The following is a 68665-nucleotide window of genomic DNA, read 5'->3' as shown; positions in this document are numbered from 1 at the left end:
TCAGAAAGAATTAGGGAGTAGGAATGTCTTGCCCATTTCAATGTCATTTGTCTTGATAGTTGCTTTTTGGAGATAGTTAAGATGAATATCGAATTCTGGTATAGTGTGCATATACTTATATTTTCATAATTAATTTCTAGACAGTGACTGTCCTAAATACATTGCTATGAGTTTATTGTTGACTTCCATTGTATGCCCTGTGTAAAGGATAAGTAATCCAAATTCAAGAAAGAGGAAGCATGAAATTTATAACAAAACAGAGATCCGTATCTGATAATGAAAAAATTATGTCATAAACCCTAAAAATCCTGAAGTTGTTTGAGTTTTAATTCAGTAAAGTTGTTACTTAGAATCTAGACTTTCTCTCCCTCCCACATGTATTCCTTATTCCTTTTCAGATATGCAAATCACTGTAGGGGGTGGTAGGGAGGATCCTAAGCGACAGGAACATAAGTTTTGCACATCCATATGTGGTAATAAGAAACCACAGACTTATTTTATCAAAGTGACTTCTGAACATACTTTGTATTGAGTAGTCTTGAACATTCATCTCTTGAGTTTTGTCTAGGGATTTTGCTTGTCTTAAGTAGGATTTTGAATACCAGAAATAGAATACAGTATTTATTTTAAAAAGAGCAAAAATAATGAATCCAGTCCAATATCGGCCGTGATGGGAAGAGCCATGATATGATAATTCTAGTGCCTTATTTTAGATGTCTGGTTCCACTTTTTCCCCCCCACTTACTTATCTAAAGATGTTTGGAAATGTCATTCCTCAAAATCCATATCCTGGAAGAGTAAGGCAAAGTATTGTCAGGGGTTGAGTAAAGATGATTTACAGACAGCTGACAAGAACCAGCCAGGAAGGGACATGATATTGCTGCTTCCTTGATCCAAAGGGCTTCTAGTTGATGCAAGTAAAATGATGTTCAGATGTTCTTTCTGATGTTTGAAAATGCCCTGCACATGGTTTGTTTTTTCTGGAAGTCTGTTTTTATGTTAAATGCATTTCTTAGTATTTGGAGACACTCTATTCTGAAAGTCTGATTTATTCAATTGTATGCCCATTAGATCCTGGGTTGTACGTGTACCTTAAAGTGCTTTTCAACAGATGAGGCTTTAATTGTGTTTCAGAGATAGCAATCAAAGTAACTAATCTTGTCTTTACATCCGTATTGGAACCTAGTATGGTCTGATTAAATTGAGAAGCTGCTGTAAAATAATTTTATCTTATTCACTGTGCTGTTCACTTGGATGTGAAATAACATGCAGTGCTCATCAAAACTAAATGGTGGTGCTAACCTAAATAGAAATAATGTTAGTTGTGGCTGCCCCATACCTGGCAGTGTCCAGGGCTGGTTTGGATGGGCCTTTGAGCAACCTGGTCTAGTGGAAGGTACCCCTGGCTGTGACAGAGAGGCTACAACTAAATTAGCTTTAAGGTCCCTTCCAACCCAAACCAGTCTATGATTTTATGTTAAGTTATAAATGTACACATGCTTTTTATCAGTGAATGAAACCAAGTCAACATGTATTAACTTTACAGAAAAAAATTAACAACTAGAGAAGTGCATTTCTATCCATCTTATTAGGGTCAGTCATGTATCATTCCTCCCACTTAAATCCGTCTTCTCTTTTTTGTCTTATATTAAACTGCATATATTTTTGAAAGGGACATTAAGCTTAAGAAAACGTTCTCTGCTCCTATGTTTTGTACTTAGTAATCCTTTACTGTCTAAAGTATTTTTTTCTTGTATGATACCTACAACACTCTTGCTAATACTACACCAAGAACTTTGCATTTTTTCCTCTATTTGTTTATGAAATTGCTTTTATTTCATCTTTCATAAAGGTCTACTTCAAACTAGCCTATGGAAATTCCACTGTTTCTCATTAGACATATGCTTTCATACTGCTGTGTATGTGTGGGCTGTGTGTGTACAGGTTGTCATGTCCACCTCAAGATACTAATTCTTCATAGGAAAGTGCATAAAGTTTTCCTGCCTCTTCAGCTCCCAGTGAGATCCTTAATTATGAAGGTGCTAGGCAACGAGTGGAACAAGTTGAACCAAATAAAATGCAAGAAATCCACCTCTTGTGCTGCAGAGGAGGATACTGTGGGCAAAACAGGCTCTGGAATTTGTGGTTCTGTGTGTGTCAAGACACTGGTGTAACTTCACAAGTTTGTTTGAAGTCCTGTACTGCTTTTTAATATCTTGTTTAAGCTTTCTAGGACAGGTTTTAGTTAGGTTAGCTTCTAGTAGAGGTTGAAGAATTTTAAATGTAATTTTAGAGTAGTCAGTTAAAAAGAATATTCTAAATAAATTTTAGATACGGTTTTATTTCCTTTGGCTTTCTGTAGAGTGGGTAGTACAAGCATTTTAATACAACATCAGGGATGTGGATGTAAACTCTAGGAAGATGTATCTAAGACAGGCTTTCTTTATGAAGCAGATTAGCCTGTCATGGAATAGAGATGGTGATGTTCTACTTCACTACTGTTTGTCAAAGTACAAATATGCTGCTATTGCAGGAAGGTGGTAACTGCCTTTAATATGGGTCTGGGCATTAGCTGTACTTGGTGCTTTTGATATTTTCAGCTGAAAGGGAAATGCAAGTGTTTCTGAACAAGCTCTGTGCTCTTCACTTTGTGCAGAGTATGAACACAATACAGTAATGAAAGGTTTCAGTTTAGTGATTTGAATATTGTAGGTAAAGTAATTGTAGGCAGCTAGCATGGGATGAAAGTTGATTGGGAGGTACGTAGACTCATGAAGAGGTATTGTGATTTTTGTGGGGCAACAATGCTGTGTTGAAACAGTTTGTTAATTAGCGTGTGGGTTTGAGGAGGAAAAATCTGCCTGTTTCAGATGGAGAGTTTTTCTTTCATTTGTACTAGTTGCCTAAATGAGAGCTCATTATTCAGGTTTAACAGCTAGTAATTGCATTGACAGCTCTGAGTGTCACTGAATCAGCACTAGAACACTTCAAGTTATTTATACAGATTTACTGTGTTAGTAACTTTTCCATGAATAACTATGCCATTTAAAACTTAGCCTATTAAGTGTAGAGCATCAGCTTGCAGCTGAAGCACTGGTAAGGGCAGTTATGACAGTCAGGTAGGTAATCAGAAGCTCCAATGAGACTCCATGCAGTTCTGCTACTACAAGTTTGTGGCACTCCAACACAAGCTTGAGCTCACTTCTGAGGTAACAGAGCTTCCTCCCTCAGACACCACAGGACTGCACATTGCTTCTGGAATCAAGAATGATCTGCCAACCTGCTGTAAGGCACTCAGCAACCTAACTCTAAGGCTCCTTCCTGCTCTCAAAATGCATCTTCTTGAAAACATTTCCAGAAGCAGTCTGAAAGGGACAAGCACTTCCCACCTGCAGCAAGTTTCAAAGGAGTTTCAAGAATCATGCCACACAAGTACTCAGACCTTTGGAAACTGTCTTCTCTTTTTTTTTATTAAGTTTGGCCTGCTAAAATGAAGTGTGCACTGAAAATAATTCCTGATGTTTCTTATACCCAATTACCCATCCCCTCAGGGGTTTCCTCTTGCAAGACAGCAGAGAGAAATGGTTTATTGTATTTTCTTCAGATCCACGGCAAAGTTCCCTCTGGAGTATAGAAAAATACTCTGTTCTTCATATCTACCTGTCAAAAATCAAGGTGTTCTCCACTAGGTGTTTACCCCACAGAAACAATCTTGACATTAGACCAGACTACTTTCATGTTGTCGACCACGTGCCGGGGATCAGTCACCATGGTTCTAACATCTTTCAGGCTGACACATCAACTAAGACAGTCTAGAAGTAGATGTACCATGGGCGTGACGACAGAAGAAAATGACTTTAGGCAGGCATGGTTCTGTCAGATCCAGATAACTCAATTCTACACACACAAAAATATGAAAAGACTGCACACCACAGAAAAATACATACTTTATATTGTAATGAGAACTGCCACATGAAGAGCAGAGACAGGGAAGAAAGAACAGTAAATCCAGCTGAATGTGACCATACAATACTCTTCTCTGGTCACCACATAATGGAATATTCAGGTATCATTCTAGGAAACAGGGCAAATTCTATACGTATTTCCTTGATGAAACTATGTAATTAGTAGCATTGTTAGGCTTAAATAAAACTACATCCATAAAATAACCATGAGAACACTATAAAAACGTCCCATAGGCAGGGACACCTCACACTCAACCATGTCACCCAAGGCTCTGTCCAACCTGGCTTTGAACATCTCCATGGAAGGAGCATTCAGAACTTCCCTGGACAACCCATTCCAGTGCCTCACCACCCTTACAGTAAAGAACTTCCTTATACCCAATCTAAACTTACCCTGTTTAAGTTTTAACCCATTACCGCTTGTCCTGTCACCACAGTCCCTAATGAAGAGTCCTCCCCACCATCTTTATATACCCTCTTCAGATACTGGAAGGCTGCTATGAGATCTCCATGCAGCCTTCTCTTCTCCCTGCTGAACACCCCAACTTTCTCAGCCTGTCTTCATACAGGAGGTGCTCCAGTCCCCTGATCATCCTCGTGGCCTCCTCTGGACTTGTTCCAACAGTTCCATGTCCTTTTTATGTTGAGGACACCAGAACTGCACACAATGCTCCAAGTGAGGTCTGACGAGAAGCAGAGTAGAGGGGCAGGATCACCTCCTTTGCCCTGCTGGTCACTGCTCCTTTTGATGCAGCCCAGGATACAGTTGACTTTTTGGGCTGCGAGTCTACACTGAAGCTGGCTCATGTTCATTTTCTCATTGACCAACACCCCCAAGTCCTTCTCTGCAGGACTACCATGAATTTCCTTTTTGCCCAACCTGTAGCTGTGCCTGGGATTGCTCCGACCCAGGTGTAGGACCTTGCACTTGTCATGGTTAAACTTCATGAGGTTGGCATCAGCCCACCTCACAAGCGTGTCAAGGTCCCTCTGGATGGCATTCCTTCCCTCCAGCGTATGAACCGAACCACACAGCTTGGTGTCATGGGCAAACTTGGTGAGGGCGCACTCAATCCCACTGTCCATGTCACTGACAAAGATGTTGAACAAGACTGGTCCCTACACCAATCTGTTTAACATACACATAGAGAGAGTTGATGCGTGCACAGTTCTCAGAGTAGTGCCTACTAGTTTTAATAGTCAGTGAGGCTCTTCAGCCACTTCATCAGCTACTTTTTAGATGAGGTAGATTTGAAGTGGCTGTCCCCTTGTAACTTAGCAGTTCTTTCTAACTTTTCCAGGTGACAAGATATAATCTCCTTTTCATAAACAACAGTTCCCTGCACTCTTTAAATTACTCTCTTCCTAAGAGTGTCTGTGGTATGGCAACATGGCCAAGAGATTTGGGGCTTTGGTACTGAATGTGAAGAAGGATGGAATGAAAGCATAGCCAGATGACATAAATACTGCCCAGTGGCCTTCTGGGCAAAAGTAGTGCTTGTGTTTCTCAGATTAGAAGTAGCAGCAATGTACTCAAGTTCTTTCCTTCTCAAGGCCTTTTCTTGGATGCAAAGGTCTCCTCAGGTGTTTTAGGGTTAAAAATAAGGTTCCTGGGAGAAAAAAAGGCTTATACAAATGCAAACATTGCATGCCCTTTTTCGTCTTCTTGGCCGGGTAAGTATCTGAGAGAAGGAGAAGGGAAAGAAACCCAGAGATGGAGAGAGGAATAAAAGGGAAAGGGATTTATCCAAATACAGAGACTGGCCAGGTATGCATTTGACGCTTTATTTCTGTATAGAAATGGTAAAGAAAGTTCAGAAAGGCATAATACATATGAAGCAACGCTGAGAACTGCAGGCAGTCTGCACGATATATTCCAGCAAATGCAAAAGGGAATAAGCACGTGTCAGTCGCTCACCCCTATTACCAACAAATCACTCTGTTGGTACCCAGTTTGAGACAGCTTTGTTTGCAGATGCCTCGGACACCTGCTAACATTTCCCAGTGTTTCCCCCATCAGAGTGCAGAGGGATCTGAGGGATTTTGTCTGTTTTTTTTTTTTTCTTTTTTTTCCCCCAAAATAGGATTTAAGGGGGTTGTTTGTTTGGGGTTTTTTTCTTTTTCTTTTTTTTTTTTTTTTAGGGGGGATGGGGGGGGGGATGGAGGGTGTTGTTTGATTTTGTGTTGCTTTGTTTTGGTTCTTTTCTCAGTTTTGTTTCCTTGTTGTTTCTTTTGTTTCTGTTTCATCATCTCTCTCCCCACCACCATCAGTTGTCAATGAAAACACAGTGGTGCCATTCAGTGTTCCTTTCTGCTGCCTGCCTGCATTTTCTTTTAGAAGCAAGTTTCTCTTTACTTCTGGGCCTTAACAGGTGTCTAGGATATGCAGCTGTATTCCAACAGCAGGCAGTACTCTCCTGGAGCTTATCTGAATCTTTTTCAAGGTGTAGCAGGAGTTCTTCTGCATGCATAAATACCTTTCTGTCATTTCGTTCCTAATCCAAAGACTCTCTCAGTAGACTTTCCTTTTCTGTTTTCCATTCTGCAGGATATGGCAATAAACATAGTAACCAGCGTAGTAACAAAGATAGTAAGAAACATGGTAGTGAACATCTGAAGCCCAGAGGCCAGCTCCCCACTTGTGGAGATGCTCCAATGGTCGTGCATTGGTGGGCAGAGCTGAAGAGTGAGCCAGCAAGGCCTCCTGCAAGGGCTGGGATGGGTCTGAGGGCGCTGCTCTGGCTCCGGGGTGATGTGATGGAACCTTCTATCCAGAGCAGAAGGACACGGTGGTTCTGTCCTTGGCGCTGCCGAGGTGGTGCTGGGGCCGCAAGGTGGAACTCAAAGCCCAGGCAGCAGAATGCGTGCGGGACCCGAAGCAGTAGATGGGCACCTACAAGGGCAGAGTCAGAAAGCGCTGATGAAGCCATGAGGGCAGGAGCAGGCGGGACGTGGCTCCTGGGTTGTTCAGAGCTATGCTGTAAAAAGGGTCATTGTTAGCACAGGACAGAGGCTCCTTACTGGTTCCTTACTGGCAACTACAGTGTTGCTTTGGTCCCTTCTCAGTACATGTAATAGCCCAAGATCATGGGAAGTTGACAGAGATGTGCAGTGCCCCCTTGCCAGGCAGCAGGGCTCAGCAGGGAGCCCTTGGAAGCTGGGATATGGTCCTTTCCAAAACCCAAGCAGCAGCATCTCTTGCTCTGCCATCCTAAAATCACAGGTTGGCAGGCAATGCTAGGGTAGCATGTTTCTCCTGACATACATGTTCCCCCAGAGGCAGGACCATCCTGTGCACCTCAGGAACGTTTCCTATACCCAGAGCTTGGCAAAAAGATGGAGCACAGGCTCTGCTACATACCTGGGTGCTTTGTTCTTCCGCTGCTTGAATTTCTTCAGCTGCCCATCCCTGAGAGCTCGGTTCTGCTCTTCTTCCTGCTCGGTGTCCCGTCGCTGCCCTCTTCCCAGCTCGCTCTTCTCTTCCTGGTGTTCCAAGAAGAGCCTGGGAACCTTTCCATTCAACAGTATTGTTAGACAGGTGAAGCCACGATGACCTTGAACCAAGCAAAGCCAGGCAGTTTTACCTGTTCTCCCCGGAAAAGCTCCTCTGCTGTTCACTCTCGGGAGCGATGGGAGGCAGCTGCAATGCAAATGTGTAGGTTAGCAGGGGGCAAGGACCTCCCTGCACAATTGCTACCCTGTCTCTAAAAGGCACATCCCTTGCATGGGTTTGCTCAGCTCAGCTGAGCCAGCTGTGGTGGGATCACCTCACAAAGCAGGATGGCCAACCTGCATCAGCCTGGCTCTGCACTTTGCAGAGCTGCAGGCTGGTGGATGTGTGTGCTTGTCCCTGTGGTGGCAGCAGCCCCACCTTCTGAGAGGGGAGCCTTTTGTTGTCCCACTGCTCGTGCACTTCACTTACCTCTGCTGTTTCCAGCTGTGGCTGTGGTGCTGGTGCCTCCTCAGCCCCCTCAGTGGCCAGCCCGGCCACCTGCTCCCTGAGGAGTTCCTCGTGGTGCTCAATGAGGAACTGGACGAGCTGGGTCACCTGCACACAGCAAATGACTGGTTTCAGCAAGGGGGTGATGAGGGCTCAAACAGCCTTTCCCAGCCTGACCCACATTTCTGTGCAGGAAGATGCAGCCGTGGGGCTGCTGTTCCTGGCTGCTGATGGGAAGAGGCAGCCAGGACCCTGTGAGCAGCAAAGCTGGGCTGGGCTGGGGACGCTGTAGGCGGGTGGTGAACACAGCGTACCTTCCCTGTCTCCTGAGCCAGGACATCCAGGGGCACCTCCTGGGGTGGGCTCAGGAGGTTTGGGGCCAGGCAGATGGCCAGGTTCCCAGCCGTCATCTTTGTGCTGGCCACGTTGTCGCTAATGCTGCTGAGCAGCACCAGCAGCTGCCGCAGCAGGAGCAGGTTGGCCACTGGTAGCCTGCTGGCCACCCTGAGGGAACAGGAGCACAGCGTTAATGAAGTGGGTGTTGACAACACAGGTCTCCCAGGCTGATCTCACCCAAGGCCACTGCCTGCTCTACAGCAGAGGGACTGCCTTGGCTGAGATAGGACCACCTCCCTGCCTCCCTGTCCTTCTGAAAAGGGCCCTTGTTGGAGCAAGCCCCAACAGCTGTGGAAGTGCTTCCCAGAGACAAAAGCTTTTTGGTGCCTCTCTTATATCCCCCAGATCTAAACCGCACAGCAGCAGAATGTGGCTTGCAGGAGCCATGGCTATTTCAGGCAGGCCAGTGCTTTGCATTGGAGTCCCAGCCTGTGGCAGTCCCTGCTGGCTGCTGCCACACTTACTCTCTCAGAGCTGCCAGCCTCTCCTGCCTGCTGGTCTTCTCCATGGCTCTCATCCACTCCTCGAACAAGTCAACGTCGAGGAGCTTGGAGGGGATCTTCCGGAGGAGGTCCTGCAGTGCCAAGGGCTCCGCGTGAGGCTTTGGGCACTGCCCCCAGGAGCAGCCGCAGCATCCCCAGCCCTCTGGCTCGTGAGCAGGCAGCTGGGTTTGTGCTTGTGCTCCCGCAGGTGCCCATCAGCAGCAAGAGAGCCCAGAGCTGCAGGGCTCTGGGTCAGCAGGGCTCACCTTCAGGAGGACAGCCAGCAGCAGCACGGGCTGGGTTTCCAGCTGAACTGGAAGCCCGCTGTCCAGGGCCTCCCTGAGCTCCCGGCAGGCGCGCTGGCTGGCTGCCAGCCGGAAGATCCCCTCGGTGGATGGGCCATGTTCATGGAGCAGAGCCAGCAGGTCCTGAGGGCACAGAGGAGGAGAGATGCTGGGCTGGAGACAGGCCCTGAGGTAGGTGCTGGGGACAGCCTGTCTGTGGAGGAGCTGGCAGGATGTGATGGGATGGGGACCCCGCAGCCAGGCTGGCTTACCTGGATGGGCTGAGGCAGCAATCCGTCCTGGCTGCAGAGATCTGCCAGGGGCCGGCCAAACAGAGCTCCTGCAGCCGCAGAGCCCGATGGCCCTGGTGCCTCTGGCACAGCCATGTCCCCTGGCAATGCCAGCTCGGGCTCATAGTGCTCACTGGGGTCAGGGTCATCCCTGCAGGGCAGACAGCATTGGGCATGAGCAAGACGGCTGCTGCAAGGTCTTGCTGTGCCGGCGCGTCCCCGAGCTGTTGGGGTACTCACCTGGACCCGCAGCAGCAGAGCCACTGCCCCATCCTGAGCAGGATGAGAAAAGACGCACGTGTAATAATCTGCTAGAATAGCAGTGAGACGGGAGCGCTCCTCCTCAAAAACAAGAGGTTGGCACCCCCAGTGCCGCTGGTGCTGCTGCTCGCAGCACCGTACCTGCAGGCACTGGAGCCGTTGCCGGGCCAGCAGCGTGTTAGTAGGGAACACCATGGTGACCTCGGTTCTAGCACATGGGGGCTCAGATGGGGCGGAGCCCTGTGGGGCTCTCCCCAGGGTGCCCATGTGCAGCTCCGGACCCAAAGACTGATCCCTTACAACTGCAGTGTCCACCAATGGAAAGTCATAGCTCCTGCAGCCATGGTCTTCTGACTCACAGGACCTGGGACCCTCAGGTCTACCATGCACACTGAAGACTGAGGCAATGCTAAAGCATTAAATGCCTCTGTCTGTTCTTCATCCCCACTTTTCAGTGGCCATCTTCATAAAGTATCAGTCCAGTACTTTCCTTAGGCCTCCGGTTGTTATTAGCATACTTCAAAAAGCCTTTGGTTGTAGTCTGAGGGAACACTGACCAGTTTCATCTCTACTTGAGCTTTGGCCTTCCGTAGTGCCTCCCTCCATGTGTGATCCCCAGCTCAGTAGTCTTCCTGAGAATCACGACCTTGCTTCTAGAGAGCACCCAATTTCTGTTGCTGCCCCAGTCCCAGGAGGAGTTCCAAGCTGCTCTTCTGCTGCGCCTGCTTCACTTCCATTGACACCATTTTATTTCAGTTTCTTTTCCTGAAATCCTGTCATGGGGCGCACATGCTGCTTTCTCCAGGAGCCCTCTGCTGGGGGGCACAGTGTCTATGGCAAGGTCTCCTGAGATGATTACGATTATGTCTCTTTCCATGTTGTTTTTCATAGAATGATGGGATAGTTAGGGTTGGAAAGGACCCTTTTTCTTCTTGAATACTCGAGATAGGGTCTAGGAGGTTGCCCTGAAGTGGTGTCACTAACCTGTACTATCATTTGAAAGGATTTTAGCAGCATGGGCTCTATGTGATCTTCTTTTAAAACTTCCTAAGGAGGAGAGCTTTCTAAACAGCCATTGTACTACCTCCTGCTACTTTTTGGTGCTTGGTGAATGAGATGAACTCTTGATAATTCGTACCCAACTTTTTTATACTCTAAATAAGTGAAAACTCTCCCTCACATGCTAAACACTGTGAAACATTGTGATCAAAGAAATTATGAACAAGTTAGCTTCCAACTTGCCTGACATTTGTTTGAATTGTGCTGCTCTAATAGCATCCTCTAAATTATTCCTCCATCATTCAAGCTACAGGTAGTTATTGACACACACATTCCTTTTCCTTTTCTAGTCTGCTTCTTTATTTTTATCACGGTTGTCTAAATAGTTTGAATAGAATGTCACTTGTTTGTATCATTACTGGAAATACTAACTGTGTATCTGTCACACACTTCCCACACTAAGGGTGAAAAAGGATGGTTAAAGGAATAGTAACAACATACGAGTCTTCAGAAGTGCCTCATGCAGGACACAAATATAGTGCCTCTATGTAAGATCACTCCAGGGAGAGTTTTTCAGCCTCCCTTTTTCTCTGGTTTCCTTCTGCCCAGTTCTTCAAAGGGGAAGGTGCTGATGGTGTTTCAGAGTGATTAGTGAATAGGGCTATACTGTGGGCACAGGCAACGTTTCATCTTACTCTCTAGCTATATATCAACATTTATAAATAGATCATCTTGATACCTGTCATGGTTTGAGCGTGTTTTGAGGTTGTTTTTGTTCAAGGTTTTTTCCAGCCAGGTGGAGGAGGGGAGGCCGGGAGGAAGGAGAGACAGGACACCTGACCCAGGCTAGCCCATGAGGTATTCCATACCATAGCACGTGATGCCCAGGATGGATACTGGGAAAGAGAAAGCTGGAGAGGTGGAGCTCTGGAGGAAAATGGAGGAGAGAGCACACGGTGCTCGGCCGGGCAGGGTGGAGTGAGTTATGGGTCGGTGGCTGGTGGGGTGTTGTATTCTTTTCACTTGCTGTTTGCAGTATCATGATTATTTGTAGTAGTAAATGGCAGTAGGGGTTTTGTGTTATGCCTTAGCTATTAAACCGTTCTTATCTCAATCCGTGGGGGCTACATTCTTTGGATTTTCCTTCCTAACTCTCCGGGAGTAGGGGGACTTGGTTTAAACCACGACAATACCTTTTCAAGACAGCCAGTGTTGTGGTGATTTTATTTGATTTGTGCTTCTTCAGAAAGGATAATGATGACAAATGTTTCAATTACCTATTGCCAGTGCTTTGGGAAAGGAAGAAGTCTGTAATTGCAATTAGCTCCTGTAGACAGCAGAACTTTAACTAAAACAAGGTGTGCTTTAGTGTTAACTGTTTCCTTTGCCGAAATCGCCACTCCCTGCAGTCTGACTTTTCTGTGGGTAAGAAGATGCTGAATGTTGGGCAGAGAATTTGGCCCAGGTGGGCACAATATCTGGACAATGGGTGACGGCACCACAGAAGTTACATAGGTTTGAACCATGAAGCTTACTTTGAACCATGAGCTTGTTCTCCAGACTGCAGTTTGTCTGAATGAAAGTCTGATTTTCCAGTTTGTTGGTTCTGTCCTTGATCTTCCCGAGGTCGTTCCTATCAGACAAAATCCTTGGCTGACTTCTTCAAGCCTGCTGCCTCACTCACTGCTAATGCTGTCGTCTTCCTTTTTCCCCCCTTCACTGGGGGACACACAACTCTCTCCAGCTTCCAGACTGACTTGGGAAAAATTCCCCAAGTCTTTTATCACTTCACAAGATGGTTCATTTTTCCAGGGAAAGATCACTCATTGCTATCCTACTTCAGTTAATTTTTTTCCCAGTGTGTTGCTTTTGGCCCCAGTCAGTCAGAATAGCAGAGAGAGCTCTTCACTTCAGCACTTTCTATTTATGTCTAGGTCTAATAGTGATGTGTAAATGAAATATTTGCTGATTGTTGAGTTATTCATATTTTCTGTGAGATTTCTGAGATCAACCTCCCTTTCATAAAGGGAGTGGAGGGGAAACTTCCTCTTTCTCTGTGATGTGGAATCTCCTTGTTCTACCAAGAGGCTCCTTGTTCCACCTTTTCCCTGTGTGTTGCTGTCAAAGCATTCCTGTGGGATCTGGGCAGAGTTAGTGTTACAGTGTGGTTTATTCCTTTACTCTTGGTTGACAAGCCTTAACTTGGATTTGATGAGAAGTCCAGTACAGTTTGTGGCTGTTCAGATGCAGGTGGCAGTGGTGTCAGGTGCCTGCAGGAAAGAAATCCTCTGCTTTGTTGGAGCAGCCGGTAAAACTATGGTATGACCACCTGCGTTGTGGCCTTGACAGGATTCTTAGCTGTATGTTGATTTGAGCCTGATTGCTGGAACTGTGATCAGACTTGTTTCTTTTTTGTATTCTGCCTTTTTGAGAAGAAAGTGCAGTTTGCCGACTGTGTTTGTAGAGGAGGGGAGAAATGTTTCTAATGCTAATTTGTCTGTGTTTCATTATTGTAGACAGAGAGGTAAATGGATAGTTTTGTTTTGCCTGCCTACTTTTTTTCCTTGTTCGTTTTTCTTGTGGGTTTTTGGTTGGTTGTTTTTTGTTTTGCTTATGTTCAAACTTCTAAAGTAGAAGAAAGCTCTTGTCCGTTTTCTCTCCCGTTAAATTTACAACTGTTTCTTCAGTCGTGTCATGTTGATGGCTTATGCTTTCTCTCTGGGTAAATGCCAACTGCTGTTCATTACTGTTACTGGGGAACTGAGGCAAAACTGTCAGAAAGACCATAATCCTTCTGGGATGGAATGTGCTTTCTGGGTTTGCTCTTTTCCTCTCTTTCATCCTTTGTGTATTAATGAAGTTCCTTAATTTCAGCTGTTGATGTGTGCCTACCATACATATTTAGTTGCATGCAGTAGGATTTAATACCTCCCTTTTTTGAAAGGTAGCAACATTTAAATATGCTAGATGTCCACCATGTTGCTGTACAGCATGGAAGTTGTAATTCAGTTTCAGTGCTGGGCATTCTGACTTTCACAACCAACACATTGGAGAGAAAGGGTGCAGATACTTTTTCCAGTGGGACTTGAACTAGCATTTTGGTAAGAGAGGTGGCCAGCTATGAAACTTGGTTCCTGACCGTAAGATTTTTGGCAGTGCTGTTTATTCCATTTATTTTAAAGTTGAACTTTAACCTCAGATGAGATGAGGACAATAAATACTTGTTTTCTGTGACAGATATGGGTGTCTTGTCTACAAACTCTGGTGATTTTTTTAATAGCACAGTAGAAGTCTACTGTGTATGGTTGGTTGGGTGGTTTAAGTTGCTCTTGAGAGCCTGTTTCTTTGAAAAACTGCCTAGAGGAGAATACTGAGGGAAGTCTTACTCAGTTTCAGAACCTGATTGCCTTCTGTAAGGGGGTACGTATGTGCTAGCCTTAAAATTGTTAAAATAGCCGGATCTTGGAAGTTTGACCAGCATACAATGTGGAATATGTGGGCCTTGAAGTTAGCCTTCAGGTTTTACTAATGTATGTCCATTTGTCTGTCACGGAGAAGGGGGTGTTAGTATCCACTTTAGTATTAAAGAAAGAAGCTGCTGCTAGTTCAATAGATGATTGGTTTATGTGTCTGTGTGTGGGCATTGGACTTGCATATTGGTAATTTTGGAGTTACTTGCTTGCATCCTGTATGATTGACAGGGACTGGAATGGAGAATTATGCATTAATATGCTTTCAAATGCAGGCATGTGGTTGGAGATAAAAGGTTAGCATTAGTGGCTGCTTTCCTGTACAAAGGTGAAAAATGTGTACATGTTTCACTTTCAGTACTCATTTAGAGTTTATTGTAGTTCTGTAATCTTTATTGTTAAATGAAACTGCCTAGTGCTTGGATATTGTTACAAATGTTATGCCTTGTTTATAAGTGCCACTTTTTTCCAGTGGCTTAAAAGTCAGATAATTTTAGTTATTAAAGTTTTGTTTTACCCAAAGTTTCAGTTGCTTTGAGATAGTATTCTGATTACTGTTTGTTCACTTGCAGAGGCAGACTCTGATAACTACATTGCTTATTACAGAAGAGCCACAGTGTACTTAGCCATGGGCAAATCAAAAGCAGCAATTTGTGATTTAAGTAAAGCGGTTGAATTAAGGCAGGACTTCACATCAGTAAGTATTACTGCGATTGAAAGTGTTCAAGCACAAACCCCCCCTGCTTCAAATTTGTTTTTTCAGGTTTTGCTCAACAGAAATATAGTATTACTCATAAGGCTTTTAACAGGGTAAAATAATAGCAGGGGTGTATGTGCTTTAATTTGTAGCTATGCTGAGTACAGTCTAGACAGTTATTCTAACAACTAGTAGTAGATTCATTAAGTTCATGTTCCTCATGGGTTTACGCTGAACATTTCTCTTGCTTGTGGTTATTCAATTATTTATTCTGATTTCTTAAATCTGTTATAATCAAGTAACTGGTGTAAGGTAAACATTAACTTGTGCTTTGTGCAACTCTTCAGATGAATTCTTTACATGAGTTTCAGCTGCTCATAAAAACTATGGCTGCTTTTTCTCCATCAGTTCTGGTGCAGTGATCCTTTACCATCAAAGAGGCTTTTTAAGAATGCCAAATCAAGAAGATGAGGAACGGGTGTTGTGATCTGTTTCAGCTTGTTAGCTGTAGTAAAATTCAACTTTCTTTTTCTTGATAAAGGAAGCTGAAGTTTATGTTCATAATTTGCTGAATTCCAGTTTGTACATAAAAAGAAATGGTTTTATTTCAGGCGAGATTACAGAGAGGACACTTACTGCTCAAGCAAGGAAAATTTGATGAAGCAGAGGATGACTTTAAAAATGTGGTAAGTTGGAAGCCTAAGTTGAATGACATCATTGCTTTTAAGGTTGGATTCTGAGTCTGAGGAGTTCCCCATATTTCATGTGTGACGTGACATTGACAATACTTTTCCTCCGTGATCAGAAAGTGCTCAGAGTTTCCATACAAACACAGTTGGATGTTACCCACCTAAAGCTCACTTGGGTTGTTTTGTTTTTTTCTTTTTAATGTTCATGGGTATGTGTACATTTCAGCCTTACATTGCGAAAATAAACTCATCTAGAACAAAATTCCTCAGAGAAAATGTGAAACCCTATTCCTTCTCTGCACAAAATTTCTGTAAGCATGAGAATAAGTAAGATTCATTCTTATTCTTACCCTTCAAGAGTTGCTAGTTGAACAGCTTGCATATTCCTTATGCCAAAACAAATAGAATTTGAAAGTGTAATTGCAAATGCGGGAGAGTATTCAGCTCTGATTAACAGAGGACATAGTTGCTGCTGTAGCAATTACATGATGTCGGTGTTGAATCTGAGTGTGTATGCATCTCTTTGCTGTTACTGTTTCTTGAAGTATAGCTTAATGCTATGTAATGGAAATGCTACGGTCACTTGTCAGGGAACTTGCCGTTTTCCAAACCAACTGCAAAAATTTAAGATTACTGCCTTTAGTCTTTGGTATTTTTTCTTGTAAATGAGAGGGGAGGAAAGAAGGTGTGAGTCTGTTAGGGATTGAGTAGCTCTTGAAGTGATCTCAAGACTTACACCCAGACTCTACTTTTTGCTAACAAAAATGGTAGGGGCAATACTAGCCATTAGAAAGCTTTGGCTCATGTTGTGATTCACTGGTCAAGGAGCCGAAAAGAATAAGTTGTACCTTGAAACTTCTTTCTGCTACTATTGCAGATACAATGCAAAGAAATACCAGTGGGATCTTAAAAGCTTTTAGGCTAAAATGTAGTTGTGGACTTCAATACCTGAAACTGTGTATTTTACATGTGGTACTGAGTGTGAAGAAGGATGGAATGAAAGCATAGCCAGATGACATAAATACTGCCCAGTGGCCTTCTGGGCAAAAGTAGTGCTTGTGTTTCTCAGATTAGAAGTAGCAGCAATGTACTCAAGTTCTTTCCTTCTCAAGGCCTTTTCTTGGATGCAAAGGCCTCCTCAGGTGTTTTAGGGTTAAAAACAAGGTTCCTGGGAGAAAAAAGGGCTTATACAAATGCAAACATTGCATGCCCTTTTTCGTCTTCTTGGCCGGGTAAGTATCTGAGAGAAGGAGAAGGGAAAGAAACCCAGAGATGGAGAGAGGGATAAAAGGGAAAGGGATTTATCCAAATACAGAGACTGGCCAGGTATGCATTTGACGCTTTATTTCTGTATAGAAATGGTAAAGAAAGTTCAGAAAGGCATAATACATATGAAGCAACGCTGAGAACTGCAGGCAGTCTGCACGATATATTCCAGCAAATGCAAAAGGGAATAAGCACGTGTCAGTCGCTCACCCCTATTACCAACAAATCACTCTGTTGGTACCCAGTTTGAGACAGCTTTGTTTGCAGATGCCTCGGACACCTGCTAACATTTCCCAGTGTTTCCCCCATCAGAGTGCAGAGGGATCTGAGGGATTTTGTCTTTTTTTTTTTTTTTCTTTTTTTTCCCCCAAAATAGGATTTAAGGGGGTTGTTTGTTTGGGGTTTTTTCTTTTTCTTTTTTTTTTTTTTTTTTAGGGGGGATGGGGTGGGGGATGGAGGGTGTTGTTTGATTTTGTGTTGCTTTGTTTTGGTTCTTTTCTCAGTTTTGTTTCCTTGTTGTTTCTTTTGTTTCTGTTTCATCATCTCTCTCCCCACCACCATCAGTTGTCAATGAAAACACAGTGGTGCCATTCAGTGTTCCTTTCTGCTGCCTGCCTGCATTTTCTTTTAGAAGCAAGTTTCTCTTTACTTCTGGGCCTTAACAGGTGTCTAGGATATGCAGCTGTATTCCAACAGCAGGCAGTACTCTCCTGGAGCTTATCTGAATCTTTTTCAAGGTGTAGCAGGAGTTCTTCTGCATGCATAAATACCTTTCTGTCATTTCGTTCCTAATCCAAAGACTCTCTCAGTAGACTTTCTTTTCTGTTTTCCATTCTGCAGGATATGGCAATAAACATAGTAACCAGCGTAGTAACAAAGACAGTAAGAAACATGGTAGTGAACATCCGAAGCCCAGAGGCCAGCTCCCCACTTGTGGAGATGCTCCAATGGTCGTGCATTGGTGGGCAGAGCTGAAGAGTGAGCCAGCAAGGCCTCCTGCAAGGGCTGGGATGGGTCTGAGGGCGCTGCTCTGGCTCCGGGGTGATGTGATGGAACCTTCTATCCAGAGCAGAAGGACACGGTGGTTCTGTCCTTGGCGCTGCCGAGGTGGTGCTGGGGCCGCAAGGTGGAACTCAAAGCCCAGGCAGCAGAATGCGTGCGGGACCCGAAGCAGTAGATGGGCACCTACAAGGGCAGAGTCAGAAAGCGCTGATGAAGCCATGAGGGCAGGAGCAGGCGGGACGTGGCTCCTGGGTTGTTCAGAGCTATGCTGTAAAAAGGGTCATTGTTAGCACAGGACAGAGGCTCCTTACTGGTTCCTTACTGGCAACTACAGTGTTGCTTTGGTCCCTTCTCAGTACATGTAATAGCCCAAGATCATGGGAAGTTGACAGAGATGTGCAGTGCCCCCTTGCCAGGCAGCAGGGCTCAGCAGGGAGCCCTTGGAAGCTGGGATATGGTCCTTTCCAAAACCCAAGCAGCAGCATCTCTTGCTCTGCCATCCTAAAATCACAGGTTGGCAGGCAATGCTAGGGTAGCATGTTTCTCCTGACATACATGTTCCCCCGAGGCAGGACCATCCTGTGCACCTCAGGAACGTTTCCTATACCCAGAGCTTGGCAAAAAGATGGAGCACAGGCTCTGCTACATACCTGGGTGCTTTGTTCTTCCGCTGCTTGAATTTCTTCAGCTGCCCATCCCTGAGAGCTCGGTTCTGCTCTTCTTCCTGCTCGGTGTCCCGTCGCTGCCCTCTTCCCAGCTCGCTCTTCTCTTCCTGGTGTTCCAAGAAGAGCCTGGGAACCTTTCCATTCAACAGTATTGTTAGACAGGTGAAGCCACGATGACCTTGAACCAAGCAAAGCCAGGCAGTTTTACCTGTTCTCCCCGGAAAAGCTCCTCTGCTGTTCACTCTCGGGATCGATGGGAGGCAGCTGCAATGCAAATGTGTAGGTTAGCAGGGGGCAAGGACCTCCCTGCACAATTGCTACCCTGTCTCTAAAAGGCACATCCCTTGCATGGGTTTGCTCAGCTCAGCTGAGCCAGCTGTGGTGGGATCACCTCACAAAGCAGGATGGCCAACCTGCATCAGCCTGGCTCTGCACTTTGCAGAGCTGCAGGCTGGTGGATGAGCGTGCTTGTCCCTGTGGTGGCAGCAGCCCCACCTTCTGAGAGGGGAGCCTTTTGTTGTCCCACTGCTCGTGCACTTCACTTACCTCTGCTGTTTCCAGCTGTGGCTGTGGTGCTGGTGCCTCCTCAGCCCCGTCACTGGCCAGCCCGGCCACCTGCTCCCTGAGGAGTTCCTCGTGGTGCTCAATGAGGAACTGGACGAGCTGGGTCACCTGCACACAGCAAATGACTGGTTTCAGCAAGGGGGTGATGAGGGCTCAAACAGCCTTTCCCAGCCTGACCCACATTTCTGTGCAGGAAGATGCAGCCGTGGGGCTGCTCTTCCCGGCTGCTGATGGGAAGAGGCAGCCAGGACCCTGTGAGCAGCAAAGCTGGGCTGGGCTGGGGACGCTGTAGGCGGGTGGTGAACACAGCGTACCTTCCCTGTCTCCTGAGCCAGGACATCCAGGGGCACCTCCTGGGGTGGGCTCAGGAGGTTTGGGGCCAGGCAGATGGCCAGGTTCCCAGCCGTCATCTTTGTGCTGGCCACGTTGTCGCTAATGCTGCTGAGCAGCACCAGCAGCTGCCGCAGCAGGAGCAGGTTGGCCACTGGTAGCCTGCTGGCCACCCTGAGGGAACAGGAGCACAGCGTTAATGAAGTGGGTGTTGACAACACAGGTCTCCCAGGCTGATCTCACCCAAGGTCACTGCCTGCTCTACAGCAGAGGGACTGCCTTTGCTGAGATAGGACCACCTCCCTGCCTCCCTGTCCTTCTGAAAAGGGCCCTTGTTGGAGCAAGCCCCAACAGCTGTGGAAGTGCTTCCCAGAGACAAAAGCTTTTTGGTGCCTCTCTATATCCCCCAGATCTAAACCGCACAGCAGCAGAATGTGGCTTGCAGGAGCCATGGCTATTTCAGGCAGGCCAGTGCTTTGCATTGGAGTCCCAGCCTGTGGCAGTCCCTGCTGGCTGCTGCCACACTTACTCTCTCAGAGCTGCCAGCCTCTCCTGCCTGCTGGTCTTCTCCATGGCTCTCATCCACTCCTCGAACAAGTCAACGTCGAGGAGCTTGGAGGGGATCTTCCGGAGGAGGTCCTGCAGTGCCAAGGGCTCCGCGTGAGGCTTTGGGCACTGCCCCCAGGAGCAGCCGCAGCATCCCCAGCCCTCTGGCTCGTGAGCAGGCAGCTGGGTTTGTGCTTGTGCTCCCGCAGGTGCCCATCAGCAGCAAGAGAGCCCAGAGCTGCAGGGCTCTGGGTCAGCAGGGCTCACCTTCAGGAGGACAGCCAGCAGCAGCACGGGCTGGGTTTCCAGCTGAACTGGAAGCCCGCTGTCCAGGGCCTCCCTGAGCTCCCGGCAGGCGCGCTGGCTGGCTGCCAGCCGGAAGATCCCCTCGGTGGATGGGCCATGTTCATGGAGCAGAGCCAGCAGGTCCTGAGGGCACAGAGGAGGAGAGATGCTGGGCTGGAGACAGGCCCTGAGGTAGGTGCTGGGGACAGCCTGTCTGTGGAGGAGCTGGCAGGATGTGATGGGATGGGGACCCCGCAGCCAGGCTGGCTTACCTGGATGGGCTGAGGCAGCAATCCGTCCTGGCTGCAGAGATCTGCCAGGGGCCGGCCAAACAGAGCTCCTGCAGCCGCAGAGCCCGATGGCCCTGGTGCCTCTGGCACAGCCATGTTCCCTGGCAATGCCAGCTCGGGCTCATAGTGCTCACTGGGGTCAGGGTCATCCCTGCAGGGCAGACAGCATTGGGCATGAGCAAGACGGCTGCTGCAAGGTCTTGCTGTGCCGGCGCGTCCCCGAGCTGTTGGGGTACTCACCTGGACCCGCAGCAGCAGAGCCACTGCCCCATCCTGAGCAGGATGAGAAAAGACGCACGTGTAATAATCTGCTAGGATAGCAGGGAGACGGGAGCGCTCCTCCTCAAAAACAAGAGGTTGGCACCCCCAGTGCCGCTGGTGCTGCTGCTCGCAGCACCGTACCTGCAGGCACTGGAGCCGTTGCCGGGCCAGCAGCGTGTTAGTAGGGAACACCATGGTGACCTCGGTCCTAGCACATGGGGGCTCAGATGGGGCGGAGCCCTGTGGGGCTCTCCCCAGGGTGCCCATGTGCAGCTCCGGACCCAAAGACTGATCCCTTACAACTGCAGTGTCCACCAATGGAAAGTCATAGCTCCTGCAGCCATGGTCTTCTGACTCACAGGACCTGGGACCCTCAGGTCTACCATGCACACTGAAGACTGAGGCAATGCTAAAGCATTAAATGCCTCTGTCTGTTCTTCATCCCCACTTTTCAGTGGCCATCTTCATAAAGTATCAGTCCAGTACTTTCCTTAGGCCTCCGGTTGTTATTAGCATACTTCAAAAAGCCTTTGGTTGTAGTCTGAGGGAACACTGACCAGTTTCATCTCTACTTGAGCTTTGTCCTTCCGTAGTGCCTCCCTCCATGTGTGATCCCCAGCTCAGTAGTCTTCCTGAGAATCACGACCTTGCTTCTAGAGAGCACCCAATTTCTGTTCCTGCCCCAGTCCCAGGAGGAGTTCCAAGCTGCTCTTCTGCTGCGCCTGCTTCACTTCCATTGACACCATTTTATTTCAGTTTCTTTTCCTGAAATCCTGTCATGGGGCGCACATGCTGCTTTCTCCACGAGACCTCTGCTGGGGGGCACAGTGTCTATGGCAAGGTCTCCTGAGATGATTACGATTATGTCTCTTTCCATGTTGTTTTTCATAGAATGATGGGATAGTTAGGGTTGGAAAGGACCCTTTTTCTTCTTGAATACTCGAGATAGGGTCTAGGAGGTTGCCCTGAAGTGGTGTCACTAACCTGTACTATCATTTGAAAGGATTTTAGCAGCATGGGCTCTATGTGATCTTCTTTTAAAACTTCCTAAGGAGGAGAGCTTTCTAAACAGCCATTGTACTACCTCCTGCTACTTTTTGGTGCTTGGTGAATGAGATGAACTCTTGATAATTCGTACCCAACTTTTTTATACTCTAAATAAGTGAAAACTCTCCCTCACATGCTAAACACTGTGAAACATTGTGATCAAAGAAATTATGAACAAGTTAGCTTCCAACTTGCCTGACATTTGTTTGAATTGTGCTGCTCTAATAGCATCCTCTAAATTATTCCTCCATCATTCAAGCTACAGGTAGTTATTGACACACACATTCCTTTTCCTTTTCTAGTCTGCTTCTTTATTTTTATCACCGTTGTCTAAATAGTTTGAATAGAATGTCACTTGTTTGTATCATTACTGGAAATACTAACTGTGTATCTGTCACACACTTCCCACACTAACGGGTGAAAAAGGATGGTTAAAGGAATAGTAACAACATACGGGTCTTCAGAAGTGCCTCATGCAGGACACAAATATAGTGCCTCTATGTAAGATCACTCCAGGGAGAGTTTTTCAGCCTCCCTTTTTCTCTGGTTTCCTTCTGCCCAGTTCTTCAAAGGGGAAGGTGCTGATGGTGTTTCAGAGTGATTAGTGAATAGGGCTATATTGTGGGCACAGGCAACGTTTCATCTTACTCTCTAGCTATATATCAACATTTATAAATAGATCATCTTGATACCTGTCATGGTTTGAGCGTGTTTTGAGGTTGTTTTTGTTCAAGGTTTTTTCCAGCCAGGTGGAGGAGGGGAGGCCGGGAGGAAGGAGAGACAGGACACCTGACCCAGGCTAGCCCATGAGGTATTCCATACCATAGCACGTGATGCCCAGGATGGATACTGGGAAAGAGAAAGCTGGAGAGGTGGAGCTCTGGAGGAAAATGGAGGAGAGAGCACACGGTGCTCGGCCGGGCAGGGTGGAGTGAGTTATGGGTCGGTGGCTGGTGGGGTGTTGTATTCTTTTCACTTGCTGTTTGCAGTATCATGATTATTTGTAGTAGTAAATGGCAGTAGGGGTTTTGTGTTATGCCTTAGCTATTAAACCGTTCTTATCTCAATCCGTGGGGGCTACATTCTTTGGATTTTCCTTCCTAACTCTCCGGGAGTAGGGGGACTTGGTTTAAACCACGACAATACCTTTTCAAGACAGCCAGTGTTGTGGTGATTTTATTTGATTTGTGCTTCTTCAGAAAGGATAATGATGACAAATGTTTCAATTACCTATTGCCAGTGCTTTGGGAAAGGAAGAAGTCTGTAATTGCAATTAGCTCCTGTAGACAGCAGAACTTTAACTAAAACAAGGTGTGCTTTAGTGTTAACTGTTTCCTTTGCCGAAATCGCCACTCCCTGCAGTCTGACTTTTCTGTGGGTAAGAAGATGCTGAATGTTGGGCAGAGAATTTGGCCCAGGTGGGCACAATATCTGGACAATGGGTGACGGCACCACAGAAGTTACATAGGTTTGAACCATGAAGCTTACTTTGAACCATGAGCTTGTTCTCCAGACTGCAGTTTGTCTGAATGAAAGTCTGATTTTCCAGTTTGTTGGTTCTGTCCTTGATCTTCCCGAGGTCGTTCCTATCAGACAAAATCCTTGGCTGACTTCTTCAAGCCTGCTGCCTCACTCACTGCTAATGCTGTCGTCTTCCTTTTCCCCCCCTTCACTGGGGGACACACAACTCTCTCCAGCTTCCAGACTGACTTGGGAAAAATTCCCCAAGTCTTTTATCACTTCACAAGATGGTTCATTTTTCCAGGGAAAGATCACTCATTGCTATCCTACTTCAGTTAATTTTTTTCCCAGTGTGTTGCTTTTGGCCCCAGTCAGTCAGAATAGCAGAGAGAGCTCTTCACTTCAGCACTTTCTATTTATGTCTAGGTCTAATAGTGATGTGTAAATGAAATATTTGCTGATTTTTGAGTTATTCATATTTTCTGTGAGATTTCTGAGATCAACCTCCCTTTCATAAAGGGAGTGGAGGGGAAACTTCCTCTTTCTCTGTGATGTGGAATCTCCTTGTTCTACCAAGAGGCTCCTTGTTCCACCTTTTCCCTGTGTGTTGCTGTCAAAGCATTCCTGTGGGATCTGGGCAGAGTTAGTGTTACAGTGTGGTTTATTCCTTTACTCTTGGTTGACAAGCCTTAACTTGGATTTGATGAGAAGTCCAGTACAGTTTGTGGCTGTTCAGATGCAGGTGGCAGTGGTGTCAGGTGCCTGCAGGAAAGAAATCCTCTGCTTTGTTGGAGCAGCCGGTAAAACTATGGTATGACCACCTGCGTTGTGGCCTTGACAGGATTCTTAGCTGTATGTTGATTTGAGCCTGATTGCTGGAACTGTGATCAGACTTGTTTCTTTTTTGTATTCTGCCTTTTTGAGAAGAAAGTGCAGTTTGCCGACTGTGTTTGTAGAGGAGGGGAGAAATGTTTCTAATGCTAATTTGTCTGTGTTTCATTATTGTAGACAGAGAGGTAAATGGATAGTTTTGTTTTGCCTGCCTACTTTTTTTCCTTGTTCGTTTTTCTTGTGGGTTTTTGGTTGGTTGTTTTTTGTTTTGCTTATGTTCAAACTTCTAAAGTAGAAGAAAGCTATTGCCCGTTTTCTCTCCCGTTAAATTTACAACTGTTTCTTCAGTCGTGTCATGTTGATGGCTTATGCTTTCTCTCTGGGTAAATGCCAACTGCTGTTCATTACTGTTACTGGGGAACTGAGGCAAAACTGTCAGAAAGACCATAATCCTTCTGGGATGGAATGTGCTTTCTGGGTTTGCTCTTTTCCTCTCTTTCATCCTTTGTGTATTAATGAAGTTCCTTAATTTCAGCTGTTGATGTGTGCCTACCATACATATTTAGTTGCATGCAGTAGGATTTAATACCTCCCTTTTTTGAAAGGTAGCAACATTTAAATATGCTAGATGTCCACCATGTTAGCTGTACAGCATGGAAGTTGTAATTCAGTTTCAGTGCTGGGCATTCTGACTTTCACAACCAACACATTGGAGAGAAAGGGTGCAGATACTTTTTCCAGTGGGACTTGAACTAGCATTTTGGTAAGAGAGGTGGCCAGCTATGAAACTTGGTTCCTGACCGTAAGATTTTTGGCAGTGCTGTTTATTCCATTTATTTTAAAGTTGAACTTTAACCTCAGATGAGATGAGGACAATAAATACTTGTTTTCTGTGACAGATATGGGTGTCTTGTCTACAAACTCTGGTGATTTTTTTAATAGCACAGTAGAAGTCTACTGTGTATGGTTGGTTGGTTGGGTGGTTTAAGTTGCTCTTGAGAGCCTGTTTCTTTGAAAAACTGCCTAGAGGAGAATACTGAGGGAAGTCTTACTCAGTTTCAGAAACTGATTGCCTTCTGTAAGGGGGTACGTATGTGCTAGCCTTAAAATTGTTAAAATAGCCGGATCTTGGAAGTTTGACCAGCATACAATGTGGAATATGTGGGCCTTGAAGTTAGCCTTCAGGTTTTACTAATGTATGTCCATTTGTCTGTCACGGAGAAGGGGGTGTTAGTATCCACTTTAGTATTAAAGAAAGAAGCTGCTGCTAGTTCAATAGATGATTGGTTTATGTGTCTGTGTGTGGGCATTGGACTTGCATATTGGTAATTTTGGAGTTACTTGCTTGCATCCTGTATGATTGACAGGGACTGGAATGGAGAATTATGCATTAATATGCTTTCAAATGCAGGCATGTGGTTGGAGATAAAAGGTTAGCATTAGTGGCTGCTTTCCTGTACAAAGGTGAAAAATGTGTACATGTTTCACTTTCAGTACTCATTTAGAGTTTATTGTAGTTCTGTAATCTTTATTGTTAAATGAAACTGCCTAGTGCTTGGATATTGTTACAAATGTTATGCCTTGTTTATAAGTGCCACTTTTTTCCAGTGGCTTAAAAGTCAGATAATTTTAGTTATTAAAGTTTTGTTTTACCCAAAGTTTCAGTTGCTTTGAGATAGTATTCTGATTACTGTTTGTTCACTTGCAGAGGCAGACTCTGATAACTACATTGCTTATTACAGAAGAGCCACAGTGTACTTAGCCATGGGCAAATCAAAAGCAGCAATTTGTGATTTAAGTAAAGCGGTTGAATTAAGGCAGGACTTCACATCAGTAAGTATTACTGCGATTGAAAGTGTTCAAGCACAAACCCCCCCTGCTTCAAATTTGTTTTTTCAGGTTTTGCTCAACAGAAATATAGTATTACTCATAAGGCTTTTAACAGGGTAAAATAATAGCAGGGGTGTATGTGCTTTAATTTGTAGCTATGCTGAGTACAGTCTAGACAGTTATTCTAACAACTAGTAGTAGATTCATTAAGTTCATGTTCCTCATGGGTTTACGCTGAACATTTCTCTTGCTTGTGGTTATTCAATTATTTATTCTGATTTCTTAAATCTGTTATAATCAAGTAACTGGTGTAAGGTAAACATTAACTTGTGCTTTGTGCAACTCTTCAGATGAATTCTTTACATGAGTTTCAGCTGCTCATAAAAACTATGGCTGCTTTTTCTCCATCAGTTCTGGTGCAGTGATCCTTTACCATCAAAGAGGCTTTTTAAGAATGCCAAATCAAGAAGATGAGGAACGGGTGTTGTGATCTGTTTCAGCTTGTTAGCTGTAGTAAAATTCAACTTTCTTTTTCTTGATAAAGGAAGCTGAAGTTTATGTTCATAATTTGCTGAATTCCAGTTTGTACATAAAAAGAAATGGTTTTATTTCAGGCGAGATTACAGAGAGGACACTTACTGCTCAAGCAAGGAAAATTTGATGAAGCAGAGGATGACTTTAAAAATGTGGTAAGTTGGAAGCCTAAGTTGAATGACATCATTGCTTTTAAGGTTGGATTCTGAGTCTGAGGAGTTCCCCATATTTCATGTGTGACGTGACATTGACAATACTTTTCCTCCGTGATCAGAAAGTGCTCAGAGTTTCCATACAAACACAGTTGGATGTTACCCACCTAAAGCTCACTTGGGTTGTTTTGTTTTTTTCTTTTTAATGTTCATGGGTATGTGTACATTTCAGCCTTACATTGCGAAAATAAACTCATCTAGAACAAAATTCCTCAGAGAAAATGTGAAACCCTATTCCTTCTCTGCACAAAATTTCTGTAAGCATGAGAATAAGTAAGATTCATTCTTATTCTTACCCTTCAAGAGTTGCTAGTTGAACAGCTTGCATATTCCTTATGCCAAAACAAATAGAATTTGAAAGTGTAATTGCAAATGCGGGAGAGTATTCAGCTCTGATTAACAGAGGACATAGTTGCTGCTGTAGCAATTACATGATGTCGGTGTTGAATCTGAGTGTGTATGCATCTCTTTGCTGTTACTGTTTCTTGAAGTATAGCTTAATGCTATGTAATGGAAATGCTACGGTCACTTGTCAGGGAACTTGCCGTTTTCCAAACCAACTGCAAAAATTTAAGATTACTGCCTTTAGTCTTTGGTATTTTTTCTTGTAAATGAGAGGGGAGGAAAGAAGGTGTGAGTCTGTTAGGGATTGAGTAGCTCTTGAAGTGATCTCAAGACTTACACCCAGACTCTACTTTTTGCTAACAAAAATGGTAGGGGCAATACTAGCCATTAGAAAGCTTTGGCTCATGTTGTGATTCACTGGTCAAGGAGCCGAAAAGAATAAGTTGTACCTTGAAACTTCTTTCTGCTACTGTTGCAGATACAATGCAAAGAAATACCAGTGGGATCTTAAAAGCTTTTAGGCTAAAATGTAGTTGTGGACTTCAATACCTGAAACTGTGTATTTTACATGTGGTACTGAGTGTGAAGAAGGATGGAATGAAAGCATAGCCAGATGACATAAATACTGCCCAGTGGCCTTCTGGGCAAAAGTAGTGCTTGTGTTTCTCAGATTAGAAGTAGCAGCAATGTACTCAAGTTCTTTCCTTCTCAAGGCCTTTTCTTGGATGCAAAGGCCTCCTCAGGTGTTTTAGGGTTAAAAACAAGGTTCCTGGGAGAAAAAAGGGCTTATACAAATGCAAACATTGCATGCCCTTTTTCGTCTTCTTGGCCGGGTAAGTATCTGAGAGAAGGAGAAGGGAAAGAAACCCAGAGATGGAGAGAGGGATAAAAGGGAAAGGGATTTATCCAAATACAGAGACTGGCCAGGTATGCATTTGACGCTTTATTTCTGTATAGAAATGGTAAAGAAAGTTCAGAAAGGCATAATACATATGAAGCAACGCTGAGAACTGCAGGCAGTCTGCACGATATATTCCAGCAAATGCAAAAGGGAATAAGCACGTGTCAGTCGCTCACCCCTATTACCAACAAATCACTCTGTTGGTACCCAGTTTGAGACAGCTTTGTTTGCAGATGCCTCGGACACCTGCTAACATTTCCCAGTGTTTCCCCCATCAGAGTGCAGAGGGATATGAGGGATTTTGTCTTTTTTTTTTTTTTTTCTTTTTTTTCCCCCAAAATAGGATTTAAGGGGGTTGTTTGTTTGGGGTTTTTTTCTTTCTCTTTTTTTTTTTTTTTTTAGGGGGGATGGGGTGGGGGATGGAGGGTGTTGTTTGATTTTGTGTTGCTTTGTTTTGGTTCTTTTCTCAGTTTTGTTTCCTTGTTGTTTCTTTTGTTTCTGTTTCATCATCTCTCTCCCCACCACCATCAGTTGTCAATGAAAACACAGTGGTGCCATTCAGTGTTCCTTTCTGCTGCCTGCCTGCATTTTCTTTTAGAAGCAAGTTTCTCTTTACTTCTGGGCCTTAACAGGTGTCTAGGATATGCAGCTGTATTCCAACAGCAGGCAGTACTCTCCTGGAGCTTATCTGAATCTTTTTCAAGGTGTAGCAGGAGTTCTTCTGCATGCATAAATACCTTTCTGTCATTTCGTTCCTAATCCAAAGACTCTCTCAGTAGACTTCCTTTTCTGTTTTCCATTCTGCAGGATATGGCAATAAACATAGTAACCAGCGTAGTAACAAAGACAGTAAGAAACATGGTAGTGAACATCTGAAGCCCAGAGGCCAGCTCCCCACTTGTGGAGATGCTCCAATGGTCGTGCATTGGTGGGCAGAGCTGAAGAGTGAGCCAGCAAGGCCTCCTGCAAGGGCTGGGATGGGTCTGAGGGCGCTGCTCTGGCTCCGGGGTGATGTGATGGAACCTTCTATCCAGAGCAGAAGGACACGGTGGTTCTGTCCTTGGCGCTGCCGAGGTGGTGCTGGGGCCGCAAGGTGGAACTCAAAGCCCAGGCAGCAGAATGCGTGCGGGACCCGAAAGCAGTAGATGGGCACCTACAAGGGCAGAGTCAGAAAGCGCTGATGAAGCCATGAGGGCAGGAGCAGGCGGGACGTGGCTCCTGGGTTGTTCAGAGCTATGCTGTAAAAAGGGTCATTGTTAGCACAGGACAGAGGCTCCTTACTGGTTCCTTACTGGCAACTACAGTGTTGCTTTGGTCCCTTCTCAGTACATGTAATAGCCCAAGATCATGGGAAGTTGACAGAGATGTGCAGTGCCCCCTTGCCAGGCAGCAGGGCTCAGCAGGGAGCCCTTGGAAGCTGGGATATGGTCCTTTCCAAAACCCAAGCAGCAGCATCTCTTGCTCTGCCATCCTAAAATCACAGGTTGGCAGGCAATGCTAGGGTAGCATGTTTCTCCTGACATACATGTTCCCCCGAGGCAGGACCATCCTGTGCACCTCAGGAACGTTTCCTATACCCAGAGCTTGGCAAAAAGATGGAGCACAGGCTCTGCTACATACCTGGGTGCTTTGTTCTTCCGCTGCTTGAATTTCTTCAGCTGCCCATCCCTGAGAGCTCGGTTCTGCTCTTCTTCCTGCTCGGTGTCCCGTCGCTGCCCTCTTCCCAGCTCGCTCTTCTCTTCCTGGTGTTCCAAGAAGAGCCTGGGAACCTTTCCATTCAACAGTATTGTTAGACAGGTGAAGCCACGATGACCTTGAACCAAGCAAAGCCAGGCAGTTTTACCTGTTCTCCCCGGAAAAGCTCCTCTGCTGTTCACTCTCGGGAGCGATGGGAGGCAGCTGCAATGCAAATGTGTAGGTTAGCAGGGGGCAAGGACCTCCCTGCACAATTGCTACCCTGTCTCTGAAAGGCACATCCCTTGCATGGGTTTGCTCAGCTCAGCTGAGCCAGCTGTGGTGGGATCACCTCACAAAGCAGGATGGCCAACCTGCATCAGCCTGGCTCTGCACTTTGCAGAGCTGCAGGCTGGTGGATGAGCGTGCTTGTCCCTGTGGTGGCAGCAGCCCCACCTTCTGAGAGGGGAGCCTTTTGTTGTCCCACTGCTCGTGCACTTCACTTACCTCTGCTGTTTCCAGCTGTGGCTGTGGTGCTGGTGCCTCCTCAGCCCCGTCACTGGCCAGCCCGGCCACCTGCTCCCTGAGGAGTTCCTCGTGGTGCTCAATGAGGAACTGGACGAGCTGGGTCACCTGCACACAGCAAATGACTGGTTTCAGCAAGGGGGTGATGAGGGCTCAAACAGCCTTTCCCAGCCTGACCCACATTTCTGTGCAGGAAGATGCAGCCGTGGGGCTGCTCTTCCCGGCTGCTGATGGGAAGAGGCAGCCAGGACCCTGTGAGCAGCAAAGCTGGGCTGGGCTGGGGACGCTGTAGGCGGGTGGTGAACACAGCGTACCTTCCCTGTCTCCTGAGCCAGGACATCCAGGGGCACCTCCTGGGGTGGGCTCAGGAGGTTTGGGGCCAGGCAGATGGCCAGGTTCCCAGCCGTCATCTTTGTGCTGGCCACGTTGTCGCTAATGCTGCTGAGCAGCACCAGCAGCTGCCGCAGCAGGAGCAGGTTGGCCACTGGTAGCCTGCTGGCCACCCTGAGGGAACAGGAGCACAGCGTTAATGAAGTGGGTGTTGACAACACAGGTCTCCCAGGCTGATCTCACCCAAGGTCACTGCCTGCTCTACAGCAGAGGGACTGCCTTTGCTGAGATAGGACCACCTCCCTGCCTCCCTGTCCTTCTGAAAAGGGCCCTTGTTGGAGCAAGCCCCAACAGCTGTGGAAGTGCTTCCCAGAGACAAAAGCTTTTTGGTGCCTCTCTATATCCCCCAGATCTAAACCGCACAGCAGCAGAATGTGGCTTGCAGGAGCCATGGCTATTTCAGGCAGGCCAGTGCTTTGCATTGGAGTCCCAGCCTGTGGCAGTCCCTGCTGGCTGCTGCCACACTTACTCTCTCAGAGCTGCCAGCCTCTCCTGCCTGCTGGTCTTCTCCATGGCTCTCATCCACTCCTCGAACAAGTCAACGTCGAGGAGCTTGGAGGGGATCTTCCGGAGGAGGTCCTGCAGTGCCAAGGGCTCCGCGTGAGGCTTTGGGCACTGCCCCCAGGAGCAGCCGCAGCATCCCCAGCCCTCTGGCTCGTGAGCAGGCAGCTGGGTTTGTGCTTGTGCTCCCGCAGGTGCCCATCAGCAGCAAGAGAGCCCAGAGCTGCAGGGCTCTGGGTCAGCAGGGCTCACCTTCAGGAGGACAGCCAGCAGCAGCACGGGCTGGGTTTCCAGCTGAACTGGAAGCCCGCTGTCCAGGGCCTCCCTGAGCTCCCGGCAGGCGCGCTGGCTGGCTGCCAGCCGGAAGATCCCCTCGGTGGATGGGCCATGTTCATGGAGCAGAGCCAGCAGGTCCTGAGGGCACAGAGGAGGAGAGATGCTGGGCTGGAGACAGGCCCTGAGGTAGGTGCTGGGGACAGCCTGTCTGTGGAGGAGCTGGCAGGATGTGATGGGATGGGGACCCCGCAGCCAGGCTGGCTTACCTGGATGGGCTGAGGCAGCAATCCGTCCTGGCTGCAGAGATCTGCCAGGGGCCGGCCAAACAGAGCTCCTGCAGCCGCAGAGCCCGATGGCCCTGGTGCCTCTGGCACAGCCATGTTCCCTGGCAATGCCAGCTCGGGCTCATAGTGCTCACTGGGGTCAGGGTCATCCCTGCAGGGCAGACAGCATTGGGCATGAGCAAGACGGCTGCTGCAAGGTCTTGCTGTGCCGGCGCGTCCCCGAGCTGTTGGGGTACTCACCTGGACCCGCAGCAGCAGAGCCACTGCCCCATCCTGAGCAGGATGAGAAAAGACGCACGTGTAATAATCTGCTAGGATAGCAGGGAGACGGGAGCGCTCCTCCTCAAAAACAAGAGGTTGGCACCCCCAGTGCCGCTGGTGCTGCTGCTCGCAGCACCGTACCTGCAGGCACTGGAGCCGTTGCCGGGCCAGCAGCGTGTTAGTAGGGAACACCATGGTGACCTCGGTCCTAGCACATGGGGGCTCAGATGGGGCGGAGCCCTGTGGGGCTCTCCCCAGGGTGCCCATGTGCAGCTCCGGACCCAAAGACTGATCCCTTACAACTGCAGTGTCCACCAATGGAAAGTCATAGCTCCTGCAGCCATGGTCTTCTGACTCACAGGACCTGGGACCCTCAGGTCTACCATGCACACTGAAGACTGAGGCAATGCTAAAGCATTAAATGCCTCTGTCTGTTCTTCATCCCCACTTTTCAGTGGCCATCTTCATAAAGTATCAGTCCAGTACTTTCCTTAGGCCTCTGGTTGTTATTAGCATACTTCAAAAAGCCTTTGGTTGTAGTCTGAGGGAACACTGACCAGTTTCATCTCTACTTGAGCTTTGGCCTTCCGTAGTGCCTCCCTCCATGTGTGATCCCCAGCTCAGTAGTCTTCCTGAGAATCATGACCTTGCTTCTAGAGAGCACCCAATTTCTGTTCCTGCCCCAGTCCCAGGAGGAGTTCCAAGCTGCTCTTCTGCTGCGCCTGCTTCACTTCCATTGACACCATTTTATTTCAGTTTCTTTTCCTGAAATCCTGTCATGGGGCGCACATGCTGCTTTCTCCACGAGACCTCTGCTGGGGGGCACAGTGTCTATGGCAAGGTCTCCTGAGATGATTACGATTATGTCTCTTTCCATGTTGTTTTTCATAGAATGATGGGATAGTTAGGGTTGGAAAGGACCCTTTTTCTTCTTGAATACTCGAGATAGGGTCTAGGCGGTTGCCCTGAAGTGGTGTCACTAACCTGTACTATCATTTGAAAGGATTTTAGCAGCATGGGCTCTATGTGATCTTCTTTTAAAACTTCCTAAGGAGGAGAGCTTTCTAAACAGCCATTGTACTACCTCCTGCTACTTTTTGGTGCTTGGTGAATGAGATGAACTCTTGATAATTCGTACCCAACTTTTTTATACTCTAAATAAGTGAAAACTCTCCCTCACATGCTAAACACTGTGAAACATTGTGATCAAAGAAATTATGAACAAGTTAGCTTCCAACTTGCCTGACATTTGTTTGAATTGTGCTGCTCTAATAGCATCCTCTAAATTATTCCTCCATCATTCAAGCTACAGGTAGTTATTGACACACACATTCCTTTTCCTTTTCTAGTCTGCTTCTTTATTTTTATCACCGTTGTCTAAATAGTTTGAATAGAATGTCACTTGTTTGTATCATTACTGGAAATACTAACTGTGTATCTGTCACACACTTCCCACACTAACGGTGAAAAAGGATGGTTAAAGGAATAGTAACAACATACGGGTCTTCAGAAGTGCCTCATGCAGGACACAAATATAGTGCCTCTATGTAAGATCACTCCAGGGAGAGTTTTTCAGCCTCCCTTTTTCTCTGGTTTCCTTCTGCCCAGTTCTTCAAAGGGGAAGGTGCTGATGGTGTTTCAGAGTGATTAGTGAATAGGGCTATATTGTGGGCACAGGCAACGTTTCATCTTACTCTCTAGCTATATATCAACATTTATAAATAGATCATCTTGATACCTGTCATGGTTTGAGCGTGTTTTGAGGTTGTTTTTGTTCAAGGTTTTTTCCAGCCAGGTGGAGGAGGGGAGGCCGGGAGGAAGGAGAGACAGGACACCTGACCCAGGCTAGCCCATGAGGTATTCCATACCATAGCACGTGATGCCCAGGATGGATACTGGGAAAGAGAAAGCTGGAGAGGTGGAGCTCTGGAGGAAAATGGAGGAGAGAGCACACGGTGCTCGGCCGGGCAGGGTGGAGTGAGTTATGGGTCGGTGGCTGGTGGGGTGTTGTATTCTTTTCACTTGCTGTTTGCAGTATCATGATTATTTGTAGTAGTAAATGGCAGTAGGGGTTTTGTGTTATGCCTTAGCTATTAAACCGTTCTTATCTCAATCCGTGGGGGCTACATTCTTTGGATTTTCCTTCCTAACTCTCCGGGAGTAGGGGGACTTGGTTTAAACCACGACAATACCTTTTCAAGACAGCCAGTGTTGTGGTGATTTTATTTGATTTGTGCTTCTTCAGAAAGGATAATGATGACAAATGTTTCAATTACCTATTGCCAGTGCTTTGGGAAAGGAAGAAGTCTGTAATTGCAATTAGCTCCTGTAGACAGCAGAACTTTAACTAAAACAAGGTGTGCTTTAGTGTTAACTGTTTCCTTTGCCGAAATCGCCACTCCCTGCAGTCTGACTTTTCTGTGGGTAAGAAGATGCTGAATGTTGGGCAGAGAATTTGGCCCAGGTGGGCACAATATCTGGACAATGGGTGACGGCACCACAGAAGTTACATAGGTTTGAACCATGAAGCTTACTTTGAACCATGAGCTTGTTCTCCAGACTGCAGTTTGTCTGAATGAAAGTCTGATTTTCCAGTTTGTTGGTTCTGTCCTTGATCTTCCCGAGGTCGTTCCTATCAGACAAAATCCTTGGCTGACTTCTTCAAGCCTGCTGCCTCACTCACTGCTAATGCTGTCGTCTTCCTTTTCCCCCCCTTCACTGGGGGACACACAACTCTCTCCAGCTTCCAGACTGACTTGGGAAAAATTCCCCAAGTCTTTTATCACTTCACAAGATGGTTCATTTTTCCAGGGAAAGATCACTCATTGCTATCCTACTTCAGTTAATTTTTTTCCCAGTGTGTTGCTTTTGGCCCCAGTCAGTCAGAATAGCAGAGAGAGCTCTTCACTTCAGCACTTTCTATTTATGTCTAGGTCTAATAGTGATGTGTAAATGAAATATTTGCTGATTTTTGAGTTATTCATATTTTCTGTGAGATTTCTGAGATCAACCTCCCTTTCATAAAGGGAGTGGAGGGGAAACTTCCTCTTTCTCTGTGATGTGGAATCTCCTTGTTCTACCAAGAGGCTCCTTGTTCCACCTTTTCCCTGTGTGTTGCTGTCAAAGCATTCCTGTGGGATCTGGGCAGAGTTAGTGTTACAGTGTGGCTTATTCCTTTACTATTGGTTGACAAGCCTTAACTTGGATTTGATGAGAAGTCCAGTACAGTTTGTGGCTGTTCAAATGCAGGTGGCAGTGGTGTCAGGTGCCTGCAGGAAAGAAATCCTCTGCTTTGTTGGAGCAGCCGGTAAAACTATGGTATGACCACCTGTGTTGTGGCCTTGACAGGATTCTTAGCTGTATGTTGATTTGAGCCTGATTGCTGGAACTGTGATCAGACTTGTTTCTTTTTTGTATTCTGCCTTTTTGAGAAGAAAGTGCAGTTTGCCGACTGTGTTTGTAGAGGAGGGGAGAAATGTTTCTAATGCTAATTTGTCTGTGTTTCATTATTGTAGACAGAGAGGTAAATGGATAGTTTTGTTTTGCCTGCCTACTTTTTTTCCTTGTTCGTTTTTCTTGTGGGTTTTTGGTTGGTTGTTTTTTGTTTTGCTTATGTTCAAACTTCTAAAGTAGAAGAAAGCTATTGCCCGTTTTCTCTCCCGTTAAATTTACAACTGTTTCTTCAGTCGTGTCATGTTGATGGCTTATGCTTTCTCTCTGGGTAAATGCCAACTGCTGTTCATTACTGTTACTGGGGAACTGAGGCAAAACTGTCAGAAAGACCATAATCCTTCTGGGATGGAATGTGCTTTCTGGGTTTGCTCTTTTCCTCTCTTTCATCCTTTGTGTATTAATGAAGTTCCTTAATTTCAGCTGTTGATGTGTGCCTACCATACATATTTAGTTGCATGCAGTAGGATTTAATACCTCCCTTTTTTGAAAGGTAGCAACATTTAAATATGCTAGATGTCCACCATGTTACTGTACAGCATGGAAGTTGTAATTCAGTTTCAGTGCTGGGCATTCTGACTTTCACAACCAACACATTGGAGAGAAAGGGTGCAGATACTTTTTCCAGTGGGACTTGAACTAGCATTTTGGTAAGAGAGGTGGCCAGCTATGAAACTTGGTTCCTGACCGTAAGATTTTTGGCAGTGCTGTTTATTCCATTTATTTTAAAGTTGAACTTTAACCTCAGATGAGATGAGGACAATAAATACTTGTTTTCTGTGACAGATATGGGTGTCTTGTCTACAAACTCTGGTGATTTTTTTAATAGCACAGTAGAAGTCTACTGTGTATGGTTGGTTGGTTGGGTGGTTTAAGTTGCTCTTGAGAGCCTGTTTCTTTGAAATACTGCATAGAGGAGAATACTGAGGGAAGTCTTACTCAGTTTCAGAAACTGATTGCCTTCTGTAAGGGGGTACGTATGTGCTAGCCTTAAAATTGTTAAAATAGCCGGATCTTGGAAGTTTGACCAGCATACAATGTGGAATATGTGGGCCTTGAAGTTAGCCTTCAGGTTTTACTAATGTATGTCCATTTGTCTGTCACGGAGAAGGGGGTGTTAGTATCCACTTTAGTATTAAAGAAAGAAGCTGCTGCTAGTTCAATAGATGATTGGTTTATGTGTCTGTGTGTGGGCATTGGACTTGCATATTGGTAATTTTGGAGTTACTTGCTTGCATCCTGTATGATTGACAGGGACTGGAATGGAGAATTATGCATTAATATGCTTTCAAATGCAGGCATGTGGTTGGAGATAAAAGGTTAGCATTAGTGGCTGCTTTCCTGTACAAAGGTGAAAAATGTGTACATGTTTCACTTTCAGTACTCATTTAGAGTTTATTGTAGTTCTGTAATCTTTATTGTTAAATGAAACTGCCTAGTGCTTGGATATTGTTACAAATGTTATGCCTTGTTTATAAGTGCCACTTTTTTCCAGTGGCTTAAAAGTCAGATAATTTTAGTTATTAAAGTTTTGTTTTACCCAAAGTTTCAGTTGCTTTGAGATAGTATTCTGATTACTGTTTGTTCACTTGCAGAGGCAGACTCTGATAACTACATTGCTTATTACAGAAGAGCCACAGTGTACTTAGCCATGGGCAAATCAAAAGCAGCAATTTGTGATTTAAGTAAAGCGGTTGAATTAAGGCAGGACTTCACATCAGTAAGTATTACTGCGATTGAAAGTGTTCAAGCACAAACCCCCCCTGCTTCAAATTTGTTTTTTCAGGTTTTGCTCAACAGAAATATAGTATTACTCATAAGGCTTTTAACAGGGTAAAATAATAGCAGGGGTGTATGTGCTTTAATTTGTAGCTATGCTGAGTACAGTCTAGACAGTTATTCTAACAACTAGTAGTAGATTCATTAAGTTCATGTTCCTCATGGGTTTACGCTGAACATTTCTCTTGCTTGTGGTTATTCAATTATTTATTCTGATTTCTTAAATCTGTTATAATCAAGTAACTGGTGTAAGGTAAACATTAACTTGTGCTTTGTGCAACTCTTCAGATGAATTCTTTACATGAGTTTCAGCTGCTCATAAAAACTATGGCTGCTTTTTCTCCATCAGTTCTGGTGCAGTGATCCTTTACCATCAAAGAGGCTTTTTAAGAATGCCAAATCAAGAAGATGAGGAACGGGTGTTGTGATCTGTTTCAGCTTGTTAGCTGTAGTAAAATTCAACTTTCTTTTTCTTGATAAAGGAAGCTGAAGTTTATGTTCATAATTTGCTGAATTCCAGTTTGTACATAAAAAGAAATGGTTTTATTTCAGGCGAGATTACAGAGAGGACACTTACTGCTCAAGCAAGGAAAATTTGATGAAGCAGAGGATGACTTTAAAAATGTGGTAAGTTGGAAGCCTAAGTTGAATGACATCATTGCTTTTAAGGTTGGATTCTGAGTCTGAGGAGTTCCCCATATTTCATGTGTGACGTGACATTGACAATACTTTTCCTCCGTGATCAGAAAGTGCTCAGAGTTTCCATACAAACACAGTTGGATGTTACCCACCTAAAGCTCACTTGGGTTGTTTTGTTTTTTTCTTTTTAATGTTCATGGGTATGTGTACATTTCAGCCTTACATTGCGAAAATAAACTCATCTAGAACAAAATTCCTCAGAGAAAATGTGAAACCCTATTCCTTCTCTGCACAAAATTTCTGTAAGCATGAGAATAAGTAAGATTCATTCTTATTCTTACCCTTCAAGAGTTGCTAGTTGAACAGCTTGCATATTCCTTATGCCAAAACAAATAGAATTTGAAAGTGTAATTGCAAATGCGGGAGAGTATTCAGCTCTGATTAACAGAGGACATAGTTGCTGCTGTAGCAATTACATGATGTCGGTGTTGAATCTGAGTGTGTATGCATCTCTTTGCTGTTACTGTTTCTTGAAGTATAGCTTAATGCTATGTAATGGAAATGCTACGGTCACTTGTCAGGGAACTTGCCGTTTTCCAAACCAACTGCAAAAATTTAAGATTACTGCCTTTAGTCTTTGGTATTTTTTCTTGTAAATGAGAGGGGAGGAAAGAAGGTGTGAGTCTGTTAGGGATTGAGTAGCTCTTGAAGTGATCTCAAGACTTACACCCAGACTCTACTTTTTGCTAACAAAAATGGTAGGGGCAATACTAGCCATTAGAAAGCTTTGGCTCATGTTGTGATTCACTGGTCAAGGAGCCGAAAAGAATAAGTTGTACCTTGAAACTTCTTTCTGCTACTATTGCAGATACAATGCAAAGAAATACCAGTGGGATCTTAAAAGCTTTTAGGCTAAAATGTAGTTGTGGACTTCAATACCTGAAACTGTGTATTTTACATGTGGTACTGAGTGTGAAGAAGGATGGAATGAAAGCATAGCCAGATGACATAAATACTGCCCAGTGGCCTTCTGGGCAAAAGTAGTGCTTGTGTTTCTCAGATTAGAAGTAGCAGCAATGTACTCAAGTTCTTTCCTTCTCAAGGCCTTTTCTTGGATGCAAAGGCCTCCTCAGGTGTTTTAGGGTTAAAAACAAGGTTCCTGGGAGAAAAAAGGGCTTATACAAATGCAAACATTGCATGCCCTTTTTCGTCTTCTTGGCCGGGTAAGTATCTGAGAGAAGGAGAAGGGAAAGAAACCCAGAGATGGAGAGAGGGATAAAAGGGAAAGGGATTTATCCAAATACAGAGACTGGCCAGGTATGCATTTGACGCTTTATTTCTGTATAGAAATGGTAAAGAAAGTTCAGAAAGGCATAATACATATGAAGCAACGCTGAGAACTGCAGGCAGTCTGCACGATATATTCCAGCAAATGCAAAAGGGAATAAGCACGTGTCAGTCGCTCACCCCTATTACCAACAAATCACTCTGTTGGTACCCAGTTTGAGACAGCTTTGTTTGCAGATGCCTCGGACACCTGCTAACATTTCCCAGTGTTTCCCCCATCAGAGTGCAGAGGGATCTGAGGGATTTTGTCTTTTTTTTTTTTTTTTCTTTTTTTTCCCCCAAAATAGGATTTAAGGGGGTTGTTTGTTTGGGGTTTTTTTCTTTTTCTTTTTTTTTTTTTTTTTAGGGGGGATGGGGTGGGGGATGGAGGGTGTTGTTTGATTTTGTGTTGCTTTGTTTTGGTTCTTTTCTCAGTTTTGTTTCCTTGTTGTTTCTTTTGTTTCTGTTTCATCATCTCTCTCCCCACCACCATCAGTTGTCAATGAAAACACAGTGGTGCCATTCAGTGTTCCTTTCTGCTGCCTGCCTGCATTTTCTTTTAGAAGCAAGTTTCTCTTTACTTCTGGGCCTTAACAGGTGTCTAGGATATGCAGCTGTATTCCAACAGCAGGCAGTACTCTCCTGGAGCTTATCTGAATCTTTTTCAAGGTGTAGCAGGAGTTCTTCTGCATGCATAAATACCTTTCTGTCATTTCGTTCCTAATCCAAAGACTCTCTCAGTAGACTTCCTTTTCTGTTTTCCATTCTGCAGGATATGGCAATAAACATAGTAACCAGCGTAGTAACAAAGACAGTAAGAAACATGGTAGTGAACATCTGAAGCCCAGAGGCCAGCTCCCCACTTGTGGAGATGCTCCAATGGTCGTGCATTGGTGGGCAGAGCTGAAGAGTGAGCCAGCAAGGCCTCCTGCAAGGGCTGGGATGGGTCTGAGGGCGCTGCTCTGGCTCCGGGGTGATGTGATGGAACCTTCTATCCAGAGCAGAAGGACACGGTGGTTCTGTCCTTGGCGCTGCCGAGGTGGTGCTGGGGCCGCAAGGTGGAACTCAAAGCCCAGGCAGCAGAATGCGTGCGGGACCCAAAGCAGTAGATGGGCACCTACAAGGGCAGAGTCAGAAAGCGCTGATGAAGCCATGAGGGCAGGAGCAGGCGGGACGTGGCTCCTGGGTTGTTCAGAGCTATGCTGTAAAAAGGGTCATTGTTAGCACAGGACAGAGGCTCCTTACTGGTTCCTTACTGGCAACTACAGTGTTGCTTTGGTCCCTTCTCAGTACATGTAATAGCCCAAGATCATGGGAAGTTGACAGAGATGTGCAGTGCCCCCTTGCCAGGCAGCAGGGCTCAGCAGGGAGCCCTTGGAAGCTGGGATATGGTCCTTTCCAAAACCCAAGCAGCAGCATCTCTTGCTCTGCCATCCTAAAATCACAGGTTGGCAGGCAATGCTAGGGTAGCATGTTTCTCCTGACATACATGTTCCCCCGAGGCAGGACCATCCTGTGCACCTCAGGAACGTTTCCTATACCCAGAGCTTGGCAAAAAGATGGAGCACAGGCTCTGCTACATACCTGGGTGCTTTGTTCTTCCGCTGCTTGAATTTCTTCAGCTGCCCATCCCTGAGAGCTCGGTTCTGCTCTTCTTTCTGCACGGTTTCCCGTCGCTGCCCTCTTCCCAGCTCGCTCTTCTCTTCCTGGTGTTCCAAGAAGAGCCTGGGAACCTTTCCATTCAACAGTATTGTTAGACAGGTGAAGCCACGATGACCTTGAACCAAGCAAAGCCAGGCAGTTTTACCTGTTCTCCCCGGAAAAGCTCCTCTGCTGTTCACTCTCGGGAGCGATGGGAGGCAGCTGCAATGCAAATGTGTAGGTTAGCAGGGGGCAAGGACCTCCCTGCACAATTGCTACCCTGTCTCTGAAAGGCACATCCCTTGCATGGGTTTGCTCAGCTCAGCTGAGCCAGCTGTGGTGGGATCACCTCACAAAGCAGGATGGCCAACCTGCATCAGCCTGGCTCTGCACTTTGCAGAGCTGCAGGCTGGTGGATGAGCGTGCTTGTCCCTGTGGTGGCAGCAGCCCCACCTTCTGAGAGGGGAGCCTTTTGTTGTCCCACTGCTCGTGCACTTCACTTACCTCTGCTGTTTCCAGCTGTGGCTGTGGTGCTGGTGCCTCCTCAGCCCCGTCACTGGCCAGCCCGGCCACCTGCTCCCTGAGGAGTTCCTCGTGGTGCTCAATGAGGAACTGGACGAGCTGGGTCACCTGCACACAGCAAATGACTGGTTTCAGCAAGGGGGTGATGAGGGCTCAAACAGCCTTTCCCAGCCTGACCCACATTTCTGTGCAGGAAGATGCAGCCGTGGGGCTGCTCTTCCCGGCTGCTGATGGGAAGAGGCAGCCAGGACCCTGTGAGCAGCAAAGCTGGGCTGGGCTGGGGACGCTGTAGGCGGGTGGTGAACACAGCGTACCTTCCCTGTCTCCTGAGCCAGGACATCCAGGGGCACCTCCTGGGGTGGGCTCAGGAGGTTTGGGGCCAGGCAGATGGCCAGGTTCCCAGCCGTCATCTTTGTGCTGGCCACGTTGTCGCTAATGCTGCTGAGCAGCACCAGCAGCTGCCGCAGCAGGAGCAGGTTGGCCACTGGTAGCCTGCTGGCCACCCTGAGGGAACAGGAGCACAGCGTTAATGAAGTGGGTGTTGACAACACAGGTCTCCCAGGCTGATCTCACCCAAGGTCACTGCCTGCTCTACAGCAGAGGGACTGCCTTTGCTGAGATAGGACCACCTCCCTGCCTCCCTGTCCTTCTGAAAAGGGCCCTTGTTGGAGCAAGCCCCAACAGCTGTGGAAGTGCTTCCCAGAGACAAAAGCTTTTTGGTGCCTCTCTATATCCCCCAGATCTAAACCGCACAGCAGCAGAATGTGGCTTGCAGGAGCCATGGCTATTTCAGGCAGGCCAGTGCTTTGCATTGGAGTCCCAGCCTGTGGCAGTCCCTGCTGGCTGCTGCCACACTTACTCTCTCAGAGCTGCCAGCCTCTCCTGCCTGCTGGTCTTCTCCATGGCTCTCATCCACTCCTCGAACAAGTCAACGTCGAGGAGCTTGGAGGGGATCTTCCGGAGGAGGTCCTGCAGTGCCAAGGGCTCCGCGTGAGGCTTTGGGCACTGCCCCCAGGAGCAGCCGCAGCATCCCCAGCCCTCTGGCTCGTGAGCAGGCAGCTGGGTTTGTGCTTGTGCTCCCGCAGGTGCCCATCAGCAGCAAGAGAGCCCAGAGCTGCAGGGCTCTGGGTCAGCAGGGCTCACCTTCAGGAGGACAGCCAGCAGCAGCACGGGCTGGGTTTCCAGCTGAACTGGAAGCCCGCTGTCCAGGGCCTCCCTGAGCTCCCGGCAGGCGCGCTGGCTGGCTGCCAGCCGGAAGATCCCCTCGGTGGATGGGCCATGTTCATGGAGCAGAGCCAGCAGGTCCTGAGGGCACAGAGGAGGAGAGATGCTGGGCTGGAGACAGGCCCTGAGGTAGGTGCTGGGGACAGCCTGTCTGTGGAGGAGCTGGCAGGATGGGATGGGATGGGGACCCCGCAGCCAGGCTGGCTTACCTGGATGGGCTGAGGCAGCAATCCGTCCTGGCTGCAGAGATCTGCCAGGGGCCGGCCAAACAGAGCTCCTGCAGCCGCAGAGCCCGATGGCCCTGGTGCCTCTGGCACAGCCATGTTCCCTGGCAATGCCAGCTCGGGCTCATAGTGCTCACTGGGGTCAGGGTCATCCCTGCAGGGCAGACAGCATTGGGCATGAGCAAGACGGCTGCTGCAAGGTCTTGCTGTGCCGGCGCGTCCCCGAGCTGTTGGGGTACTCACCTGGACCCGCAGCAGCAGAGCCACTGCCCCATCCTGAGCAGGATGAGAAAAGACGCACGTGTAATAATCTGCTAGGATAGCAGGGAGACGGGAGCGCTCCTCCTCAAAAACAAGAGGTTGGCACCCCCAGTGCCGCTGGTGCTGCTGCTCGCAGCACCGTACCTGCAGGCACTGGAGCCGTTGCCGGGCCAGCAGCGTGTTAGTAGGGAACACCATGGTGACCTCGGTCCTAGCACATGGGGGCTCAGATGGGGCGGAGCCCTGTGGGGCTCTCCCCAGGGTGCCCATGTGCAGCTCCGGACCCAAAGACTGATCCCTTACAACTGCAGTGTCCACCAATGGAAAGTCATAGCTCCTGCAGCCATGGTCTTCTGACTCACAGGACCTGGGACCCTCAGGTCTACCATGCACACTGAAGACTGAGGCAATGCTAAAGCATTAAATGCCTCTGTCTGTTCTTCATCCCCACTTTTCAGTGGCCATCTTCATAAAGTATCAGTCCAGTACTTTCCTTAGGCCTCTGGTTGTTATTAGCATACTTCAAAAAGCCTTTGGTTGTAGTCTGAGGGAACACTGACCAGTTTCATGTCTACTTGAGCTTTGGCCTTCCGTAGTGCCTCCCTCCATGTGTGATCCCCAGCTCAGTAGTCTTCCTGAGAATCATGACCTTGCTTCTAGAGAGCACCCAATTTCTGTTCCTGCCCCAGTCCCAGGAGGAGTTCCAAGCTGCTCTTCTGCTGCGCCTGCTTCACTTCCATTGACACCATTTTATTTCAGTTTCTTTTCCTGAAATCCTGTCATGGGGCGCACATGCTGCTTTCTCCACGAGACCTCTGCTGGGGGGCACAGTGTCTATGGCAAGGTCTCCTGAGATGATTACGATTATGTCTCTTTCCATGTTGTTTTTCATAGAATGATGGGATAGTTAGGGTTGGAAAGGACCCTTTTTCTTCTTGAATACTCGAGATAGGGTCTAGGAGGTTGCCCTGAAGTGGTGTCACTAACCTGTACTATCATTTGAAAGGATTTTAGCAGCATGGGCTCTATGTGATCTTCTTTTAAAACTTCCTAAGGAGGAGAGCTTTCTAAACAGCCATTGTACTACCTCCTGCTACTTTTTGGTGCTTGGTGAATGAGATGAACTCTTGATAATTCGTACCCAACTTTTTTATACTCTAAATAAGTGAAAACTCTCCCTCACATGCTAAACACTGTGAAACATTGTGATCAAAGAAATTATGAACAAGTTAGCTTCCAACTTGCCTGACATTTGTTTGAATTGTGCTGCTCTAATAGCATCCTCTAAATTATTCCTCCATCATTCAAGCTACAGGTAGTTATTGACACACACATTCCTTTTCCTTTTCTAGTCTGCTTCTTTATTTTTATCACCGTTGTCTAAATAGTTTGAATAGAATGTCACTCGTTTGTATCATTACTGGAAATACTAACTGTGTATCTGTCACACACTTCCCACACTAACGGTGAAAAAGGATGGTTAAAGGAATAGTAACAACATACGGGTCTTCAGAAGTGCCTCATGCAGGACACAAATATAGTGCCTCTATGTAAGATCACTCCAGGGAGAGTTTTTCAGCCTCCCTTTTTCTCTGGTTTCCTTCTGCCCAGTTCTTCAAAGGGGAAGGTGCTGATGGTGTTTCAGAGTGATTAGTGAATAGGGCTATATTGTGGGCACAGGCAACGTTTCATCTTACTCTCTAGCTATATATCAACATTTATAAATAGATCATCTTGATACCTGTCATGGTTTGAGCGTGTTTTGAGGTTGTTTTTGTTCAAGGTTTTTTCCAGCCAGGTGGAGGAGGGGAGGCCGGGAGGAAGGAGAGACAGGACACCTGACCCAGGCTAGCCCATGAGGTATTCCATACCATAGCACGTGATGCCCAGGATGGATACTGGGAAAGAGAAAGCTGGAGAGGTGGAGCTCTGGAGGAAAATGGAGGAGAGAGCACACGGTGCTCGGCCGGGCAGGGTGGAGTGAGTTATGGGTCGGTGGCTGGTGGGGTGTTGTATTCTTTTCACTTGCTGTTTGCAGTATCATGATTATTTGTAGTAGTAAATGGCAGTAGGGGTTTTGTGTTATGCCTTAGCTATTAAACCGTTCTTATCTCAATCCGTGGGGGCTACATTCTTTGGATTTTCCTTCCTAACTCTCCGGGAGTAGGGGGACTTGGTTTAAACCACGACAATACCTTTTCAAGACAGCCAGTGTTGTGGTGATTTTATTTGATTTGTGCTTCTTCAGAAAGGATAATGATGACAAATGTTTCAATTACCTATTGCCAGTGCTTTGGGAAAGGAAGAAGTCTGTAATTGCAATTAGCTCCTGTAGACAGCAGAACTTTAACTAAAACAAGGTGTGCTTTAGTGTTAACTGTTTCCTTTGCCGAAATCGCCACTCCCTGCAGTCTGACTTTTCTGTGGGTAAGAAGATGCTGAATGTTGGGCAGAGAATTTGGCCCAGGTGGGCACAATATCTGGACAATGGGTGACGGCACCACAGAAGTTACATAGGTTTGAACCATGAAGCTTACTTTGAACCATGAGCTTGTTCTCCAGACTGCAGTTTGTCTGAATGAAAGTCTGATTTTCCAGTTTGTTGGTTCTGTCCTTGATCTTCCCGAGGTCGTTCCTATCAGACAAAATCCTTGGCTGACTTCTTCAAGCCTGCTGCCTCACTCACTGCTAATGCTGTCGTCTTCCTTTTTCCCCCCTTCACTGGGGGACACACAACTCTCTCCAGCTTCCAGACTGACTTGGGAAAAATTCCCCAAGTCTTTTATCACTTCACAAGATGGTTCATTTTTCCAGGGAAAGATCACTCATTGCTATCCTACTTCAGTTAATTTTTTTCCCAGTGTGTTGCTTTTGGCCCCAGTCAGTCAGAATAGCAGAGAGAGCTCTTCACTTCAGCACTTTCTATTTATGTCTAGGTCTAATAGTGATGTGTAAATGAAATATTTGCTGATTTTTGAGTTATTCATATTTTCTGTGAGATTTCTGAGATCAACCTCCCTTTCATAAAGGGAGTGGAGGGGAAACTTCCTCTTTCTCTGTGATGTGGAATCTCCTTGTTCTACCAAGAGGCTCCTTGTTCCACCTTTTCCCTGTGTGTTGCTGTCAAAGCATTCCTGTGGGATCTGGGCAGAGTTAGTGTTACAGTGTGGCTTATTCCTTTACTATTGGTTGACAAGCCTTAACTTGGATTTGATGAGAAGTCCAGTACAGTTTGTGGCTGTTCAAATGCAGGTGGCAGTGGTGTCAGGTGCCTGCAGGAAAGAAATCCTCTGCTTTGTTGGAGCAGCCGGTAAAACTATGGTATGACCACCTGTGTTGTGGCCTTGACAGGATTCTTAGCTGTATGTTGATTTGAGCCTGATTGCTGGAACTGTGATCAGACTTGTTTCTTTTTTGTATTCTGCCTTTTTGAGAAGAAAGTGCAGTTTGCCGACTGTGTTTGTAGAGGAGGGGAGAAATGTTTCTAATGCTAATTTGTCTGTGTTTCATTATTGTAGACAGAGAGGTAAATGGATAGTTTTGTTTTGCCTGCCTACTTTTTTTCCTTGTTCGTTTTTCTTGTGGGTTTTTGGTTGGTTGTTTTTTGTTTTGCTTATGTTCAAACTTCTAAAGTAGAAGAAAGCTATTGCCCGTTTTCTCTCCCGTTAAATTTACAACTGTTTCTTCAGTCGTGTCATGTTGATGGCTTATGCTTTCTCTCTGGGTAAATGCCAACTGCTGTTCATTACTGTTACTGGGGAACTGAGGCAAAACTGTCAGAAAGACCATAATCCTTCTGGGATGGAATGTGCTTTCTGGGTTTGCTCTTTTCCTCTCTTTCATCCTTTGTGTATTAATGAAGTTCCTTAATTTCAGCTGTTGATGTGTGCCTACCATACATATTTAGTTGCATGCAGTAGGATTTAATACCTCCCTTTTTTGAAAGGTAGCAACATTTAAATATGCTAGATGTCCACCATGTTACTGTACAGCATGGAAGTTGTAATTCAGTTTCAGTGCTGGGCATTCTGACTTTCACAACCAACACATTGGAGAGAAAGGGTGCAGATACTTTTTCCAGTGGGACTTGAACTAGCATTTTGGTAAGAGAGGTGGCCAGCTATGAAACTTGGTTCCTGACCGTAAGATTTTTGGCAGTGCTGTTTATTCCATTTATTTTAAAGTTGAACTTTAACCTCAGATGAGATGAGGACAATAAATACTTGTTTTCTGTGACAGATATGGGTGTCTTGTCTACAAACTCTGGTGATTTTTTTAATAGCACAGTAGAAGTCTACTGTGTATGGTTGGTTGGGTGGTTTAAGTTGCTCTTGAGAGCCTGTTTCTTTGAAATACTGCATAGAGGAGAATACTGAGGGAAGTCTTACTCAGTTTCAGAAACTGATTGCCTTCTGTAAGGGGGTACGTATGTGCTAGCCTTAAAATTGTTAAAATAGCCGGATCTTGGAAGTTTGACCAGCATACAATGTGGAATATGTGGGCCTTGAAGTTAGCCTTCAGGTTTTACTAATGTATGTCCATTTGTCTGTCACGGAGAAGGGGGTGTTAGTATCCACTTTAGTATTAAAGAAAGAAGCTGCTGCTAGTTCAATAGATGATTGGTTTATGTGTCTGTGTGTGGGCATTGGACTTGCATATTGGTAATTTTGGAGTTACTTGCTTGCATCCTGTATGATTGACAGGGACTGGAATGGAGAATTATGCATTAATATGCTTTCAAATGCAGGCATGTGGTTGGAGATAAAAGGTTAGCATTAGTGGCTGCTTTCCTGTACAAAGGTGAAAAATGTGTACATGTTTCACTTTCAGTACTCATTTAGAGTTTATTGTAGTTCTGTAATCTTTATTGTTAAATGAAACTGCCTAGTGCTTGGATATTGTTACAAATGTTATGCCTTGTTTATAAGTGCCACTTTTTTCCAGTGGCTTAAAAGTCAGATAATTTTAGTTATTAAAGTTTTGTTTTACCCAAAGTTTCAGTTGCTTTGAGATAGTATTCTGATTACTGTTTGTTCACTTGCAGAGGCAGACTCTGATAACTACATTGCTTATTACAGAAGAGCCACAGTGTACTTAGCCATGGGCAAATCAAAAGCAGCAATTTGTGATTTAAGTAAAGCGGTTGAATTAAGGCAGGACTTCACATCAGTAAGTATTACTGCGATTGAAAGTGTTCAAGCACAAACCCCCCCTGCTTCAAATTTGTTTTTTCAGGTTTTGCTCAACAGAAATATAGTATTACTCATAAGGCTTTTAACAGGGTAAAATAATAGCAGGGGTGTATGTGCTTTAATTTGTAGCTATGCTGAGTACAGTCTAGACAGTTATTCTAACAACTAGTAGTAGATTCATTAAGTTCATGTTCCTCATGGGTTTACGCTGAACATTTCTCTTGCTTGTGGTTATTCAATTATTTATTCTGATTTCTTAAATCTGTTATAATCAAGTAACTGGTGTAAGGTAAACATTAACTTGTGCTTTGTGCAACTCTTCAGATGAATTCTTTACATGAGTTTCAGCTGCTCATAAAAACTATGGCTGCTTTTTCTCCATCAGTTCTGGTGCAGTGATCCTTTACCATCAAAGAGGCTTTTTAAGAATGCCAAATCAAGAAGATGAGGAACGGGTGTTGTGATCTCTTTCAGCTTGTTAGCTGTAGTAAAATTCAACTTTCTTTTTCTTGATAAAGGAAGCTGAAGTTTATGTTCATAATTTGCTGAATTCCAGTTTGTACATAAAAAGAAATGGTTTTATTTCAGGCGAGATTACAGAGAGGACACTTACTGCTCAAGCAAGGAAAATTTGATGAAGCAGAGGATGACTTTAAAAATGTGGTAAGTTGGAAGCCTAAGTTGAATGACATCATTGCTTTTAAGGTTGGATTCTGAGTCTGAGGAGTTCCCCATATTTCATGCGTGACGTGACATTGACAATACTTTTCCTCCGTGATCAGAAAGTGCTCAGAGTTTCCATACAAACACAGTTGGATGTTACCCACCTAAAGCTCACTTGGGTTGTTTTGTTTTTTTCTTTTTAATGTTCATGGGTATGTGTACATTTCAGCCTTACATTGCGAAAATAAACTCATCTAGAACAAAATTCCTCAGAGAAAATGTGAAACCCTATTCCTTCTCTGCACAAAATTTCTGTAAGCATGAGCATAAGTAAGATTCATTCTTATTCTTACCCTTCAAGAGTTGCTAGTTGAACAGCTTGCATATTCCTTATGCCAAAACAAATAGAATTTGAAAGTGTAATTGCAAATGCGGGAGAGTATTCAGCTCTGATTAACAGAGGACATAGTTGCTGCTGTAGCAATTACGTGATGTCGGTGTTGAATCTGAGTGTGTATGCATCTCTTTGCTGTTACTGTTTCTTGAAGTATAGCTTAATGCTATGTAATGGAAATGCTGCGGTCACTTGTCAGGGAACTTGCCGTTTTCCAAACCAACTGCAAAAATTTAAGATTACTGCCTTTAGTCTTTGGTATTTTTTCTTGTAAATGAGAGGGGAGGAAAGAAGGTGTGAGTCTGTTAGGGATTGAGTAGCTCTTGAAGTGATCTCAAGACTTACACCCAGACTCTACTTTTTGCTAACAAAAATGGTAGGGGCAATACTAGCCATTAGAAAGCTTTGGCTCATGTTGTGATTCACTGGTCAAGGAGCCGAAAAGAATAAGTTGTACCTGGAAACTTCTTTCTGCTACTATTGCAGATACAATGCAAAGAAATACCAGTGGGATCTTAGGGTAAGACAGGGTGGAAATGCTGTATTAAAAAAAACCCCAAAACCATACACACACAAACCCAACAAAAAACCCTAAACAAACAACACCACAAAAACCCCAGCAAAACCCAGAACCAACCTTCACCCCATCCATTCTTTTTTGCTGAAAGTCTTGCTTTGAAGAAAAATAATCCACTTTCTTTAGTGTGCAGGCTTGCAGGATGTTACTGAGAGTAGGTGTTCCTGAGAACATCATACGTGTACAGAAGTGAGTTGTGGGATGTAAAAATGTGGGAGTTTCTGCCTTCAGTGTTGTTTTATTTTCCTGAGGAAATAGTTGTGTAGATGAGATGGGCTTTCTTTTGGTAAAGCCTTCTTTGAAGTATATTATATGCCCTTAATGATTGTAGATTATTTCTCTTGTGTGACTTCACACAGGAGACTCTTTGGGTCAGGTGCTGATTTCAAGGGAGCAGATCAGAATTTAGAGTATTTTCCGCTTTTGAGTTGGAGAAACCATGTCAGGGTGTGGAAACTAGGGAGAGTAATTTTACTTGGACTATCAAAGATAGACATGTAGGAGTGAGATGGTTTGTAATTCCCTGTGTGATGGTTGCATTAAGAGTCAATATCAGCAGTGTTCCTTTGTGTGCGTACCAGAACTGCAAGGTGACTGATAATAGTGATCTGTCTGTAAATGTTTTCTCCAAGCATATTCCAAAGTCTGAATCCCAGTGGAGACTTTGAAAAGCATTTTTTTTTCTTCCCATCCCTCCTCTTAAGGTCATGTTCTTGAAAGGGATCTCAGTGTTTCAGGAGATGCAATCATTTTTGAGGCAGAGAAATAGCAAGAAAAGATCAGCCCATCTATATGGAGGCAGGGGGATGACAAGTAAACTTTCCCAGGTTGTAACAGCAGTGGTTTTCTGTAGAGCTTGAAAGAATCATTGGAACTATTCTTTACATAGAGTAGTACCACTATCCTTTAGTGTATAAACATGAAAAAAAATCATATCCTTAAATTCTATTTGCATGATTTTGTAGTACATGGGAAAAGTTTCACAAGCACCCTGTACCTCTTTGAAGTTACCTGACTGCTGAGCAGAACAGTTTCTCTGTATTTCTGCCTCCTGTGGCATATTGGTACTGGCTCTCTTGTGAGGCAGTGCCAGTGTGAGAGCAGGCAGTGGGAATGCCTGACTGAAAAGGATGGGAGCACTTCTTTCAGGGACAGAGCTGCTTCAAGCCCCAGTCTTCATGCATTGTTTTGAGGTGTCTTTATTTGTTTTGTCTACTTTGTACCTCCCTGTTGGCTGAAATTCATCATGAGGTTTGGGTAGAAGGTGTGGTTCAGGTTTATGCCTCAACATAAAGTGATAAAATCATAGAGTGGTTTGGGTTGGAAAGGACCTTAAAGATCATCTAGTTACAACCCCCCTGCTATGGGCAGGGACACCTTCCACTAGACCATGTTGCTTAAACCCTCATCCAGCATGACCTTGAATGCTGCCAGGGGTGTTAAGCAATACTACATTTCTAGGAACCTCTCCATTTAGTCAACAGATGCATGAAGCTGATGGAATTCCTTACATGGACCAGGACTTCTTCCATGTAGTGATACAGAATCACAATTTGATAATCTTTAGAAGATGTTTAGCATTTTTCTTTGCAACTCAGTTACCTGTTTTGAAGTCTAGGACCTAGAGGGTAACAAAGCTTATAACAAGTGTCAACGTAGGGGTCTAATTCTTGTGTTCAGAGTCTTCAGGATGTAACAAGGATTAAGAAGTCCTTAGCACACTTCGGAAAGTTATTGCTCACAGCATATGAATAGTATTTATTTCACTGCTCAAACTTCGGGTGGATGTTCATATGCTTTAATACCAAGTTCCTTCTGTTTTGGTTAGTAGTTTCTGAATAATAGAAGTCAACAGGACAGATCTGTGGGCACATCAGCGCTCATATCCGTAGCCTCAATCCACAAAAGCTCTGGAATATTTATCTGTAAGCATGTGATTTTTAGTGAAATTAAAAGAAATATTGATATGTTTTGGTTGACGAAAGGCCTTCTGAAAATATGACAAAAGCAATGCAAGTCCTGACAGCCCTTTGTATATGCCTTATAATGTCTGTGACCCTGCTTGTGTGCTAGAGAAAATGCTAAGTATTTAAATTGCTGAATTCAGTGTAAGGCACGAAAATAGAAAAGAAATTCCACCTAGTCTGTTGGAAAGTGTGGAAAGGACCAAGCTATCATATTTAAGTCTTCCTGGTTTTGAGAGTAACTATAATGCTTACAGTTGCAGTGTGTTGCAATAAATACTCTAAATTTAGGTGCCCTAAATATGCACTTCTGTCTCCTTTGGAAGCATAATCATTTAAAAGCTGGAAACTGAAGGTACTACTTCCAGCTCCACTAGATGTCAGCCAAGGCCAAGTGGCTGAGCACTGTACATCTGCAAATTGTCTTGTAGAGAAGTCCTCAGCTGTTGCGAAGTACACTGGATAATAGTTTTCTGTGATTGGTTGCTATATGTAATAGTATTATCTGGGATGTAGGTGGAGGAGACCGTCTTAAGTTACAGTGGCATAACTTCATTTGACTAAGTTACTAGGGAATCTTGGGTTGGGTGTTTGAAGCTCTAGTAACCAGATCGAAGTAACATTAGACTTCCAAATACATTCCTCTGTGGTCCTGTGATCATCTGTAGCTTTCTAGGTAAAGACTGCAAGGTATTTCCTTGCTTTTTTTCCATCTGCCTAACATCACAATAGTGTTAGCTAATATATTGCTCTGCCAATGCGGAGTTTTCCTTTGTGCACTGTTGTTGAGCACGTGGATGTCTTAATTTTAGATAACACAAACAGTGGAGGTTCCTTCAGTTCCCCTGGATGTTTTTCACAAGCCAAAGCAATTTTCATTGCTTGTGTATTTACATTTTTAAGAAGGAAGACAATTAAACAGCTTTAGAATGTGTAGATGTATGCCTACATGAGTGGCACTGGACCACTCTAAGCAAGGTATAGAAACAGTGCATCTGTAACATTTTTTTTAACAATTTCATTTTAACAACAGTATTTAGGAGGGTTTTTTTCAAGCTGATATTGTCTGTTTATAATACATACTAAGATACTCAAATGCTATGGGTGAATTGTTTGTATATTTTTAATCTGTATCCTGAGTATGGATTTAGAGTTGTTGGTGTTTTTTCTCTAAGGTGGTTGTAACTGTTCTTCCTTAGAATTCCTGTGCCAAGTGCCCAACTTCTTCCTGTATCATCAATGAGCCATTGCAAAGAAAGATGTAGTACTATGTAGATGGAAAGAAGGACAGATTGTTAAACCGCTGAATTAGCTTAGGCATGTCTTTTAACCCTTTGCTATATTTCTGAGAAAAGATCCTGAAGCAAAGAGTTCGTACTAAATTTGATAGCAGGAAGTACTTGCTCTGTTTATAGAATCACAGAGTGGTTTGGGTTGGAGGGGACCTTAAAGATCATCCAGTTCCAATCCCTCCGCCATGGACAGGGTCACCTTCCACTAGATCAGGTTGCTCAAATCCCCATCCAGCCTGGCCTTGAACACTGCCAGGGATGGGGCAGCCACAGCTTCTCTGGTCAACCTGAGCACCTTCCAGCACACAAAACACAAATGGTGCTATGTAGTTTAACATTGGTCTCACTTCAGTGTTTTGTCACTGCTGATAAAGTTTGGATGCCCTGCTACTAACAAACTTTTCTGAAGTAGTGGTGCATTGTATTTTTTTATGTAGCTTTGTGTGTGGTTGGTGTAACTTTTGTGTATAGTTAGGAAGGTCACATTGATAGAGTTGTGAAATGCAGTGAAATATGGCAGGTTGGGGGGGTGTGATGTTGTCTATTGAAAACCAGCATGGATTGTTTACCTTGTTAAAATGCTTTTCCCATCGGAAAACTTTTGACTACTTGGTGTTTGACTGTAAATGCAACACAGCCATCCCAAGGCTGCCTAGTTAAAGTAAAAATGATTGAAACACTTCCAATATGCCAAGAAGATGCTGTGTTTCACGAAGTGAACTACTAATACCTGTTTTCCACTGTCCTGGGTGCAGTAAGCTAGCTAATGTTGTGAAGTTTTGTGCCTTGAGATGAAGTTGTAGAAGAAGCTAGCTTCCTCACTTAGAGTAAGGGGGAAGAAGGTAGATACATGTTTGAATGCTGTAAATCTCAACTTAGTTGAGAGAGGAGGATAATTTTGTTCCCCTTTAATCTTGCTTACCTGGGGGGAGGGGAAAATGGGGGGAAGAAGGGGAGTAGGGTTTTGCTTAACCTAGGGTGGGTTTCTTCCCTGTATTGAGACTAGGCTGTAAAGCAGCACCCATAGTAGTAAGTCTGTGCTAGAGAATTATTTATAGTAACAAAGCCATTCCTGCATACTGGTTTTTTATTTTCTGTACAGGAATTGAGCGCAGGTTTGGGGTGGAGCATGTCAGTAGCAAATGAATGCTGCTGTTAACAGATGGCTAGCTCTACTGCAATTTAAACTGCAGCTAATTTACCATTCTATTCCAAATGTAGTAAACATCAGACAGTGAAGGATGTACTAAGAATACATTCACCAATAGCAGTGTGCTTGTGCAGCAGAACTGAGCACAACATATCTTCTGACTTTGTGCCTTGAGGCCACTAATGAAGCATGTAGAGGAGTGTTAGGTTTGCCTTGGACCTGTATTAAATTCAGCTGAAGGGTGTTTTGTAATACTTTGCTCCTTTCTTGCTCCTTTAATACCATGTTTCTTTCTAGCACACTTAGTGTGAGCAGTTGTTCTGAGTTGTCCCCCCCAAACTTCCTGCTTCAGAGGAAAAGCAGAAATAATGAATCATGTTTCAGTTATTTGAAATGATGACAGTCCTCTGATCACAGGGCAAAAACACGGGGGGAAGAGGGGGAGGGAAGAAAGTAAACCAAAATGAGAGTATTAAGTAGCTACATCATGTTTTCAGCCTTTTCCTAGGAGCTGAATGTAAAGCTTTATTTAATATTACTGATTAAACCATCACACCAATGCACTAATTACCTAATAAGAGCTTCTGAGTGTATATGTTCATCATACTGTAGCACACAAACACTTGATGGCTTTAGTTTGAATGATAGCTTGAGATATTTCTTTACCAGGATGGTTTGTACTGGCCAGAATTACCTAGGATGTTTCACTCAAATGGTCATTATTGCTGTTGGGCTTGTCTATGGTTGCAGCATTGCTTTTCATATTCCACTGACGTTTTTCTTCAGATAACTAAGAAGAAACATACGGTGTGTCTTAGTGCAGTGCTCCTGTGAGATAAGCTTAAATGGAAATACAAAGCTTGTCCATAGCAAAAGCTCTTTATTTTTAAGAGCAGAAAATGCTAAGAAATACAGAGAAATTAAGCACATCAGCTGTAACTAAAGAGTTCAGAACTTCAGAGAGCTTTGTAGTCTTGGAACTTTAAAATTACAGGGGCAGAAATTTGCCTCTGCTACAAGCTCCAGAGCTGGGGGAGAAGCAGGATGCACAACATCCAGGGGTTTATAGGCAGCTTCTGCTGTAACTGGAAGAAAAGCTTTGTGAGACTTATGTTGGGAATTAGCCTACAAAGGAGAAAACTCTTTAATCACATTCCTTTCCTTGTGCTGCAAGATGGTGTAGGGGATAAAGGAGAATTGTCAGGTCTATGTACAACTTGATTTTTGCCAGAGTAAAATAAAACAGCTGGGTAAGGTTCAAAAAGACCTAAAATGAATCTAAGGTAGAGGTGGGACTTGTGCATGCTTTTGATGTGGTGTTTAGGCTTTTTGCTTTCATATCCTTCAGTGTTAGAACCAAGGGGAATTTTGTTAAAGTGTTCTGAAGGCTGATTTTGAATTACATTACATGTGGATTACACTGAGAATTGCATTACATTGAAGCACAAAATCTGAGTGTTTGAAGAACTTAGTGATGAGAAAAAGGGAAGAGGCCACTTTGAGATAAAGGAGGAAAGAAAAAGTCAGGAGTGACTTTGAGGACCCAGTAACTTCAGTTAACATTTTGTGTTAAAAAAAAAAAGAAACAAAACGTGGTGCAAATTTTTTTCAGAGCAAACAAAATAATAATAAAAATTCAAGTCCTGTTGGTGGTCTGTCCCTTTTAAAACTTTGGAAGTCATTGTGATTGTCAGCAAGTGTTGAGCCAGTGCCTTATCCAGGCTAATCTTGCAAATGAATTCCTGGCCCATATCTGTCCTTACAGAATTATAGTCGTTAGGGTTGGAAGGGACCCCTGGAGATCATATAGATGAACTCGCCTGCCAAGGCAGGTCCACCTAGAGCGTGTCACACAGGAACACGTTCAGGCAGGTTTTGAATGCCTCTGGAGAGGAAGATTCCACAATCCTCCTGGGCAGCCTGCTCAGTGCTCTGCCACCTTCATAGTGAAGAAGTTCTTCCTCATGTTGAGGTGAAACTTGAGGTGTTTTAGTTTATGGCCACTGCTCCTTGTCCTGTTGTCAGGCACCACTGAAGAGTCTGATACTATCTTCCTGACATCCACCTTTGAGATACTTACGTGCATTAATGAGATCCCATCTCGGTCTTCTCTAGACTACCAGGCCCAGTTTGTGCAGTCTCTCCTTGTAGGAGAAATGCTCCAGACCCCGATCATCCTTGTGGCCCTGGGTCTTCCTGGGTGGAAGCAGAGGTGCCTGTGAGGCTTTTGGATTTTTAAGTTTTTTTCTGAAAATAGCAAATGCAATATAACACCTTCTACTTGCTCAGAGAGGGGGGCTTGAGAAATGGGAGTCTCTGTAGAAGAAAACTTCAGGCTCATTTGCAATTACATATGAAGCAGAAGGCACAGATTCCCAGCTGATCCCAGTGTTCAGCCTTTCCCCCATGTGTGGCATCTTAACTTGCTGCTGTAGCCACTTTTTGTGGGGGGAAATAGAAGAAACAGCTTTACAGTAATGCTGTCTGTGACATGTTACACTGATTTCTGTCATGAATTTTTAAATACATATTGTACTTAATGTCAGGTATGTGATTCTACTATGTGGATATTTCTGCTGATGCTGAGGAATGAAGTGTATGATAACTGTAGAGAGATGAATTAACTAGACTACAATTGAGAGATCCATGAGTCATCCTGTGGTGATGGGGGGACTAACTTATGTATGATGTGTCCAATGGTAAGCAGTCAGGCACTGTGGCAGGAGGAATTGGATTTTTCTCACTTGCTGCAACTTGTATTGAAGCTAAAAATGCTTGTCTTTTTCTGAAGTTTGGAGTTGGAAACATTTCCAGTGCAATTTTAAAACTGATTTGGCTTTATTGGCAGCTTTAGTCAGTTCTCCACGATATGATTATTTATGGGACAAAAAGAGATCCTTGAAGAAGCATTTCAGTCTCTCTCCTTAATGCTTGCAGCTTAAATCCAATCCTAGCAATAATGAGGAAAAAGAAGCCCAGACTCAGCTGACAAAATCTGATGAGCTACAGCACCTGCATTCACAAGCATTATCTGCCTACCAGCAAGAGGATTATGAAGCCGCTATTTCTCTTCTTGATGAAATCTTGGCAGTAAGTGTGAAGTATAATGGTACTGTGAAGGGGAAGTATGAGCTCCTGTCTGACATCTGTGTATTTTTGTTTAATAACTTTTTCACTGATAGAAAACACTTGGTGTAACTGGCCCAGTTTTGCTGAGCACTGTGAGTCCATAATGAGAGAGTAGAGAATGCTGAGCACTACTTGCAAAAAGTCAAAATAAGAGTTTTTAGTTTGGGTTAAAGAGAGAACTTCAGCCAGTCTTATGTTGCAGATAACTTCCTTGATCGTACTTTGCTATTGTTTCACAGTTTGGTGTTCTTGGGGAAGATGGGGAATAAATTGTTCTCAAACCAATGAAGTTTTGCCAAATATAGAAGGTGTAGGTTTGTCATCTAGATTTTTCACTGCCTATATGCAGGCAGGTTTTGTCTTGAGTGAATGAAGTAACAAGATTAAACCCACGAAGTTAGAAATGTAAACATCTCTCTGGTTTACAGCTTGTTCCGTAGATACCTGTGTGTATCGAATCTTAATCAGTATAGGTAGGCTGATCATATAAGTGTAAATAACTCATCATGGGCATTTTGTGTGTCATATAGAAATATATATTAGAAGACTGTTAACTGCTTCAACTCTTCAAGTGCAAATTAACACAGATGTGGAATTGACAACATTCTGGCTTTTGCTGAAGAACCTGCCAAAGGGTGGGAGTTTGTTTATGGAGAGGGAATGTGGAGAAGCATAAAAGCCTTGTTCTCTAAAAGCATGGCTTACAAACAAATGATAAGACCCAGAATAAATTCTCACTAGAACAAATTATGATTAGCATTTCCTTTTCTTTGTATATTGTGACATTATTACTTCTGTATATATATCTTTAAAATATGGATACCAAGATCAGATCTTGTGTGGCTGAATCTTGCCCTCAGGTCTCTTTCTAGAGGACATCTGACAGCTTGATCCTTGCTGTTCATTACCCTGAGTCTTTTGGGAAGATATAATAAGTTATGATTCTGATATCCTTCACTGGAGGCTCAACAGACTGTCCCAGTTTAAGCAGTGCCAACAGATTAAATTCATCTCTCTGCATGAGCTTATTGAATCACTTACAAATTTTTCAGGCCTTTGTTTTCTATGTGGGCAGGTGCATCACAGCATCCACCAGGAAGCAGAGATGCTAATTTCATGTGCTCTGCATGCAGCTTGAACCTTATGCTATTGCAGGTGGCAAAGTGAAATTAAATGGGGCTTTTCTTTTGCTGGGGAGGAAAAAAAGTGAAGTGTTATAGACCAAAAACAAGCTTTAATTTTGATTTCTCAAGGTTTGTGTTTGGGACGCAGAGCTACGGGAACTTCGAGCTGAGTGTTATATAAAGGAAGGAGAACCAAGCAAAGCCATTAGTGACTTGAAAGCTGCTGCCAAATTAAAGAATGATAACACTGAAGCCTTCTATAAGATCAGCAGAATATATTATCAGTTGGGAGACCATGAATTGTCACTCAGGTAATTTTCCTGTTTGCTGTAACCATTATAATTGAGACGCAATGTGGTGATATAGGTCATGATAAACCATGAAATATCTATGTTGTCTGGTTTTTGGATGGAGTAGCATCTCTGGCTTAGATCTGATAAAGGAAGCTCTTTTCCAGAAGCTAAGAATTGGCAGTGAAGACACCATGCTTATTCTTGGCAGACCAGCCATCAGTGGTTCCTAGCATCTTGCTTACCAAAGTGGAAGCCATAGTGCAAGTCTGTCAGAGTTGCTTACGTTACTGCTTTATTGCTTTTCTCCATCTCTAAACTTGCTTTGGTGGAGCTTTTTTTTTTTTTTAACCTTCAAACTTCGTCCAACTTAAGTTTACAGTGCAAACAAAAGATGTATGCATTAAGTCTTGGTGCTAGGCTAGCTTTTCATTTTGAAGAGTGGAAACAAAAGATTACAAGCTTATAAATAAAGTCCAGAAGCATCCAAGTGTAAGAAGCTGGGGATCCAGAGCTGTCAATGTTTCATTCTTGAAGGCAGTGTCCAGTATTGGAATATTTTTTGACAACACCCTACCCTTTTATTCATTTTTGCTTAAGTTTAAGGTGTTATTCCTATCCATTCCTAGTCAGCCCTGCAGATTACTGCCCTTGCCCAATGTAGACTCTTAACTTCGTACTCTATGCCTAGCCGGACAAATAATTTAATCCTTTTTGCACATGAGTTGTTTCTGTGCAGCTCATCACCTCAGATGCTCTGCCTGCCTTTCCAAACTCCTTCCAATATGGTTTCTACCACAGAATCTCTTCAGTAAGACTTCTTCTCTCACCCACCCCCTGAAATTCAGACATGAGCACACTCTGTTAACTTAATCAAAAAGTTTTTACGAGTACAATTGAGAGAGCTGCTGAAGAATAGAATAGTATCAGTATAAAGGAATAAGCCTCTTTATTCTTCTCTGACACTTTTCTATTTCTTGCATCATAAGATATAGTATGAGAGTTGTATAGCTCTTGGACTTGCTGGCTAATGAATTGTGTCCTTCCCTTAGTTTCTCCAGTTTACCTTTACAGGCTTAATGATTTTCAAATAGGTGGTTTTGTGTGTGCTTAGGAAGAAGATGAGATTTTATGATCTTCTTCTAAAAATAACACCTTGGTTGTTCTATGATGACTCTATATGGTACAAACCTCATATTCTTTCATATGATTGCATTCTGGAGGGGTTTAAGACTTTGGCCTATTTTAAGAAGTATCTGCCCTAATCAGAGTCTGATTAAACAGTCTTTGCAGTGAAAAGTCAGGCTCAGGTTTGGCTGAGATGTCATCAAAAGCATGGGTCTTAGTTGAGCTTCATCTGTTTCAGGCAGTATAAAATACATTTCCACATGGGTATTGTAATATAGCTGAGTTAAATATACAAGAAAATCACAGTCAGTTGCATCTGATACCTGATGAATGTAATTTCATTCCCAGTGTATATTTTTCTTCTGCTGTTTAGTCAGTTATTAATGTAACACTTGTCAGTCTCTGCCTATTTGGCAGTACAAAATAATTGAATCCAAAACCAGACAAATATTCCTGTATGTTCTGGAAGTCTTTGTTCCACTTTAAATTCATTTTCTTTTTTTAACGGAGAGATTGTGTAAAAGTCATCAACTGTTTTTCTGGACAGCTTATAGATGTTACATTGCACCTCCAGATGAAATGTCATAATGTGTGGTGATGTCTTCTGTTTCGGTTTCTGTTTTTATTTTCCATTCCTACTTCCTTGGAAACAGTGAAGTCCGGGAGTGTCTGAAACTGGACCAAGATCACAAGCAGTGCTTCTCTCTGTATAAACAAGTAAAGAAACTCAATAAGCAGATTGAGTCAGCAGAGGAATTCATCCGAGAAGGCAGGTAAGTGTTCACTGCTATATTAAAAACAAAGAGGAAAACCAGCCACTGCTGAGGTGCCAACTTACTATTGATTGAGGAGTTAAGTGATGCTTTCTGCAGCTGGCAGTTAAAGTGGATAACTGAGCACAGCGCTCAAGTTGCAATCAAGATAAATACTGACTCACATAGTGACAGTTCTATTCTGATTCCTTCTGATGCCACTGTCTTTGCATGGTTAGCTTCTTTATAAAGAAGGCAGTAAGACTGAGATAGGGATGATACCTGTCAGCTCTCATATATTGTTTGTTGGCACTGATGATGCCACACCTGAGTGCTGCACTTCCCAGTACAAGAGAGATGAAACTACAGAGAGAGGAAGTCCAGCAAAGTGCCACTAAGATGATGGAGGGACTGGAGCATCTCTGTCCCTGTGAGGAAAGGCTGAAATAGCTTTGACTGTTCCACCTGAGCCTTCTCTTCTACAGGGTGGTCTCATCAATGTATATAAACACCTGAAAGGAGGATACTGAGAGGGTTCAGCAAACCTTTCAGTGGTGCTCAGTGACAGGACTGGGGCAATGGGTGCAAGGGGAAACAGGAAATCTCATTTGAACATAAAGTACTCCCCAGTACCCCCTTGTTTTCACTGGTGCTGGTTACCTAGAGAGGTTGTAGAGTCTCCCTGCTTTGGAGGTACTCAGAATCTCGATACGGATATCAGGTCTGGATATGGCAGCCTGCTTTAGGTGGCTCTGTTTCAGCAGGGGAGTTGGATCAGATGACCTCCAGAAGTCCCTTCCAACTTCAACTATTCTGTGATTAAAAGCCCACGTTTTTAGATTAAACCCACCTAGTAATTCTGCAGTCCCTTGACAGCAAAAATGGATCTGACTAATGGGTGTCTTTAATGCACCCTATTAAATGGTAGACAATTCCTCTGTATTCTTCTGTTTCTTACTTTATTTCAGTTTTGTGTGTTACAAAGCACACAATATCCAACTGTAATCTAAGGACCCCTAATAAGTGATTAAACATTGTCAAGGTGGCTTTTCAAAATGAAGTATATCAGGAATGTGAATCAGCACTACTGAAGACAGTTTTATTAAGTTAGCAATCTGTTTGGGCTCTTTTCACTTCAGTCTTCTAATTTAAGCAAGTATCGGCACATTTTTGGGGAGTGTTCCGAGAGCTTGAATTTCTCCTGGCTTGTAGCAACCCATTGGTTCAGTCACACACTTGCATTTTTAGGTGAATTTTCTAACCAATTTCTTACTCAAACCATGGAACTTGAGCATTTTTGAAACCTTCACAGCAAAAATACCTTTTACGGTGGGACTTGTGAAAAGGAGGAAGGGAGAAAACAACCGTCTGATTCAAGCTGCCATCAAGGGCTTGTCTTTTTGTACCAAGAAATGCAAATAATACACACAGCAAGACTCCAGTTTTAGTCCATCTTGTGTATCAGAGAGGGAAATGCTTTTCTCCAAGTACAAAGTGGTGTGTTGGACAGAAGGCAAGTCTAGAGACTGTTGTCTGTGCACAGTAAGGGATGGTAGTTTTTACCTTCTGCAAAACTGTGCCAGGCATAGTCCCTGCTCTTCTGTTTTGTAGCACAGAAAAGGGAATGGGGATGTAATTGAAGTGGCTGAAAGGTTTCTTCATACTGTTGTCTCACACCACACCTTTAAAACTACTAAAGTTAAGATACATTGCTATAAGGATGTAAAAGTGTGTGGATTTTTAAACTTGTAAATACATCACACCATGAAATTGTTACTGCATATCATGATATTATGCTTATTGTGATTTAAACAGGTATCAAGATGCTATCAATAAGTATGAGTCTGTAATGAAAACTGAGCCAGATGTCCCAGTTTATGCTACTCGTGCCAAAGAAAGGATCTGCCACTGCTTGTCAAAGGTAATACTGGTTATATCTGTCTGTAAGCTTCTTTAAAGCAAACACCACCACAAAAAAAAACAAGCCACAACACTACATGACTTCTGTTGTACTTTCTCCTCCCTAGAACCAGCAGGCTGCAGAAGCCATAAAAGTTTGTACAGAAGTTCTGCAATTGGAGTCAACCAATGTGAATGCCCTGAAAGACAGAGCAGAAGCTTATCTGCTGGAAGACCTTTATGAAGAAGGTACAGTTGTATGCAATTTGCACATACTTTTTTGTGTGCATTTAAAATGCAGTCAGTGTTTCAACTGTTTTTTAACATGTGCTTTGATTCTGTACTATGTTATCCCTAATCAGCACTGGTAGTTGCAGATTTCACAAAAATACCTGCTGGTAATTTTGCCTTGATGAGTATAAGTGGAAGGTACTTGCTCTATCTACAGCACAGTTGTCTTTACAACAGTGGGCTATGCTCAGGATGTTTTATGAGGCTGCAGCTTAGCTTACTTAAACACATTTTATATAATCAGCAGTGTCAGGTAACTAGAAGTAAGAGGTAATTATAGTTAGGGTGATATAAATCCTTTTTGGGAACTCCATTTTAATGTCTTTATATGGCAGCATGAAACAACACCGTTCCACCCCCTAGCATGTGTTGAGGGCAGATGAAAATGATAGCCATTGCTTCACCTCTATGGGTCTGTTAAGAGCAGTAAACTGATGCCACTCCTTAGGCTGAGTTTTCCATGCAGGCTTTCCATAAAAAGCATATTGTTACATGGTCTCATCTACAGCCTCAGGAAGCAGGGACTGAGGAGTAAGTGCCTCGCATACACCATTATGTTGTTACCTAGTTTCTTTGAGTGCTAATATGCTATTTAAAAAAACCTTCAAAATCTAATTTAGTGAATCTCGTTTCCACAAGAAACAAGGCTTAAGAAGGAAATTTGGACAGTCTTGGCTGTTCAGCCCCTGAGCTCAGTCATGCAGCAGTTGCTGAAGCATTGGGCTGTTTCAGTCAAACGTGATGGAGAGGACTTGTAGGCTTTAGACCTACAGAAAACTAGTTCCATGATTTTTAGTACTTACAGAGCAATTTTTCTGTTCTGTATTCTGGTACTGGATCTTTTGCTTTAGAACTGAAAAAAAATCTTTCTGATTTAAACATTCATGAGGCAGCTGTTCTCATTTATAGCACACAGATGGGTTTTTTTGCCTTTTTGAGAAATTAAGGAGAGATGATAATGTTCACCTCCTGAAGCTTGCTTCAAATACGAGATACCCATTTTGTTCTCATATTAGGCCTACTTGCTCAAATCAAAACACAGTATAAAGAGGACTGGTGTGGTTTCAGATAGTCCTTTTCATCAGGCCTGTAGACTTTGTACCTCTGAAGTGACTTAGTCCCCCTTTGCTGAGACTGGCAAGCCTTTTTCCCTGTTAAAAGAAAAAGGGTGAAAGCGTAATTCAGAGAACTGATGGCCTTTGTACAAAGGGGGTTGCTTAAAAACCCTCAACAAACCCAAAGCATGAGGAAAAATATCTTCTTTCTGTTTTTCTTAGGCTGATGGTTTTCCCTCTGTTGATTAGAACTGCAGTGTCAGCCTTAAAGTGAGATTCAGGAAGATTTCACAGTGACGAGGCCTCCTTTAGGCATTTCCCCATCTTTTTCTGTACTTCAGAACAGTGGAAGTATACTGAGTGCTGGGAAAAGTGCATGTACAAATGAATAAAAAACCCCTCAAAACCCAAGCACCTCTCTAAAAAGAGTTTAAGGTACAGAATACAAATCTACAAGATAAGCTTGTGCAGAGGTTTTTGATGTAAAAGGAAGAAGTATCAGCAAAAGGAGAACCCAAAGGAAATTTAAGGTTGTTTTCTCTCTTTAAGATGTCTGAATCTTCAGCCTAGAGGAGGGTGCAGATGGGCAGACCAAACAGGCCCTGCTATGAGTCCTCTTTGATGTACCTTTTGCTTCTTACTAATGGACAGAATTGATCTGTTTTTCTTGAAATTGATGAATCTCAATTTGGATCTTTCTAACATTATCATCAGTTAAATCCTCATCTGTTTCTCGTTCATCTAGGATGAGAGAATCTCTCTACTCTTGGAAAGTAGGGGGGGGGGGAAAAGCTTTGTAATGAGGTCCTGCACAAATGCAGCTTGGTCTTCTGATGGAACAAATGCCTGCCTATTATGGGATGTAAGGAAACATGGAGGGGACACACCTAGGATTTGGGAGAACTTATTTCCTTGACTGGAGCCTGCTGGTTTGGCCTGGCCTGGTTCTAAGTGGACAGCCACTCTAGAGCGGAACCATGCTCATCCGAATCCCTGTGGTTTAGCATATAGTCTGCCTTTCTCCTGCCCCTGACAGTAGTGAGATGGTTGTAGTTACACTCTGCCTTCCAGCAGAGCCTCCATAAACACTATTATAGCCCATTAATGTTAGTCTGCCTAAAGGTGCCTCCATTTATCCTTAAGTTTTAACTGCTGTAAAAATGATGGCTGATTTCTCTCTGCTGTAGAGAACAGTAGAGCAATTAAAAATGTAGCCTTATATTTAAAGGGGGAAACTGATTCTCATTCTCCTCTCAAGAAAACTTCAAGCTAGAGGCACCCATTTTTCTGTTTTTAAAGCCAGAAAATTTTGAATTACGTGTAATTCAGAACTTTGAAGGCTATTATTGTTAAGTCTTCAAGATGCATTTCAGTATGTATTGCTGAGTTCTGATTCCCATCAAATGGGTTTAATTACTTTATAATCACATGGGATTCAGGGCTTGTCTACAGAGACAGATGTGTAATGACTCAGTTTTCTGGCTTACCTCATAAGTACAGGAGTCTGTCTGAAGTATACAGCATGAGTTTTGTAAAAGAATTAAAACCCCTACCTTTTCTTTTCCCTCTCCTCCCTACCCTATTGCTGTAAAGAGTCCCTGTTTCAGTAAGACCATAACTGGTTGTTCCTCTAACAGTTGACATGGACACAGGTTGTCAGCAGTTACTGGTGTTTGATAATGCAAATGTACTTGCCATCAGGTGTGCTGGGCACATTCCATCTGCAGTGTGCAGTACAGAAAACCATGCCTTCCTGTGTGCTTAACGCTTGCAGCCTTTAAATCAGGGAGTCAGTCTTGTACTGTCATTGCAAATCCTTGACCCTGAGCAGCTTGGTTTCCAGCAGCGGTGTGTGCTGTAGGTGATGTGGTACTCAGTGATGTTGAGCAATCTGATCTGCATTTGGCAGACATTGTGGTGGGACCTCCCATTATTACATGAAGCAGATTAAGTATTCTGGTGCTTAAAATCATTGGAGTGGTAAAGCAGCATGATGAAATCCCCTGCATTTTCATTCTTTGTATCAGTCTTGACAGCATATGTTGGGCACACGCATTAGTGTACACTCCTGTTTGTTGGGGCTCTTTTTAATGACTGGACAAATAATTACAAATACCAGCAGAAGCCAAAATGCTTTTTTTGAAGCAGCAGATGACAGTGTCAGTGATGTGAAAAATGAATAAAAATTGTTTTGGCTTGTAATAGCACATGGAAGCTATTGGGGCACTGGAAATATTCTTGGATTATTGTGTTGTGGTTTTGTGGTGTGTTTTTTCAGTACCCAAGCTTGCAGTGGTATCAGATGTCTGGGTAATACGAATTCATTAGCACTTCCTGCTGCCTTGCTCAGAAACAGTGAAAAACAAATGTAACACCTGCTGAGAAATAGCATCTGCTTGGAAATAATCTGTTGCAAGTATTTTGTCTAACTGGAGAAACCGAGGAAACTTGGATCTGCAAATGAGATTTTGAAGATCAGAACAGTGAAAGAAGAGCAGTTTCATTAAAGATTTAAAAACAGTTGCTTCCCTTGATAAGTCTTGATATCAAAGAATTGGTAAACTTGATGTCTTCAGCATTCAGTTGCCGCTTACAATAGTAATATAGTTTACTTAAAGTGTTGACCTGAAATGTCTTAATAATTCATGAATACATTACAGTACCTCCTCCTTTCATTCCTGAGAAATGCCACTTCTTGAAATAAAAGATAATGCCTTTGGGAAAACCCCAGCCTTAAAACATGTTATGCAGAAGCATAAAAGGCAAAATATTTGTCTTGCACTAACAGTATGAACCTTCTCGTAATCTGAAATCCATCTTTATTGCCATTAGAGAGGAAGAGGCTTTTTATCCTCGATTGAGGTGAACAGGGAGAAGGAATATTAGTTTAATATTATTTGTCACGCATCTTCGCTTGAGCAGCAGTGTGGGAGTAACACCCTGCAGTGGGCTCTTCAGATACCAGCTCCTGAAATTTCCTTCTTGACTTCTTTTTCATCCCTGTCCTAGATGCTCGTTACATTCATTCGTGTGACTGGTTGTAGCTTCTAGAGAGTGGTCTGACCCACGACTAGTAACATCTCTTCTTTCTTTCCAAAAGTGTGGTGAACCCAGAGAAAGAAAAATGCCTAATTTATATGTGAAAAATTCATCTCCTCTACTCAAAGGTTTTGGGGAAACTTCCCACCCCAAAACAGGGAAAGTTGAAATAAAAGCTCTGCTGTTTACATATGGAAATAGCACACCGTTGTTTTTGGTTAGTGGTTGAGTTCTTTAAATTGAAGTGTATGAAAGAGTTGTGTAATCTTTCTTTTACTTACTTTTTTACTAAAGCTATTAAAGACTATGAGACTGCTCAAGCCAGTAGTGAAAACGACCAGCAGATTCGGGAAGGGCTGGAACGTGCCCAGAAGATGCTGAAGCAATCACAGAAGAGGGATTACTATAAAATCTTAGGAGTAAAAAGGTGAGATATTAATATCTGAGATGATAATATGAACGTTAGTTATTAAACCAGTACATCTAGGGCTGATCATTTGAATTTGTTCTGCGAGTGTTCTGTATGTTGCTACATTCATTTTCCTCCTGTAGCAGTTTAGCAGTGTTCAGCTTTTAAGTAGCATTTGTTTGTAGTTCCTTTTGGTAGAATAAAAAACAACATTGGGAAGAAAGGAAATAGATCCCTTGGCAAGAAACTCTTAGTATAGATGAAGGGTCAGGTGAATGAACTTTGGATGAAATTAAGACTGGAGAGAATTACTGAAAGCAACAAAAAATGAAGCTGTGGCAGGTAGTGTAACAGATGGGAAGGGTTTGAAAGGAGTAACTGAAAGGTACCTAGAATACTTCTGCCATTAACCTTGAGAAACCAGCTTCTCTGACGAGAACTGGACAAATGTCTTAGTTCTGAACTACTATTGCTCATCTTTCCAATTGTGAACTAATTTGATTTTCTACTCCGTATTTTTTGTTACCAATTGTAAGTTCTTCAGACTGGGAACTGTATTCTGCAGGGTAGCGGCAGTAGCATCTCTGCAAGGGAAGTAAATGGGTGGTGAAGGAAAGAGGAGTAATCTTTGTTTAAAGTTGCAGCCTGATTCTTCTGGTTTTTGTGTAAAGAATCTTCAGTTCCACTCCAGAAGGCCGACTAGCACCTCATCATTTTCCTGATGCCCTTAGTTACTGTCTCAGTGTTTAAAATAAACCTGTACATTCACTAATGTGCACATGAACAAGTAGAGAATTTTAAGTTATGTTTTTATCCATGTAGGATGCTCGAAAGCAGGAAATCATAAACGCTTACAGAAAGCTGGCATCCCAGTGGCACCCTGATAATTTCCAGAGCGAGGAAGAAAAGAAGAAAGCAGAGAAAAAATTCATTGATATAGCAGCTGCTAAGAAGTCCCACTGACCCAGGTAATGGTTGTTCTTATGACTTCTTTTTTTTTAATTACATTTTACACTAATGTAAAATTCAGCAAGTGTAAGTCGTTAAGCATTGCAGCTTCCCCTTTTCTCTTTCCCCTCTACCCATCTTAAGAAGACAGTGCAGTAATACTTGCATCCAATCTGTTGCATGAAGTCAGATGTAAACCGGAATGAATTACTGTGTTTCAGTGACTGTGAACTAAAGTCTCTATAGGTATCATTTTGCAGAGATTTCCAGGATTGATTAGCTCTGGAGTTCATAAACTCATACAATGGTTTGGGTTGGAAGGGAACTTAGGATCATAGAGGTCCAACCCCAACTCCCACAGACAAGGATACCTTTTATTAGGACTGGGTTGCTGAAAAACCTGTCCAACCTGGCCTTAACACAACTCATCAAGGACAAAAACACCACAGTTATTGGGGTAGTGCAGCTGTCCTGTTCTTACCTGCCCTATGGGACAGGCAGGTGCTGTCTTGCCTTGCTTTAAGCCAAATGACTTGTTTGAAGTTTTTC

General features: G+C 44.2%; 1 protein-coding gene across 1 annotated transcript; it reads left to right on the top strand.

Annotated features, from left to right (window-relative positions):
• Positions 1–47868: 47868 nt before the first annotated feature.
• On the top strand, positions 47869–67186 carry LOC117438502 (dnaJ homolog subfamily C member 3-like; the record flags this gene model as incomplete). The annotated part of the gene is made up of 8 exons (XM_034073993.1): positions 47869–47989; positions 48601–48675; positions 56990–57142; positions 58435–58616; positions 60377–60496; positions 62291–62396; positions 62503–62623; positions 67054–67186. Coding segments are annotated over exons 1-8 (959 nt in total), but the record flags the coding sequence as incomplete, so codon positions are not given.
• Between the last annotated feature and the right edge of the window lie 1479 nt (positions 67187–68665).

The sequence above is a fragment of the Melopsittacus undulatus genome, unplaced genomic scaffold (genome assembly GCF_012275295.1).
Source record: "Melopsittacus undulatus isolate bMelUnd1 unplaced genomic scaffold, bMelUnd1.mat.Z mat_scaffold_407_arrow_ctg1, whole genome shotgun sequence".
Taxonomy (NCBI): Eukaryota; Metazoa; Chordata; class Aves; order Psittaciformes; family Psittaculidae; genus Melopsittacus; species Melopsittacus undulatus.
The sequence above is the reverse complement of the archived record's forward strand: the minus strand, read 5'-3'. Positions and strand labels throughout refer to the sequence as shown.